Below are 72,089 nucleotides of genomic sequence, written 5' to 3'. Positions count from 1 at the left end.
GTTCAGTCATTCTTGCATGAATATACGTATGTTTTGATAAGCAAGATAAAGAAGATTCAGTTATATTGTTCATAGGCAGAATATATTTTCATTTGTCCATAAACTGCAAGCCAAACTAGAGCAAAGACATTGCTTGCCTGGAAGCTTACCAAATACATTTTTCCTGAAGTAGCAAAGTACATCAATAATATTCTTCCAAGTCTTTTATTTCTCACTTGGTAGTAATTACTTTACTTACTCCGTATCACCGTTTCATCTTTGTGAAGACACAGACCCAAAATAAGCTCCTACTTTAGCACAGCATTTAAGCACCTGTTAAGTACCAGCAAGTTCAGGTAGGCTGTTCATATGCGCAAATCACCCTTCTCATTTCTGAATTCAGACATAAACAGCAGTATCACTGGGAACAAGATTTCATTCAGCACATACCTCACCTGTTCATCTCAACTGAGAGCAATGGTTCGGTCTGACCCTGTCACCTCCCGACTGCTTCTGCAAATAGCTAAGCACACTCATTTGTGCAGAAGCATAGGGCAAATACCAAAACACCCTCACTGAGGAGAAAAAAGACACTCCTCCTCCACCAGAAGCTACTACAGCACTGATGCTATACAACTAACAGCAGGAACATTTTGCTGTAACATTAAAAAAATGCTATTAGAAGTGCTCAGGGCTGTGTGAAAGAATGCTTATGCATAAATGCTTAAAATGAATAAAGGAGCACAGGAACTGCCATAATGGACAAGACCAATTACATACTTTCCCTCCAACAACATACAGTGTTAGATGCCACAAATGAATATGTAAAATACCCTGGCCTGGGCAATTAAATGGCAGACTAACTAGAGTGACAATCTCACTGTAATCTCAACTGGTTTTAAGGGCTGGCTTCTATTTAAAAGCACGAGTTTCTCACCCTTTTACTTTTAAAACTCTGAGACGTGCCTGGTCGGATTCTTCTGTGCTCCTCAAATGAAGGAGGAGGCCTACATTAGTTCAAAAAAGCTCAGAGAGAAAACTAGTACATATACTAAAATAAAAAAGGTGATAAAAAAATATTCTTCCTCAAAGGTCATGCCAAGCAGCAGCAAGAACCACAGGACGTTGATAACAGGTATTTTCAACCTCAGGTCAAGGATACTTGCTATATGCTCTGTCAATACACTGTTAACCATGATTGATTTGGTCCAGTGACAGATAATCTATTATGCACTCATACTTCAACCCCATTAAATCAAAGATAGTTTGTCTAGAAGAACAAAATGACACAAAATAGGAGAAAGCACAAAGTAGTAGCTTTCTTTTCACCTAACTTACCCTTCTATGAGAGAAGGTAACCAACATAGAGCAAAAGGTTTAGCAAAATGCAAATTTGTATCTTTCTTGAGGATGCAGGGGAGGAAAAGGAGAATATTGTAAATAAAAAATATATTTACTGATCAAAGAGAAGCAATAGAAGTCCTAGAAAAATGTCAGAGAGAGTTGTAAATAGACTAAGTATAAAGAACAGAGGGGGGAAAGTAAACTGGTCCTCGGAGTCAAGCTGCGTGGATATATTTATATAAACCCTTGGGGTGAGGGAATAGAACCAGGCTCACTGTTTGTCATCACCTACAGTACAAGGGGGGGAAAATTAATTAGATTCTCTCAGAGTATCAATTAGCATAGCTTACATGCTTTTCTATTATTGCCTGGGATAGACTTGCAGTTTCCACCTTATTCTCCCTCCTACTCTTTCCTCATTTGCTGTGGATACCCGCCTATAGACAAGATGTCTGGAGACAACATCTTGCTACGTGTATTCCAACACTGATATCCTAAAGCTAAAGACTGCTGAGTGCCTAATGCCAGCACAATCCACCAGTCTATATGAAAATGGAGTGTATTCATCCTCTTTCATTATTCACTCTTAATACCCTGATGTTTGCAGTATCAGTAGCCTGTATTAGTAACAGGCAACACATTTCTGTGAAGCAAATGATCTCCACTACTCTGTCATCCAGACACCTTTTGTCGGTCACAGTGACTGAAGAGAAATGGACTGATCAAATACAAAGAAATAGCAGCGGACATAAGTAAACTAAGAAATAGAAGACAGGTGCCCCGTGTACGTGCAGAGCATGAAGCTGAACACAAAACACTCTGCTGAGTGGCATCCCTACCATCCATTTTTATACAGATTATGAAATAGCAGCTAGGTGCCCTGAGCTGGATAAAAGTGCAACAGGCAAAAACCCAAAGGGCTGTAGATACCTGCAGTGCGTGACACAGCACAGCCCCCAGAGCAGAGGCGTTGTATAGACTCTCCATCCAGTTCTGCCATTCCAGGACCAGAGGGGTGTGCTGCTGTTAGCCTACGTCTCTCTGAGCTGGACTGTCCTTTGCACACCAGCCAATACCTTTCACAGCTGCACAAATCCATTTCTGGCTGTGCTGAAGGACTTGATTGCTATGCAGGGGTGTAAAGGGTTATTAAATAAAATCTCCCCCTCAGGCCTATTCTTTTAAAGGTCTACATGGCATGGGCCAAAACTAATTTTCTCATCCAACCACATCTAGTGAGAATACCTCAGTCATATACAGAAGCTGTGCAATTTGAAAAGGACAAAATCCTTGGAGAACAGTGAAATATTCACCTAGAGATAGTGTTCATCCCCCTCGCCATTTAATATGGAACAGAAATAAGTGGGTCACCCAGCATCATGGAGTAAATAAATGCTGTTTTACATTCTATTGTGCAAGTACAGTATATATGAATTCAAAGGAAAGTCATTTTACCACAGCAAAGTAGCCTGCAGATACTTTTGTGTTTCCTCAGCTTTATTATTCCCTTCCTTTAGAATATACACACATTGATTTTTATTTTTTTTTTTAATAAAGTAAGTATACTGGAGCTGTGTATAATTTTTCTCTCCAAGCTTTGCAAAGTGTCGTCAAACCAAAGGAGGAAAAAAGCCCACCAGAGGAGTACTGATGGTGACCTATTTCACTTATGTGCAGCCAGCAGAATCAAATTTACTTCAGCTTTAAATGCACTCCCAATTTGTAAAATTTAACACAAGCTTTTTTCCTTCTATTAATAGAGACCATTAATAAGTAACATTTACAGAGTCCTTCCAGCCTTCACAGCATCTCCAATACGCAAAACCTGGTATTCCCTGTATAGGCTGAACCACAGAACACTTCTCAAGAAATACATATGGATCAGACCTTCAGCTTGCATGAACCTACATATCTTCAGGAAACCATTTCAACTTAACCTGGCTGAGGAAATGGCCCATAGCTTTAAAATGTATTTTCATACTCTGACACTCTGCACACCAACTTTATTCAAAGTATTTATCCCATTTTATGCATCACTAAATTAAACTTAATAATATCCATGTGAGACGGGAAAGAATTGTTCTCAATTTACAGAAAAAGTGTAAGGGAATTATGTGCTTGCCCCAGGTTACCCAAGAAGTCAGGAATGGGGCAGAAATAAAAGCTTGTGTTTCCTGACAATGACTCCTGTATCTGACCAAGAAGACATTCTGTTCTCTACTTAAAAATAAATCATATGTAGGTTTTGACCATACAGGGACACATGTTCAGCTGGTACAAATGAGCACAGCTATCTTGATGTCAGCACAGTTATGCTCCATTTCAGTAGCTGATCTGATCTAGAGTTTATTTACATGAAAAATGACTAAACATGTGAGAAAGCTTAAACAATGCAAGGTATATTTATATGGTCAGTCTAAAATCTAGCTCACTACCAATGAAGCTCCCCCAAAACAGAAAAAAGCTAAAATTCAAACAATTTAATGGCACAAGCTAGTTAAAATAGTTTTATTAAAATGCGCCCCTGTCTCCCCTCAAGCAGTTAAATTAGGCTTATGAAAAGAACATCAGGGGATGTACTTGTCTCTTATTACCATAAGAAGAGTGACCTCCTTGGCTGGATGATTTTTAAAGAAATCACATGGTGGTGATACCATTTACCCATGGTTAATAACTTTGGTGTGCCTGAGAGGCAAAGAGAGAGAAGAAAGGTCTCATCACACTGAGTAAAGAGCGATTTGAGAATGATACCTACTGTCGACTTCAGCAATGCAAAACAATTTAGCCATATGTATTCATGTGTATTCACTTCACTAGAAATTGTAAATAGAAGACGAGATCATGCTTGAGTCAATGGAGAGCACTCATAGGACACAAATTGCAGGCTACTTCCTATAACAGGCAGAGAAAAGAAAAGAGATTAGGAAAATGGAGTGCCTGAGTATCATATGAATGGAGAATGTCCAGCTTAGCTCCCTGCCTCCTAATCAGTCCTTCAGCCCAAAAATACAAAGGTTTGTTTATGTGTTTGCTGACTGTAGTGGAGCCATATTGTACTCCAAATGCATCATTTTAAGGAAGGGCTTACACCACAAGCAGATGTTTCTTTATTCCAAGGAAAAAAAAAAAAAAAGCATCACAACAAAAGACATAGACACTTGGAAGTAGGCCACTTCTTCTGAGAAGTAATATTTGATGTATGACTATGCCAACCCACAACCAATGCCCAGCCCATCTGCGCCCTCCAGCCTTACTACTCCAAAAGCAATGTCTGAGAAAAAAATACGATCGATGTATCTTTCACTGTATTCAAAGGGGCTAATGAACTCACATTTGAAATAACTCTAAGTCATCGAAACTTTAGTGCAACCGTATATTAAGATACCAGTATATTGTCTTCTGGCCAAGAAGACTTCAACACACAAGACATTAAACCATAAAACCTTTATTAACTGGGCAGCGGAGTTGCTGCGCACCTGCCTGCGTACACAGCGCGCTCTGCCCTCTGCACTGTCACAGCCCATTGCAGCGCTCGTTAAACTCCCAAGGGAATTACATAGCTCATGCCAAAGAATATGTAAGTGTGCACCCACCTAGGAGAGTAGCTATATTTATGCATTTGGGAACAATTAGGATAAATCTGGTGAAGACTTCAAAACCACAACTAACAAGTCAGAAAATGCCAACTGAACTATATGAACCGGGGACTCCCACACTTTAAGGACTAAATCTTCTCAGCAAGTATGGAAGGGTGTTAGCAAGTACCTGAAAGCAGTCCTCCCTCAGACACACAGAATCAATCTCTGTACCATCATTCAACTTCCCTCTACCACAACTCACCATAAGCAACCCAAGACTTGCGGGAGTTTGCAGAAAAAAAGCGAGCAGCCCTGGCCATAAACTGGATACTCATGAACTCTACCAGAAGAACCTACAGATTTTTTAGTTTTCTCCCCTCCTAACGCAGCAATTGCAAGCCTGCATTTGGCCAGCAGTTTGGCAGCTGCTTGAAAAGCCGCAGGAACCGTCAGTGAAAACCTGGCAGCGTCCCTCCGGGCCCGCCCGCAGGAGGCAGCCTCCGCCGGGGCCTCCCTCCCCTCACCCCTACCGGGCTGCGGAGCGCCCAGAGCAGGGCACGGGCCCCGATCGAGGGGTCCCAGCCCTCACACCAGAGGCCGGCCAGGGCCAAGCCAAACCCCGGGCCCGGCTCACCTGAGCCCCGGGGCAGGCTGGGGGCGGCGGTTCAGGCCCGGGGGGGCGGTGGTGGCCGGCGCCGAGACGCCACCTGGCGGCGTCGGGCCTCGCGTAAGCGACTCGTCCCTAATTAGGGGGAACCCCCCCTTCCCCGTAATTGACAAAAAGAAATCCTTCGGGCAGATTAAGATCCAGCTAAATGGAACGCGTTTCCTTACCTCTTCCAAGGGAAGGGAAAAGGCCAGCAGGGGCCTGCCCTTGCCTCAGCAGCAGCGGGCAGTAGCATGCAAATGGCAGGTTCATGCCAGCTGTCGAGGCTTGGCATCACTACAGCTCAGAAAAGTGCTATTTCTGACACTTCTCTGAAATTATTGGGTCTTCCCATCAGTTGAATGGTCCAACAAAATATTGGGCAAGAACAGAAGATTTTGGGGAATGAGTGTCATTTTGCGAACAATTACCCTGCTCCCTGGCCCACATCTACCCAATTGCTCTGGCTACTTATAGATCAACCACAAAAGCAAGAGGTATTACGATAAAGACATTATTTAAAGGGAAGAAAGTCCTGAGCTGCCCAGGGAGCTGTGTGCATGGTGTGTGGGGAGGGTCCGGCTGTGAAACGAGAGAGAGGTCTGAGGTGTAAGAAATACAACAGCAACACATTGGAGCAGCACAATAATTTTATCAACTACTTTAGTAGAGTTATGGCATGTACCTAATTTCTGGAGTCCAAAGAGATGTTCTCCAAGGTTGTACGTTTCACATACTCTAGCACTCTGCAGGCTTTGGCCTTGATATCAGCTGGGACATGTTCCTTTTACAATAATAAAAAATTACTAATTAGGTGTGAAGCATTATTTAAACGCTGCATCAGTCTTGTGCAGGATGGAGATATAGCATGGCACGGCCTCCCTATTCACCTCATAGTAATTAAAAAAAAATATTTGGGTTGGCTCCTGACAGTACTTTCTTTTTGGTTTGAAAAGTCTCCTTTCTCTGTATGAACATCATAGGCCACTCTGGTGTATGTTCCATGTGAGTTTTAGATGTTAGCATAAGGCAAAAATCTATAATGATCACTATTCTGTATCTTAAGGACTGTTAACAGAAAGTCTGGTGTCACATTATTTAGCTTAGGGCCTCTAAGCATTCTTGGCATTTTGTGTGTGCTGTTACAGAAGTGAAATATTAAGAGTAGCAAATACTATTTTCTGACACTTCTATTTTAAAATATTTACATGCGATATGCTTGTGTTCTGTTGTACTCCCCCTTGATATGATAGGTGTGTTTCAGAAATGCACTAGTGCATTTTCTGTCTTAATAACAAGCGTAGCTTTTAATACACTACAGAGAATCTTATAAGTACTATGATTGATACAAGAGCAGCTTGAATCACATCAGTCCTTTTTTTAAAGAAAAAAAAAAATTTTAAACCTTTCATATCTTGGGGACTTCCTCCTGAGCCCACTCCTACAAGTTGCTGAATGGCAGAACCTCTGAAGACTGAAATGGAAAGGAGTTAAAGGAACTAATCTCTGTCTATTCAGGCATCATTACCATAAAAGACGTAACAAAAATATCAGAAGGAATTGGTACAATTTACCAACTTCTTGTAGGTACCTAGGACTAAGAGCATGCTCTTTCTACAGAAAAAAACTAGTTATTTTCAGAAACAAGTTGTAATAGCACCTTTAAAGCAATAGCTTTAATTTAATAAAATTAATAAGATAGCTTTAATTTAATAAAAGCTACTGTATGAATCAAATAATGTTCAGAATCTCTGTTACATATAGATGTATTAAACCTGCCAATATGTTAAGACTTAACATTTCTTTAAAGAGGTATGGAATCAGACACTAAATCAGAGTAGCTGGAACTCTGAAGAAAGGTTCAATTCCTGCTTGAACTTGATAAATGATTAATTTTTGTGATTTAAGTAAGAGAAAAAAGAAGTAAAAGAAGCCATGGCCTTTTATATCATGGGACTCTTCTTTGCATTTAAGATTTTGCATTAATTTAGTGTATCCAAAGTAGTCAAGTACTGTAAATAAAAATCCACCAGAGGTTCTGCCAAACATCTTGCTTCTTGGCTACACTGCCTCCTCTATTTTAACTTTGTTCCTGCATTAATTGCTATATGTAGTGATTGAGATGTACACTGATATTTTTTGGAAAGTTCAGTAAGTCTCCCAAATTTTTTAAACTCATAATTTGAGCTTCAAGCTCAGACCCTGACTGTGTAAGGACATGCACGTGCTTTACACAGTATGAACTGTTTCTAGTGCAACTGTTTCTGGAACTAGATCTAAATCCAATGAACCAATAACCCTCCCTCCGATTTATTTCAGTGGGCTTTAAATTACACCTATTCTGTACAGTATTAACCAGATCTGTAAATTTTTTCTGACAGAGGCACTGATCCTGCATTTGAACCTGCATTTGATTTTAAGACACTTAAAATTTGAGGTCTAGGTAGCTACATGCTTAACAGCAAATGCGTGATCTTACTGTTCTCACTGGTTCATTGTATATAAACAAGTCCAATATTTTCTTAGATAAAAATACTTTCCTATGCAAAGGCATTAAGGTAACAGCTGGTTCAAAAGAGTGCTTGGGCATGACTCAGGCTGATGTTATCAGTGTGACTCAACTATTACTTGGCTGCTTGGTCCACGACACCATTGCTTTATATCACTTTATTATATCTTTCTAGTTTTACTTTGCAAATACTGTATGCTTTGCATCTGGAGTCAGAGTCAACTTTATAAGCTAAGCTTTCCAAAGCTCCATCTCAAAAGAAAAAAAAAGTTTAAATAGTAAAGAATATATATAGCAACAATAGCACAGAAATACATGGTACATCCATGCCAAATTTAGTTATCACTGGAATTAATAATCGTGTAATCAAGACATAATAGAGAATTCAATTTTGTGGCAAAGAAACCAATCACATTTATTCTGTCTTGTATAATGTTTTTTAAAAGCTAGAAATTACTATCTATAGATCCTGCAGTAACTCTAGGTGGTATATGGCAAACATACAGAAATGACACATATTAATATATTGAAATTATTCCCCAATATAAAAAGCATGCATTTATTGATAATTTTCCATTTATCCTTGAAAGCCTTGCTCATAGGGGAAAGTGCACTACTGCTTCTCTTGATTTAAATAGAATTACTTCTATAAATAAAAGTTAATTATGTGGAAAAAAAAATAAAGGATAGTTTTCATTGTGCATTCATTAAACAGCACATATTATGTATGGTTATTTGAAAAAAATCATTAAACAATTATTCAATTAATAAAACACAGGAAAATTAAAGTAAAGCTTTTAAGCAGCTTCCTAGTTTAACTCTATTGACAAGTCATATACTCGTGTTCTCTTTCTGGTGGGAGTCATTCTCTTAACCACTTTTGTTTAACTGATGTAAATAAAGTACCTGTAGAATACTCTTGAATGTGCATACAAGTGTGCCAGGGTCTTCTCTGCCCACACCTCAGGGTAGACAATAACAGACTCTAAAAACTTACTCATGCTTTTACTTATTTGGTTTGTATTGGTGGCTCCTATTTTCTGTAGAGAAATCTGTATCTTGCCATTATGTCAGCCTGGTATAAATGTTTATGTCCAATAAAGTACAAATCTCTCTATCATCACTGCCTTGAAATCAAGTGTTTTAAAAAGACTGCAAGACTACAATTTTTCCAAAATGAGAAGCCACACTTCCTCCTGGCACGTGTATGTAACGTTTCTAGTTTTATGCCTGGGAAATTTCAGGAAATCTCTTGTCTGTCAGGGGGCCCAGCCTTCTGAATAATCAAAACTATGTTTCATTACAGAAACTCCTCTTATTAAAACTACTCTCATTCATGATTTTTAAATAGACAGTTCAAAAGACAGCCTCACTCTCCTCTCAGTTACATTAGAATAACCCCATCAACTTCAGTTATCTTATAATAGTATGAGATCAGAGACTTACCATTGTCCACTTGCTGCTGTCTATGTAATAGAACACTGTGGGCATCAAGTTTAGCTTTTTTCTGCAGAAAATGATTTCTCTTTAGTACTTTTAATAATGAGATCTAACATAGTAAGAATCAAAGTGACTTTTAAGAACTTCTTATTTGTTCCCTTTTGATTTTTTTCCTAATATACCTTCACAACTTTAACCAAAATATAAAATAATGAGATCAAAACTATTTAAATTAAAACACAGCATGTCTAGACTATTGAGTTACGTCTTCTCAAATCATACTAAGCAACGCAGGCTGAAGAACCATAGCTTCCAGACAAGTCGTTTGTGTATTTGGAAAAACTTTATCACGCCTATGTTAAAAATTTCTTTAAACTACATGAAAATTTTATTCCTAATGCATAAAACCAATTATGCCATTCCCTTACCACATTTCAGTTGTGTTTTGAAAATCTATGTGTTATCCACAGTAATTAAATTTGCCATATTAGTAAGTCCTAGTTCTTCAGTCTTTAGTGTAAGGATATATCATGTTACATGTTGAAAACTGTTTTCTCATGCTAATAGATGATTTTGAGAAAACTCACAAAAGTAGCCTGCTAAATAAATAAATAAATAAATAAAGGAAGACTCGAACTGCAGCTGGAAAGTGGGCTGTGATCTGAAACCAGTTATAGGCAGGTGTATCCAGACATCCACAACTACAGAGAATGTCTATTTTGGTTTTTCAAGGTTTAGTCTTACCTTTGGATGTGATCTCCTTCAGTCTTTTCAGACAGTATGGAAAATGGTTAGAAAATTTTGTTCCTGATCCCTTATTAGTCTTTTCTTTTTTTTTTTAATTCTTCTTCCCTTTTTTTTTTTTAATTTATTTTTTGATCTGAATAATCCCTACACAGAATCTTGTGCTGTTTCTCTGTATTGCTTGAAGAAACTTGTAATGGAGGAGGCTGGCATAGCCATGACTCTGAATTTTAACTTTCTGGTTCAGCAGTCCTATTTGGGGAACAAATCATTTCAGCTATGGATTCTGGAAATAAATATCTGTATATTCCCCCCTGGATAACCAGTTTTGTGCAGAAAACTTTTAATTACTTAAGAGAAAACAAGAACATTAGCTTTGTAAATTCATAGTTATTTCCAAGATTGCATCTGTTGCTAGGACTCTATGGTAACATAAATACATAGATAGCTTCAGTGTAGAAATTATGCTATCTATGAGAATAATTAAAAAATGATCTGGAATAATTTAAAAAAGCAACCCACGAGTAGTCAGAACAACAGGAATTTGGCTATGATCTGTTCTCTAAAACACTACTGGATTTCCAGTATTTTCAAAAGAAAAGAAATTCCACCTTCATCCATTTAGTATAACCTTAGGATTTTCCTGCTTTTGGAAATAAGGCTTTGCAATGGAAGTGTGATGAGTGGGAATTCTAGGGGAAAAAAACCACGAAGTGTCAACAGCAGAAAGTTGAGAGAAGAACAAACTACCTGATGAGTCATAGTTTGAACTGAATTTGAAAGAGAGTCTTTAAACTCAGAGATAACCTGAAGAGAAGGGAATTTTCAGAATAATGTAGTAAATGGATCCTAAAACCCTCATTCCAGAAAAACAGCCTGAAAAAGGAATAAACTTGTTTTCAAGTACAAGTTTTAGAGTCATAGCATAGCTGACTTAATTGGAACATTTCTAATTTACCTCTGGTGAGGATCTTGCCTAGTATCTCTAATTTAGAAATACTTTTGGATATGATGATGCTGATTTTATAACATTTCTTCCCTTTCCAATGAAGTTTATAATTATATTTTTTTGTCACTGAAACTTTGGCTATTTAGCTTTCTCTAGCTAGCTCAAGGAAGATACTAATCTATTCAACAGGAGTAAGAGTGGTACTGCTCCTCATAAGGCTATCTCTGTGAATGTTAGCCCAATACGTAGTTCTAAATGAGGTTCAAAATATTTTAAACCATGTTTAATGAGTAAAGTTTTTTATTAGTAGGTAAATTACATAATTCGTCCTAATTTACTTGCACTTTTAAAATCTAGAGCTAGAATACATCACCCGTTTGTCAGAAGACGTGTCTTTTAGAATATACAATTTAAATGCTTCTACTAAACTTCAAAACATGTGAGACAGGATTTGCAAGAAGACTGAAAATTCACCATAAGGAGATACTCATACCACCTAGATTTAGGTACCTACTTCAAAAATCTAACTTCTGCAGCTAGTGTCCTTCAGCTGTATGTACAGTAAATAACCATAAATAACAACTAGCTTCCTAAAACATGCTCATTGCATAGGAGAGTTCAGGTGACATCAACTATACAGGGATTTAGCTTAATTTTTAAGTTCCTCAAAAGAATTTGCCTGTAATTTCCAACTGATCTATAATATAAACTAATTATAATTATTGGATTTTTTTTTTAATAAAATAACTTAAAATGATTGCCAAAGGCAATCTCACCTGTCCAAGGAATTTTTTCTTTCAGAGAAATTAGAAAAAAACACACATTTTATCAGAATAGATGCATTAAGTATAATAATTATTTTAAAGCTTATAGATGCAGATCCCTCAAGATCTCATGTGAGTTATGAAATCTAATTTTATTCTCATAACGCTGTAATAAAGTTTTATAAATGTTATAAAAAAGGGTTTTACTAAGAGTGAACAGAAATCTGAACTATCTGGCCAAGTAATAAAAAAGCATTCCTTCGTTGCTAAGTGTCAGACAAGAAGGTTTACCTGAAAATTGATCGATAAGTCTTCCTTTTCCACTTGAGTGCATTCATTTTTTTTCTTCATAGGATAATAGGGTTTTTTAATGTTTTTTCCATTAACACCTAACTTAACTGCTGGCAAAAAGAAGGCAAACATAAAAAAGAAGAGCGATAAATAGTCAAGAAAAAGCTTAGTAATCTCTGATGATGTGTTCTAACTTTGCAATAGGTTTTGTTGCTCTCATTTCTTATGCATTAGAATGGGCACCGTAACTCTGGGCTGCATTCAGCATTGCAAAAGAGTTGTAAAAGCAGTTTGACCGTCCTTATGCTGGGATAATCCTGAGTGGTAGATCCGATATCACCTGAGATACAAACTTGGAAAGGAGACTATGATTCTAAGAAAATAAACTCTCGTGCAGTATTCTAGGCGTGTGCACTCAAAATTACTTCTGGCTGCCTCCCCTGAACACCTCCGTCCTGAAAAGATTACAACACTGATCATTAGTCATATTTTCAATTGCTGATTGTTTTGGATAGAAAAATCTGATTTTTAAAATGTTTTTAATAAAGAATGTGCACGCTTTAAAGAATAATTTGCTACATTTGTTAGCTTTTGTTGCTGAATGTCACTTCTTTCGCTCTGAATATTGCTTTTACAACTGAAGATCAATAATTACTTTCTCACTACCATTGAAAAATAATGACATGTCCACGTATTTGATCAGCTACAAATTAGGCCTCTAGCTAAATGGCATTCCTTGGACGAGTGAGCCAAGATATAACAGGCAGATTATTTTGCTGTCAGACACGCCTGCACAGCAATGCAGACAGAAAGCAAAACATACTTTTTTGGTCATCTCCTCTTTTCTTTATGAATATAATAAACATTACTGAGGAGATTACTAGAGCACTCCAAGTAATGTCATGCTTACCTGTTTTGCTGGATAGGGGTAGACTGATTTCTTAACACTAATAGCTTAACTACACCACTTGTGGCCAGCTTCATATTGTCCCAATCACACCACGTGAATTTTAAAAATAACCTGTAATAGTCAAAAGATATCCTTATTCTACCTCTTTAATTAAGAATTTTGTTTTATTAATAGCTATAACTTCATTCATATGATGAGATTTAAAGAATGTATTGCTTCCATTTTCACTCTTCCCCCCAACCCCAGATCATTTTATGCTTCTGTTTATACATGGCTGATGTGTTTATTATGGTGGAATGATTTCATTCCTGTAAAGATTGCCATGCTATTCTTGGAAAGGACTTGTTTTAAAAATATGCTTTAGTTAATGAATGTCTTGCAAAAATACATTTTGTCTTGTTCCTTCTTTTGTTGCATAGGAAGCTGGAAAAACTCCAGTGATGGCTGGCATTACCGTCTTATAAATCAGCGCAATATATTTCTCTAAATTTCATACAGTGCTGAATGGTTTTAGCAGTACAAAATGGATAATGTGAATTAAGTTTAGTCTTTAATTTTCCATATGTATGGAAATTCTGAAGAACCTTGATTTTCAAACAGAGAACTCTTCTCATGTCTTATTCCCTCCATATTAATTATTCTGAAAGGAACAACATGATGACAAAAATGAAAAATCGAGGAGGAGAGAAATAGGAAATGGAAAAAAGCGGGATACTCTAAAGAAAAGAATTGCATTTGGTAGGACTTTGTTGAATAAAATACACATTTCAACTAAATCAATTAGATCCAACTCCATGTAATTATCTTGAATGCAAACTCAACTTGAATTTAACTTCCTACAGGAACTATGCAGTTTGCCTGTTTAAAAAGACAGATTTTATCACCAGCTAAAGGCAGTTCAATTAAAATTGGAGGCTTAACCACCCAGAAGCCTGCTGGCACTGTCTTGATGAGCTGTAATTCTAATTGGAAACTCTTTGCAGTCAGCACACAACAAAGAACTGTAGCTGTTTTTTCAGTGACGCCCATGTTCTTTGCAGATGTTACCTACGCAGCATGTCCAGAAGCAGGTTACACAAAGTGCTTGGTAGATGAGGGGGGGTAATGAAGAAGTCTGGATCCACCTGATCTACAAAGCTGGTTCATTCTTCTTTCATAAGAGGTCTTGAGTTTCATTTTTCTGTAACCACCAAAATATTTTTCCTTCAGATATTTTTACTCAATTATTCTGCTGACAGAGTTAAAATCTATTTTGTACATCCAAGCAAAGGCCAGAGGGGATTGATTATATGCTAGAAAGCTTTTACAAGGAGGTGACTAGCTTGAAGCATGTTAAAATGAAAGCTGTAGTAATAGTAACTCAAGCCATTATATTTGAATCTATTTGTATATTTTGGAGCTTATGATAACTGATTCAATGCAGTTGTAGCTGACAGAGTCTTTATAAGAAATATCAACACAGTTATTAGTATTTGATTATTGATAAACAATCTCTTTATTAATCTTTGGTTTCCTCACTAAATGTTCCTAAGTTCAATAGCAATGTAGACAAGAGTACTTTATTGCTTCTTTATGCTCTATTTCCTTCTCATCTTCCAGCCACTGAATTCAGTGTAAAAAGGCCTTATGCCTTTGTACTGTAAACTTCACAAGGAAGGACCTTTATTTTAAAAAATAAAACCTGAAAATAGATAATAACTAACAAACACCAGAGAGCTCCAATTTTAGATAAAACATTATGATAAGACAGTATCCTCAGTTCATTAACTGTGATACTTTAATAATTAGAAGGGAAACATATGACAGTTATTTCCCTCTATATTGTTTATTTACAGGTTTCAGCAGATTTTTATGATGCTATCTGTAATTGTGATAAATATGTTTACCATGTTATGGAAATATAAGGTCTAATATATAATAGAGCTCCTTACTTTTTTTTTTTTCAAATGTCAGATTCTTAATCAAAAACCACTTCCAAAAATCTTAAAAGGATTTCATAATATTGCATTTTTGCCCAGTTTCAGTATTTAATACACATCTCAGTACAGAGGCCACAACTGGTATAAAAATGGCCCATTTTTGTGTATGGTGTTGACAGTGTTTTGCTTTCATCTTTTTCATCTTTTTTGCATAATTTCCAAGATTCTAGTAAGTAGGGTCTCTCTCAACGGACATGGCATTTCTGCAAGCAGAACTTCCTCGTTCACTATTGGGAATTGCAGCTGAGAAAGTATTAACTCAGCTCAGAAGGAAACAACTGATCTAGCAGTGCCATCAGGAATTTCCACATTGAAAGGTGGGAAAGATGGGGGAAATGACGTAAGTTTAAGAGAAAGAATGGAACCTCATAGAAAGAAAGAGGAAGAATATGGAAATGGAAGGGGAAAGTTTTTCAAAAGGGCTACTTCAACTCTTAGTTGCAGATGAGATGTTAGTGCTTTGAAGTCATTTCACTGAATCACCTTGAACATTTTCAGTAGGTTTTGGGACATTGGGCAGAAGTCAAAAGGTTAAGTCTTCCACTATATTTCCTAAGTAATTTCACTGTTTTTAAGTCTACATTCATCTCTCAAAAGGTATTTTTACATCAAAGGAAGAAAGACAAGTAAAAATTCTAACTGGTAACTTTTTAGTGTTATACTGCTTTTTCTTGTAGGTATGACCATGGTAACTTTTTCAATCTCATCTTTGAAGAAGAAACTACTGATGTATTTTAGGCCCTTTAAAGTCATCTAATGCAGTATCTTTACTTTTTTCAGTATCTAATAATAATGAATAAGAACAAGATTAATACTTTAAGGGGATAATGTCAACTTTTCTTTTTTTCTGTCTTTTGAAAATATAATGTACCTTGGACATAATGTTTCCTTTACAAGAGAATACACTGGGAGGGTTTGGAATTTTAATTAAATGTGATGCTCAAACCAATTATGCTCTACTAGTACTACTTTGGATGAGAATACACAGCATTTTTGTTGCTCCAAGAAGGAGGGGAAGGAGAGAGAGAACATGACCTGAAGAACTGTCATTGCAGGACTGCTCTATTATGTGCAACATCTGTACTAGATTCTTCTGCAATAGTGTTGCAGCTGGTGAAAATGTGGATTGAGCCCTGTCTGGCTTAACTTGTGCTCTAGATACATGGGCCACAGTGCCTGAAAGGCTCTGCCTTAGCAATGTTCTAGCACACCTACTATCCCCTCTAACAATCTGTGCACAGAGATAACCATTTCCTTAGATGGCTGTGTCAGGAACAGCTGCATGGAATGACTACAGACATGCTCCTGACATCAAGTGAAACTCAAACATTACTTCAGAAAGATTTCTACAGTGTACTTTCTCCCCCAAGAGCATGGTATATGACGAATCATTCATACCTATTTGTATCGCTTGTATTCTTATAGAAAAGGTAGCAGCTACGGGGAAGCTACTTTCATAAAATGATGCAATAATGAACAGGATGCTGATCCCTCAATATGTAGCTTTCCAAGAGTCCTGAGATGCCAGGCTAATGTCCCAGTGGGGAGGGAGTTCTTAATATAATACTTTACCATGACAGGCAGAATCTCATTGTGATAAGGTGGGTTTCTAACTGAATTATCAAGCCTCATGTAGCCAGTAATCTGTCTTGGAGCAAGGCCGTAACAACATTAACAACTATGAAGTGCTTAACCATTATGGTACTGAAAAATTACATAAACAGCTAAGATTAGTTTTTTATTCTCCAAGACTTAAAAATTTCCTTAATTTTAAGCAGAAAAGAGTCCCAACTGAAGACAACTGGCATTTCAAGTTGACTAAAGATACAGCTGTTCTTAATGGTTCTGTTGCATCATGCTTTGGCCCTGAGCATGACAATTTGGTTTAGCTAGAAAAAACAGAATATTTCCTCAGAAATTGTAAGAGGGTTTGCATTTGTGTTGTATTCACATTGCATATCAGTTTTTCTTGCACTGTAACAATTTTTTTCATCTTGTGGTAGTGTACAGTTCATCAACACTGAAAAAAAGTTAAGAGTCATTTGTCCCTCAATGCGAAATATTCTCTGAGGAAATCCTGTGCAATCATGTGCAGTTCTGAGATACATTCTACTGAGGGCAGCAAAGTAATTCTCCTAAAATCTGTTGTGTAAACTCTGTATGAACCTCTGTTTTTACACAGCTACTTAACAGTACTGATTTTTGTATTTTCCTTTTTCCCTGGGTGTAAAAATGTACATTATAGCTGCTGTTCTTTCTACCATGCTTTTTTTTTGCTTGCTCAGGTGCTGGTAATAGGCTTAGGCTTCAATTTAGCAAAGTATGTGAGCTTAATCTCATTGCGTTGCACAATGGACACATAACTTTGCTAGATAAGGTCCTCAGCACTGAGCAAATCCTTTCTCCTTCTAAAGTTTGCACCTGCTTGTTAGTTACAGAGAAGGTCCTCCTCTTTAACAATTTTATGAAAATGAAGTCCTTGAGAATATAGCAGTTTTCATGTTGCTATCACATTCTATAGACTGCGTCATAGCTGTTAAATATGTGATAATCATGACACCAACTCTATTTCTGCTTCTGTCCAAACTTTCTCACAAATATCGTTTCCAACGTGATACTAAGCTTGGTAAAATTACTGAAGACCTTATGCACAGACTTGGAAAGCTATCGGTTGCTTAGCTAATCACATATTGAGCAATCTGTCACAAAGCAGCAGCCACATCTGCTGCTTACCTAGTTCTTCAAGCACAGACAGGCACTGCTAGTAAGAGCTAGAAGTAAACTGCGAGTTTTGGCATTAATAGAAAAATACAATAATAATTGTGACATAAGATTAATAAATATTTTGCATATTCTTAAATTAGACACTGTTTAAAATAAAAGTAAAAATCAGTCATTTGGAACAACATTATTTTCTTAACTTCTTTCAGAATACATGTAGAGGCTAACATCTTATTATTAGAAAACCATCCCAAAACACTCATGATTTATTAAGGAAATTAAACAGCTTCTACCCCTGTGTAAGTAATCATATATTCTTTATAAAACAATCCAAAGAAAGGCTAAAGGCTATAAAACAATCCAAAGAAAGGCATAAGGCTACCCATATAATCCCTTTAAAATTATGAATAATTTTAAATCTCATTTATACGTATAAATATGGAGTTATTCTATCAGTAGAAATACAAGCATATAAAGTCTATAGAGATAAGAGAAGCAACAAACTCCTGAGCTGTATATGCATATTTTGCAATATTGCTATGCATATCTTGGCTTCTTCTATAATTGATTTCAATGTATTTTGTTTTGAAGCGGCTACAGCAACATTAAAGTGTCAGAGATTTCAATTTATATACCACTCTGCCCAAACCTGTAGTCCAGTTACAGAAAGGGAGGCAGTCACAGCATGAGCTATTTTTTATTTTGCTTGAAAACACCTTGCAAATAAACGCTTTATGGTTATCAAATCCTCATGTTAATTATGGATAAGAAAACTCTTTAGACAAGAAAAGCATGAGAGATGCAGACAAATACAGTTCTCTTGAGGATGCTGAGTGTGCAATATGGTCACTGATCTGTCACTGCTGATTTACCTTTGGATCACCTTAATGTTTCTGTAGCAGCAGGAAATATATCTTCCATGGGATGCTGTCAAGCTCAGAGATGTTGGTATTCTCCAAGTTTAATAACAAAGTGGTTTCTCATTCATTTAAAAATACTGGAATCTGATTTGTGGCTTTCAATAGCTGATGCAAATTTTTAAAAGCCTTCCAGAAATTACTAGGTTTGTTAAAAAGTTGTGATACTTGACAATCATGCCCTCAAGTCAAGGTTTAATCAAAAAGTCCATAAAGGATTTAGCCACGGGGGATATTTCCACACCCAGAAATTGAAGCATTTATGAAAGAAAAATATGCAACTTACTTGAGAAGTATTCACTTAAGAATGAATACAAATTTGCCTTCAAATTTGTTTGTTTCATTATGGAAATATTATTCAGACTTGACTTAAAACACCTTTCTAGAGTTTTAGGCAGTTACATTTCCCTTAAGCATGGGATTACTGTATAACTGGTCACAACACACATTTCTACTCTTTTTGGTTTCAGAGTATTAATGGGAAATTTAATGAAACTAGAGAAAATCAATGAGGAGAATCAACAGATGTTACCTTGCAAGTTGGGATTTCTTCCTAACCATGCTGGGAGAAAGGGAAGAATTATTTCATACAGCTGGGATGATTTTTATGACTTCAGAAATGAGAGATACTTACTTGTTATTCTGTAGGAATTACTACTGCTCGTGTTGTGGGTAGCGAGAGAGAGTTTGGGGATTCCATTTACACTCAAAATGTTAGTCTAGTTCAACCACACTGGAAAATAGCATTATGGAATAATTTATCTAGAGAAAGAAAGTAGATGAGATTTGTGAGTGAGCATTCCAGCTAAATGAGACCCATCCAGCAGGCCTGCAATTTACTTGCAGATGAGATGGAAAAATGAGGGAAGAGTAATGAACTAGTAACAGTCAGGTTTTGATTATTAATCCTAACTCACTATGACTCCTTATTTACATGTTTTTAATGAACTAGTGCATTAAAACCAAGTTTCTCATGCATTTTAGGTTTCACATACACTTCCCAAAAACTAGATACCAGACTCTTTTACTTATTCTGAGAACTTCTTTGGTTCTTGTGTTGTATTTGTCTTGACAGTTTTATTGCTTAATTTCTACTGAAGAGAAAGCAGCCTATACCACATTAAAATAAAAATATTACAAGTGACATCAGTCCCTTGAAGTTACAGTCACATAATAGATGACAAAAGTTCCTAGGACATGGACACAATGAATTTAATCACAAATGAATTTAATTCTAAAACAGTGTCACTGAAGTTTCTTTTAGATTCACCTGAGTGTGTTGAACAAATGAATGGTTGTTATCATACATGTAACAATTTTAAAGCATCTATTGCTTTTATAGAATGGAAAACCTATTTCTAATAAAGTCAAATATAAATCTTTGATTATCAGAAGTACCGCTGTGTTTATTCTAGGGTAAAATTCAAACATGTTAAATTACTGTTTCTGAATTCTTTTAGAGATCAATTCTGTATTAATTTGAAGTAAGAGGGTATAGCAATGAACTGTATAAAGCTACTACTGATGTGCCACGGTGATGGAATAAATAATTTCTAATTAAAAAAAGAAAATAGGAGCCACATATGTTTTCTAGATTTTGTGTAAACTACCTATATGAAAACACCTGACTTACATTTCTCTGGAGGAGAAATGACAGTATCTGTGGCAGCTGGATCTTGCTGCTTTTGGATGCTGGAATAACAATTAAAATTTGTACATTTTAAAATAGAAATGTATAAAGAGTTGCATTTATTATATGCAGTTAGTTTGTATTCTGTCCAATAACATGCAGAGTTGTATAAATAAAAATGTAACAAGATGAAAGAAAATATCAAGAATACATATAAACATAAACTATCTGGCTTCATCCTACAGATTGCAGACTAAAAACAGCTATAGAATTTAAAGGAAATTAATCAGAATTTCAGACTGGTAGCATGTCTATTGATCATTTTAATATTAAACAATTTTGTATTTTTTGACAGCTGCATGCAAACAGAAACAAGCTGATACATAAGGAGAAATAAATCACAGTAGAAAAGATGATTATAAAAACAGATCAAATTGGCTTTTGGAATTTCTAAATTGTTGTCTTTGTCACATGCAAGGTGCTTGAAAAGCAATGGAAAGGAGATATGGCTCTTGGTCCCAAATATCATCAAAAAGTAGGCCCAGTTTAGGAGAGAAGGCAGTCAGTGCTGTTTGGCCCTACCCTAACAACTCAGTGGAGCATCTCTTTCCTAAGCGATCACTCATGCCATTCCCAAAGACTAATCATCTCTGCAGAACAGCTACAACAGAAGAGCCATAGGAGATCTGTGTAGCAAATAACATGATTTGCTGTTCAAACATTTTAAACTACATGAAATCACTTTCACATGTTTTGTTCTAGTTTTGCCCATTTTTTCCAAAATCTTGGAGACCTCTGACTGCTCCACTGGAATCCTAAAAAAACTAGGATTATTGCTATTGCTCCTTCATCACCTCTTGAAAGAGGATCATCATTTCATCCCTTGCAGAAGTGGAAGGGATAATCAGGTTTTAGAATTCAAGCATTATTGGGATATTAGGTAGATTTAAGTTAGCAAAAGGGGATTGTAATACTATAAGCTATAGAGGTTGAAAAACCAAGGAGATATAAAACTGTAAGCTCCAGTTGAAGTATGAAGCAGTAAACGCAGAAAAATGCTGACATCTGTAATGCATGAGGAATGTAAATTAATTCATTGTAACATAAATGATAATTGAGAACTATCACTGATAATTTAGGATGAGTGAAAATTTTATAATTGGGTCTGAGTACAATGTGGAGCTCTGTGAAGTTTCTGACCACAGTAAAGGTCAGTCTACTTTCTTAATTGTTTGTAATTATTACTGCTGCATTTCCTGCATTTTCTAGTATGAGCCCTTTCAATTGCATATGCAATAAGAGGCTACCTTGTAAGGCACCTAATAAAAATAACCTATGTGTGCTTCTTTTTATATTAATGACTATGTTCCAAGCTTTCCTGTATCAAAGCAATTCAAAAGAAAAACCATGCTATGATATTAAATTCAAGTTTAAAGCAATCTAGTTGATCGGTTCCCATTTTACTTTTAGTATCCAAAATACTGTAAAAGACAAGTGAAAAGGCATTCGCAAAATACACACTACAAATAAAATGTTTGGTTACCAGCGGAATACTATCTTTTCGTCATCTTATTAAATTAATAATGTTTGGGAGCTGAACACCTAGCAGTTTATTTTCCCCTAAAGTAAAACCTCATGGTAGAACTTGGATTAAAAATGGCCTAAAGAAAGGACTTAATCTGATTAGGAGATGACAGCTCCATCCCATATCAATTTACAGAAGTCAGAAGTGGTTAGCTACATCAGTTTTCCTTGGTTATTATGTTCAGTCTTGAATAAATGAGGGGGAAAGTCTGTCTGTGCTCCTCACATGCAGTCATTTAATTCACTATTCTTTTCTGGTAAATCTCATTCACAGGGCTCCTTTGAAATATGATTGGTGATGCCAATTACCACAGGCATATCGGTTGAATGGAATATATTTCATTTTATTAGAGAATAAGACATCAATGAAATCTGTTGTAATTTCTGTATCCCTTACTATTTAATTCCTATACTGTTTATTTTTTATTTCAGATGATGAGTATGCATCCTTTGCTCCCACTCAATTTCTCATTATTTCTCCATTAAGTCAAATTACAACATAATTCAGGAATATCCAAATTGATGAATGATGGTATTGCCTTTCAAAAGCTAAAGAATCATGAGGTGAGCAGCTTCCTTCATCTATAATATTTGTCTTATCAGATGTTCAATCCAGTTGAGGACAACATAAATTTAGGAGTTTAGAAACCAGCAGCCAAACTGATAAATTGCTTGCAATAAGGATATTTTATCAGGCAAATGTCAATAATCTCAGAAATAAGCATTAAAGGAAAACAGAAAGATCAAATTAAAACTGGGGAGTTCATTGGTTTAAAACAAATTATCATTTAAAACTGAGTTTGTTAAAAAAGAGAGTTTTATACAAAAGTGGATTGGGGTCTTACTGATATTTTAAATTTAGATGAAGTCCTGGCTTCCAAAGGGTTTGGGTTTTACCCACAGCGTACAGTTAAATCTATTCTTTCTCAATAACAGGCATTGGCCATCTGGCAAGACTTGGCAACTTGTTCAATTGTTGTAGAAGGATACATCTGATTAATTACCTTCTCTGTTCATAAAAGGTTTTCCTGAAGAAATAGAACCATGCCCCTCTCTATTTCATCCCATGGCTTGTGCAGTTCACTGCCTGGTGTACAAAGAGCTTTAGCAGGCTGTTGCACATTTAGCTGGAAGGTCCAGTTATCTAGTAGATAAAATAAAGAAAATATGAAGCTAACCATTATATGTTCTGGTGTAGCAACTTAAAATATAGTCTTTACCTCAAGTCTATAAGTACCATGAATTTTAAAAAAATACTGGTGTATAATGATAGAACAGAACACACTCCAGTAAAAGAAATGTTACAGTACCTCTGGCTACAGACTCTCAGTCGAGGCTCACACTTAGTCTTACAGAAATCTTTTACAGTTGTTAATGAGAGTCTGGATAAAAAAAAAAAAAATAATTAATTTTGGATGTGATTCATGCCACATAGTATTAGCAGAAATCATTGAGTCATTGAAGATATTCTAGTAGACTTACCACTGTAGACAGAGGCATCTAACATATTTTTAAGAGTAAATGTTTTTCAAATAACATGTTAACATGAATTCTTTTATACTAGTTTAGACTTTTTGGCTTAGTTTGTTCAGACTTGAAAGGTGATCTAGCTCATTATTTGACAAATTCTGGGAATAGTCCATCACAATCTTGCAACATCACATATTACCCCCCAAAGTTAATGAAACTGATAACCAAGAAAGGGATAAGCAGAGAATGCTTGAACCATGTAAGCATGTGAACACACATGCATGTATGTATTGACATAAAGAATAAAAAGTTGCTCTTTAATATTTTTTTCAGTAATTCCTAACAGGCATTAGATGTGATCTGTTAAATAAAGCCAAACTAATGGAATGTGCCAAACATGCAGAAATATTCTTCTGGACCTGACAAGAGTCAGCTCCCCCATGGGGTCCTGCTGCCCAGCCCCTGGGCAGCTCACTGGGGCCAGCTGAGGGACACTTGGGCACAAGAGCTCCTCCTAAGCCCCTCGGCATCAGAACAGAAGAAGAAAAGCTTTAATGCAGGTTGGGAGTTACTTTTGGCGGACCTGCAGGCACCAAGCAGAGCGGGGCTGGCAGGCAAGCGTACAGCAGTCCGGGGAGGAGGAGGAGACAGCTGCAGGTCAGGGCGAGACCATAAGTTATGTCGGAGGAAAAGACAGCAGTGATTTCAAGGGTAGCTATATGTGACTCTTGACGATGGGGGTGACCCTGATGACCCAGGTCTCAGATCTATGCATTAAATACAGTAAAATAACTCAGCAAACATCAAAGGTGATATTTCATTCTGATGCATACACAAAAAATTGACCTTTGCTGCTGCAGTTTTCTTATATTTTAAAACTCTCACACCACAAAGAAAGGCTAGGATTTTCCCTCAAAAATCCTCAAAAGAAATAAATATAAGAAATTCACAGATATGGCAATGTAAAAGACAGAGGTGGTCAAAATATCAGAAAAGATGACAAACTTGCAAAGTCCCTTGATTTACACAGGAGGCCCAGAGCTACAAATATTTGTTCTTGTTCCACTTCATCAGACACAGCACAATCTGCTGGCTGGGGCAGTTTTATCTTGCATACTTGGCCAGCAAAGTCATATTTACTTTCTAACACAACCTGTGGGAACTCACCAACACTTGAGAACTGTAACTAGATGTGATCTACCAGGTGGAAAAAGAATTGTGACTTGTTTCTTCTATTTTCTTCTAGCAGGCAACTTCAATTTATCACAGCCTTATTTTCTGGATCATGTGGATGAATCCTGCTCACAATATAAAATAATCACAAAATTTTAAAATTTTATAACTATTAATTAAGGTGTTGCTACTTAAGGGTCTCCTTTAACCTTTCATATAATATGTTTAACAAAACATATAAACCACAGTGTTTTATGACAATGAAAATGAATATGAGTACACTATTATAGTTTGACTCCCTGAAGTAGGATGAAAAGGTACAAGCCCTGGTATACATTTAAGATAAATATAAAAAGTCATTAAGCTCCTTTGTAGAATGAGATGTCATAAGCAATAGAAGACTCTCACTTAATAAGCATATCTTTGCAAATAGGAACAATTTCATCTATAAGGAGAGATTTTATTGGACGTATCATAATAAAAGGATGAGGGAGGGCAGAAAACTGTAAGACCATCATAAAACTGACATAGAAAGCAACAAGACGGTATTAGACACAGTAATACGGATAGAATGACCCGGAAAAAAATATACTGGCAAGAGATTTTTGGAATAATATTCAGAGTATACCTTATAGTCTATACCTTATAGTCCATATAGTTCACTTTACCCTGGATTCAAAACAACAGGACTGAATGATTTTTCATAACAAACAAAAATGTTTCCATTAAATCTATTACAAATTAAGCCTATGTATGTCATTTAATATGTAGTTATGGTGCACTATTCTTCATTCCTTTGCTGCATTGCATAGGTAATATCTTGAGCAAAGGTTTTTTAAAGTCATTTCTTTGCAGTACTTGGAACAGACTACTTGAACTTCTTGCAGTTGCCAAGACATGCCTGTGGTCAGCTACAAGAACAACAGTGGTGAGAACTCGGTAGTCCATGTAAACTGGAGAGCTATAGGCAGTTACTGTATTTGTTTGAAGAGCACTACAAGTATTTTCCCTGATACTTTCCATGATATTACTGAAGATATTAATTTTTTTTTTCATGATACTACTTTCCGTGATATACTGAAGATGTTAATTTTTTTTTCACTGTTGTTTTGGTAATTACACAATTTTTCATTTTGGGTCACTGATAGGTTGTACACATGAAAGATGTACCAGATGAACCCAAGGAAAGTAGACAACGAGAAAATAATTTTGACCATTACTGCATTAATTATATGATAAACACATATGCAATATAATAGATATAATAAATATAATATATAGGCAATACATAGAATAGCTCTTTATAAACAACAGAATTAGAAACACTGATTCTCTAGTCAAGTCTTCATCAGATTGACTGTGCTATAGAAATTTGTGGAAATAATCTCATAAAGAAATCAGTCCTTGAATGTCCATGCTTACGCAGTGGGCTTTGAGTCTTGTAAGCTGCTCAGTCATACAAGGCACATCTTCTGACAGTCAGATCTCTTTTTTTTAGTACCTTTACCTCTGCAATTATTTTTCCCGAGGCATAAGTTCCTTGGTCAGGTTTATAAGCATTCAGATAAGCACAATTCTTTTTGCAGCTGGTTGATCATACAGACATCTCTGTTCAGGTGATGGCAGTTTAAGTAATAATGAAAAATTTCTTTTGAATTGCAACTCTGAGTAATATGCCTATGTGGCAAAAAATTCAGAGAATAAAATGATCACAAATTTCTCACAGGATTTTAGGTTTGGTAAATAAATAAAACAATCAATTTTAAATACTTCAGTAGTATCTTAAAAAAAACCAAGGTACATATGCTTAGCTGACTGCATCTTCCTGAGTGATATTTAATTCAGCTGATACAGGAGTTGATTATGGCCAACAGATGGTCCAAATATTGCTTACATATAATTAAGATATTTTATTTTTAATTTCTATTTCATGGTTAGATCTTTATGCATCTTATACTGGAGAAAACAGCTATTCCTGCCATAAAGCTCAACTAAAAATTGCTGGTTTTCCTGTGTCTTCCATATTCAGAATAGAATTGTGCACAGTTTGTGCTGTACAACATATGCTTAGATAATCTCTCCAGTCTGATCTTGAAGCATTACTTGTTATCTTTAGTTGGGCTTTATTTCATGATGTCAACACCATCAACAAACTACATAACACATCAACAAGCTACGTAGTATTAAGGTTATTAGCACCAGTTGTTGTTTTGTTTTTTTATAATCCATGTAATTTCAATACAGTTTTGATGAAAATGTTTCCAAAGGCAAGAAAAAAGGATCCTCTCCAGTTCTACTACATACATCATATCTTAAGATCTGATCACATATCCTCTGCATGACCAGGTGCTAAAATATTGACTGCTTATCCATATGGATGAAAATTACTTTTTAAATTCTGAATGCCTCTAAAGTAAACAGTACCTCACTCTTTGCTCTTTTCATCTTTTGACAGTTACCCTAAGGAGTTATTAGTAGTGAAACCATCAGGCCTGTTTTACTGTCCTATATGTAATTATTCATGCACATGTCCATATCACTATTTTTTAATCTCTGTAAAGGTCATAGTTCTTGACTTCTAACCAGTCAAAATGTATTTATGCCTAAATTGCATGTATATTTGAGTATCTTGTTAAGGCCTTCACAGATAACGTAATATAGCATCTGTTTAATTTATCTGATCAGTATCTCTTTGGGTCTTTAAAAATCAAAGTCTTTGATAAAAGTTCTTGAATAACATGAAAAATATTTTATATATTCACACAAAGTGTATTGAAATACCTCTGTATACTGTATGTTTGCAATTGGTTTCATTAATTCCTGAGCTTTTTAGTCCATCCTTCACAGGCTTTCACTACCAACAGGGCTCCTTGTGTGAGCCAGTGTAGCTGGTTTAAAGGCTGTTACTCATTTCCCTAAAATGGAAATAATATCTTCAGGTTATTGAGCCTGAAATACTAAAAGAGTGATTTGCAAGGAAAAACTAAAAATAAACATTCAGGAATATAAAACTCTAGTAAATGCAGAGATATCATTCTCTTCAGACCAAGTAAAAAGAACAAATAATCTATTCATCTGATTTGTATCTGAATTAGTCCAAGGGTTCATATGTACAAAAAAATTGTTTATATGTTAAAGCAAAAACAGCCTCTGTCATTTTATTTTCATATTGTGTTTAACATCTGTCTTGTTCTCCAACAAGCTTTTCCCACTATTCAAAGAAATATTTCTGGATAGGGATTGCTTGAAAATAACCCACTTCATGTTGCCTGTGTTTTCTATCTAATATTAGCCTAGGAGGGTACCTATTGCATGACAACCGTTTTGGTGCACAGTATTAAACTGCTGGGTTTTGCCACACTGGTTTATCTACTACACTTTAATGTTAAGTGCCTGTCAGTTCCCTTGAGTTACCTAATGTGTTTATAAAGACCACAGTGAATTTTATTCTTCTGTTTTTACCAAGCCCAAACATTATACCTCATTTGTGAAAACACATAATTTAGCTTTCTTTCTAACAGTTCATTTCCTCAACACAGACGTGCTATTCTCCCAACGCCTCTTAAGGGATCCCTTTTGCCAAAAATCTGTATGGGCAGAGCCAGACCCAGTACAGCTTCTCTAGGACGAAAAATGTACATGCCCAAACACCGAACTGTATGAACAAATTTGGAATTGCAAAAATACTTACACCTCATAATACCTTACAACAAAAATTCCTAGATACACAAGTAACAGTGCATTACAGAATGCTTAATGATATCAATATTGTAGCTTTCTCCTGAGTTTTGTGGCATCTAGATCAGTCAAAAATGTTTTCTTTTCCACATAAATATCTTTCTTTTTTTCCAAATGCAACATAAAATACATACAGTATTTCTATAGCTCATATTTCTTATACTGATTGCATAAATAGATTCATATGGATTTATACTAATCAGTATAATCAGAACTATCATGGAAAATACCTTTTAAAAAGATGAAGAGTGAAAAATAATTGAAAGTAAATGTCCTAAGGAAGTTCTAGAAACAATGCAGATTTACACAAATATTTGAAAGTGAAAAAAAAAAAAAATCATAGAATGGTTTGGGTTGGAAGGGACCTTAAAGATAAAGAATAAATAAAACACCTTAAATAAATAAAAGGACCTTAAAGGTAAATAATAAATGAAAATATCTGCATTTATTTTAAATACTTTAATTACATTTACTTTTCTAGTATTACACACTTCCGTAAGGCAGTAAAGATGGAATTATGCCATCTTATTAACATGTACCCATCACTTAAAGCTCTTATAACTGAAAACTATCAGAAAATCAGCCTCCTTACCTATAGAAATAAGGCTTATGCAGGAGCAGTAGGTCTGGTTTTCTGTCTGTTGGTCCTTCCCATCACATCTTTCAGATCTGATGGCTAATTTCAATCCAACCTGACAGACAAATAAAGGACTCAGGTATATAACCTTCCTAAAAATTACATAAAAATGGACATAGGGTAGATAAGACAGACCTAGATTTTTCCCTGAGGACAGGCAATCATTACTCATTGCTTTTCCATTCCCAGAGGCAGCCACTTACACACGGGCCAGATATTTAACACAAGAGCAGTTCTGTCCCCATCTTTTCTTTCTATACTGTAGAGAGGAGGAAAGGTGCACAGCAAATACATACAATTCGGCCAAAAAGAAGTTCTCCATAGGAAACTCAGACTCCTGTTAGCTTTGTGAGGATGTACATAAAGAAGCAGCTATGATGTTTAAAGTGCCCAGAGTCATTAAGGATAATGGTGATTTTGTTTCCACTCCTTTCATTCTTGCTTTTCTTGTATTTTCAGAGAAGCAAAGACAAAGTTCATGACATGCTAGAATAAATAATTTATTCTTATCTTAGTACTTTAAACTACTTACACTCTAGTTCATCCATTTGTTCATATATTAGATGCTGATAAATCACAACTTAAATAAAATGTTTTTATAATAGTTACATCACAGAAGAAGAAAACAACAACAACAATAATAATAACAACAACAATAATAATACCCCAGGGGTAGGTGGTAACATTTCAGAATGGTCCATGATGCAAAAACAGTAAGAAGTGCAAGGTGCCCCTCTCTCTGTGGAGGTTTAAAAAAAGTTTTTGTACTAAAACTGAGCTGTATATGGGAATACAAATATCGTAAAGTCTGAACCATTACTGCTGGAAGATAAAGGAGGTGCACCACTGAAATCTTAAAGGATTAGAGAAGAAAATTTGGGCAAAAAAGCTTAGTAAGATTTTTACTGAAACTCATTTGAATTAATCTAAAATTACAGAAATGTAAATTTTTGTATCTAGTATCGTGAAAGTCTCATTTTCTCTCCAGGCTTTTATAATTGCTTGGTTAATTACAGGAAGGAAAAAAATTACTATAATTCTTTATAGAAAAAAAAAAACTTTGAGAAAAAAGGGTGGGTTTTTTTTAAAGATCAAGACTAGAATATAAGACTGCCTTTTGATATATGCCTTCAGTAATGTTTTCTGAAACGACTGAGGGGCCTTGAGAATGGATTTTGTTTAGGTCATGAATCTTAGTTTTTTAGATGAAGATGGTCTTTGACGAATCAGAAATTACTTCGTGAAAGACTAGGAAATTCTGGAAATTATTAAACCTGCCTAGGAAACCGCTGATGAATGGACAACACTGAGGATCTTTAACAAAGGAAAAAAGTTACCTTTTCTTTTGTACTCTCCATAAAACTGTTCAGCCATTTTGTTCTTCACCTGTCTGAAGGGCTTAAGATGTGGGTTTCTCTGATATACATGAACCTGAACCATTGTTCAGTGTCTTATAAAAAGAATCTATTTAATTACCTCCCCAAAATCACTTTATTGTCCATCCATTTGGGTTATCTGGATTATACTATACTTAGTACAAAGGCAAGAAGAGGAAGAAAATGAAAACTGAAAAACATCAGCATTACACATGCTTCCCTACCACCAAGTCACAGACTGCTAATGACCCCCTGTCCACAGTCAGACACGTACTGTACTTTGTTTATTTCATGTAAAGGATAACATTTTAGAAATGCCTTTCCAACTCCAGCATATACACTCTCAGTAAGGGAGCAATGATGTAATTTGGGAACAGGCCTGTTCTGGCACAAAATCATGGATTTCACTAGGTGAAGACAGTGTGGAATAACAGCATGCCTATGAATTATATAGTGTATTTCCTGCAGTGTGTTTCTGTTCCATATAGCCTCTTTGTGTCTGTTATACAGTACAAGAAAACTATTATTGATAGTCAAATCCTTTAATTTCTGTGTTCTTTAGGTTTTGAAGATCCCATGCATTTCAATGGGATTTTGAATTTCACTTCTGATGTACATAGCAACCTTAATTCAAGCACACTGTGGGGATTTTGTGCATTAACAGTAACAACAAAGACTACTATCTTACCATTCCATTAAATACATAAAAGACGGAAACATAATGTGCAGTAATTCCCAACTGATTTTTTTTTTGTACAGAGCATTTGATATTATACTGCTAGGTAAACACTGTTTTAAAACCTTGGCTTTAACAACAGGGAGATTAAAAGACTCAGATTTGTTCATTGACTACTTTTCAGTGACAGCAGTGGCTGTTTATAGTATGAAAATGGCAGCTTTTAAATCTATACTTCTTTTTGGCATTTTAATTCAGAGTTATATTTTATATATATGGTATACAGAACGGTATGTGCAAGTACAAAAGCATCAAATATAACATTTCAGAGTTTCCTATGTTAATGAAACTTTAGAAAATTAACATCACAGAAGCAGATTAAAAGGTGTAATTTCTCTGTAGTTTGGCTAGAGCTAACTTTTTGATACTTGATTCTGAATCACAATGTTTTTACTGTAACTATATAGTGATACTGTTATACCAACAATGAAAGAAGATTTAAAACAAATGAGAGATTGGGAATTAATTGTGCCAAGTCTACTTCTTCTCTCATTATGCTTATCACAAAGAAAAATAAAAAATATTTAACTACACAAACTAGTAGATCCAAACAGGTAACCACCACAATCATCCAAATTCGCATTACATACAGTCAAAATAAAAATGTTGGATCTTCTCTTTAGCACACAAATTCTAGGATTTGGTCAATTCTGGGATTTGTATTCTTAAACCATAGCTTAGATAGCTCTGGTAGGATGTTTTAAGAGTAAATGCTAGATAAGTCAGCATGACCTCATCTTAAACTTATATTCTTTGTGCTATAACAAAGTATGCAAAGAACAGGAGTCTTTCAAGTAACCAAGTTACACACTATTAATGCCAATACAATGAATTTAACCTGAAGTTTTAAAGAACATCAATGCAGGAATTTGTGCTTAATTGAGCAATTCATTTTTAAATTACCTAGAATTCAAGATTTAATAATACGCACTACTAAGGAGTCTCAAAAATTCTTCTAGGAATGAGAAAATTTGTATTTGAACATTAGCAAAAAAATTTTCACTGCTACCAAAAGGGTGGAACAATACACTATACATGTGTTTTATCATCTGTAGGATCTGTCTCCTATTAACACACAGAATAACATTTAAAACCACTCAAAGCACGCACGATGTTAAATTCACAGTTTGAAAACTGCACCGCCATTTTTGTTTGAAGTAGTAACAAATGGGGTTTACATTCATTTTATACAGCACATGGATGCCAGACAAACTTTTCAACATTCTAAAATTAAAAAGAGATTTCCCCCCCCAGTTTTTAAAGTGTTCCTTTTCCTCATTTTTTTTGTTTTTCCCTTTTTAGATATCTTTTTTAAAATTTATTTTTGATACAGTGAATCACAATTCTTTCCAACATCACAGCTTTGCAAAAGAGACATACCTGGTTTACCTTCTTTCTATTAATTCTCCAAGCATCATACTAGCATTTATGCCACTCGTTACATTTAGCTGAAGTGTATACATTCTTAGTACATCATTTCAGTTTTGCTAGCAAAAGCATAAAAAAGAAGTTTTTGAAGAAAGGATGATATATTAGGAATCCCTACTGTTACTATTTATATCTACAGAGAGATAACTACCATGTGAGCATCCCTTTATTTAATTACCTTTTATTCATCTTTATTATTATAATGATAATATAGAGATAAGTGGTGTTGATTACCCGAGGGTGAGAGTACAGCTGCAACAAGGTAAAGGCTGCCTACAGATGGACAAAGGAGAATATCGGTTATGAACTGGAAGAAGAAGAAATGAAGAAAATAAAAAAGAATATTAATGAGGTAGGCATGGATCTAATCACTAAAAAGCAGAAATTATTGGTAGGTTAAAAAATAACTTTTAGTGGAGAATTTCACAGTTACGGGAGGAATTCAGGTGTGCAGCAGTCACTGCACTGCAACAGAAATCGTGGACAATATCAAGATATTTGTTTTGGTGCATATAAAAGGGATTGAAGATGGAAGGCACTGAAAACTAAGGAAGTCACCCATAAACCAAGAAAGTGACATACTTTTCACTGGGTACTTCACTTCATAGGTCCTTGATTTAATTCAGTTTATATCTTTTAGAGTGATTTTTTTCTCCTGAGTCCCTACAATCAGGCTTCAGTATGTGCACGGAAGTAACTTCCCCTTCAGCTTTCTTCAGTCCTAAGATAAGATCTAATCTCCAGGTCAAACCTAGCAGGTCCTAGTTATGTGTATCTGAGCAGGCTTTTTACAAATGGACAGCAGAGTGGAGCACAAGATAAATCAGCCATGCTACTTTTATTCAAAAGCAGGATAGGTGGCTTGCATCCTCCATTTTTACATAGCTTAGCTGTTAAGAGAGTCATTGAAGAAGTCAGGTGACCTGATTCTGGTTGTCCCACTCTCAGGAGCCTCTTATAACGCAAACTAGAGCACAGTTACTCAGAAATCTCATCGCCCTCTGTGGAAACAGGTCATTACACATTTAAAACTAATGAGGACAAAGAGGCAAAACCCAAAAAGGTCTATTCTCATGCAGAGTAGTTATGTATTTAGCAAAGATGGAAAAACAGCATTTCTGGTCCCTCTTCTCCCATACTGTTTGTCCATGTTGCCTTAAGAATAATTAATTAATTAACTAGTATTTTTTGAAGCAGGGAGCAAGTTGCTGATTTTTGAGCCACCTATTCCTGGTATCTAATTCCTGTCATTGATTTCATTACTTCAATTTTAAAACTTTCAACAAACCCAATGATATTTTGGGATGGTCGTAATTCTGATCTGATCTGAATTTATGAGACTGACATCCATCTAATAATTAATGATACAAAAATATAATTATGAATTTAACATGAAATTCCTTTACATTTTTTATGTTTGTTATATCTTTGAGCTAATCTCAAATCTTTATTTATTTTTTCGTACTCTCTCAATTGACTAGTATAGAAAATGGATTCACAGTCCCAATAGTCTTTTTTTTCTTGCAATTATTTTAAAGGTATTAAGAACAATCAATCTTTACATACTCACAGATGTGTCAAGTAAGCAATGAAAATGATTAATAGTAATATAATAAAAATACCTCAGAAGCTTACTCTGAAATGTATATCATCTTGCATGCAATACTGATCAATTAATAATTTTTAAGTAGCCTGATATTTATTTAGTATAACCTTTACACTAAGTCTGATTTTCAATAGCATTTAATTAACCTGCGCAATGACTGGAGTTGTGTACATAGATTAAAAATTTGTAAAAGTAATGGTCAGTTAGGCAGCAACTAGTATAATTTGTACATACAGTGACATTAATTATGCTCTCAAATTAGGCACATCATTGCTCTGGATGGTGTAGAATTCTGACCTTACAGGTGTATTCCCTTCAACTTTTCACAAACATTTTAAAATAATATCTATATGTAGTGCAATTCATTCTTAGTCCAAAAGAGCTATTTTTTGAGATAAAGATTAAACTAAAAAAAGCCTGTTAAAACACAAAAATAAAGACCATGTTTATTCAATGGTAATATTTTTTCTAATAGCGTTAATTTTGCTGTAAGAAAGTGAAAATAAAGGTAAAGGATTTCTAAAGATAGTTTTAAGCAGTTATTTGGAAAGGGTCTTCTTTTAGCTCCATAACAAAATACCGTAGGTGTATGAAAAACAATCTATATGCAATTTCACAAAAAAAGAGTTTACTGAGACTTTTTAAGATTGTCTTTTTACCTGCAGTGTCCATTACAGTCATTCCTTCAGCAGCATGGCAGATTTTAGCTTTTTCTTCACACTCCTCTCCTGAATGTTTCTATTGCTCATTCACAGCCCATGACACTACCGTGGGCTGTCGTTGAAGAGAAGTTAAAGTCTGTGGTTTTGTCACCTCATGGACATTCAGAACTAGATGTTCTAATGCTTTTCCTACTCAGCTCAATATCTGCCTATATTTAACGAACAGGGAGAAGCACACTTGCTTGACGTGGTTGTTACAGTGATTAGCCCTGCTTTAGCTGACATACTGATACTCTCTCGAGCATTCAAATATTCTGTTGAAAACTAAGGGACAATTCATACTTCTCAGAAGTTGATTAATGTTCAGATGGACAACCTTGAGTTTGTTTACAGTGAGTTCCCACTTAAGAGACTATTTTTAAATTCATGAAATCAGTGATTATGAAGAGGAATCAGGGGATGGACTTTACGGCTAAGAGGCACACAGCCACCAAAAAACAGCTTAAAAGTTACTGAGTCACCTTTGCAATAACTGGGTCTGTTCCTGGACAATTCCATGAAATTACTAGTGTTTACAGAGTAAATCTGTGGCCTCTGCTCCTGACCAAGCCAAGTCACCGCACCCTCAATGGTAGGTAAGCCCTCCACAGGCACATTTCCACGCAGTCAGTTCTCTGAACTGTCTGAAATGTTTCATAGCTTGGGCTTCTTTACATCCTGAGAGAGATGAGCTGGTAAGCTCTTTAATACTGATCATGTATTTCTCCTTAGTGAGCTTGTCAAGAATAATGCAAGTATTTAAGTTGAGAAGAAAATTTTAAAGAGCATGTGTAAGAATGTGGAAAAATAGACAAGGATTGTGTAGGTAGCAGCAGTGACTGGGCCTTTCAGTTGACTTTGGGGATTGTTACCTCCCAAAGGGAACACCTTGGTCAATATGAACTGCCTGTTTTGGTAGACAACTCCGTCTCTATGTGCAATTATATTTACTGCATTCTGCTTCACAGCTGCAGAGGTCTTTTCTGAGAGTCTGTGAGAAGGTTTCAGTCCACAAAGAGGACAGAACTTGTAGAAGGTGCAACGTATTTTCATCTTCCAAAGTCAATCTTGAATAAAAAAAGAGAAAGAAATATCATCAGGCTCCATATTTTGTAATTTGGATACTATACAAACATTAAATTTATAAAATCAAATCCAAAATTTAATTTAAAATTAATTCAGTCAAACATACAATTTATTGAAATGGTGGCTGTATTCATATCTGTTGTGCACATAGATGCTGTTCATGACCTAGGAACCAAGATTTTAGCCATTCTTTAAATTTGATAGGAAGTTTCAGTTCTGCAAAATTTGGCATTTCTTGCTAATGAAATACCTATTTTAACATTTGATGAATGTTCCTGTACATATGTGTGGCTACAGCTGAATTAGCTTTCCTAACGTATTGTTCTTTATTTCAAGTTACTATTATTTAGTTTATTGGACAGATAGCACTAGAAGAACGTAATGTTTGCAGTAAAGAGGATGTTACACCTTCTGACATAAATCCTTTTTAATATTAAGAGGAAAAGAAAAATTAAGAGGAAAACAGCAACAAATTTGGTGTAGCCCAAAGTGACACCCAAAGTGACTGCCAATGAAGTTCCCATTGGTTCAGCTAAATTTTTTTAAAGACAAAAACTCATTCTGTGTTCTGCATTCATGAATCCTCTATCATTAGGTTTTGGTCATCACTGCAGTACAATCTCAGGTGCAAAAAGGAATGCTAACACATCCAATTCTCTTTGACTGTCTTTAGCAAAACACACATACTCTTTTCTCTGTCTTCTTGTCCTTTGAAGGGTTACTTAATGTAGGTAAAAGTGTGTTCTCTGGATGCAATATGAGTATTTGCTGTCTTTGCTCTGGAGAATCTGAATTGTATAATGGTAGGAGCAGTTATTTTCTTTTTTACTGCACAAGGAAGTTTCTAAAATGCAGTTCTGGAATATCTCTATATCATCTCTATCTACTGCTTTCCCAGTTCACCTCCAGATTAATGAGCATGCCTTCTATTTCCTACAGTAAAAAAAATGTTAAAATGTCAATACATTATAAAGTTAAGGAATTAGAAGGAGTTTCAATTTTTTTATGGAATGAACAAATTTGAAAAGATAGTCTGGCCTAAAAAGTTTCTTGTTTGAGTCTCCCCAGAAGTTCACGGGTTTTCAGTGTCTGGAATTTTCACAATTACCAAGTAGTGGCTATCTTTACAGACTAGAAGAGAAAGAAGTAATTGTCATGGACTCTGTGCTCTATATCATTGTGTTAGATACATGTGATCCATGCCCATACCATATCATATTACTATACTGAAAAAAATGTAACCCCTGACTATTTTTCTTGGTATTCTCAGTTATTATTTTTCAAGGCACAATATTTATACTGCCATAGAAGAGTCTGCTTCTACCATGGAAAGCATTCTTTAAGTGTTATACAATAACAGAAATTAAATAAAATACTACTATATAAAATGATATAGTTCACATTTCAAAATAACATCAGACCCTCAAGGGATAAAAAAGCCATTTGAACACCACCTTCATCTTGCCTGACAGCCTGTTCTGTGAAACATGAATAGGTAACCATATGGAATTTAGGACTTCGCAAAATGCAACCTACTGCTTTAGGACTAAACCAAACAAAAAAAATAAATTACTAGGTCAATTCAGAGGTATATCTAAGTGAGCCTAAAGGGAATTTAAGTTGGAGTGGCTTATATTCTTCTACCACATCTGAAACATGTTGTGGTAGGTTGACCCCAGACAGCAGTTAAGCCCCTACCCAGTTGCTCACTTACACCCACCCAGCAGGATTGGATGGGGAGAATTGCAAGGGCAAAAATGAGAAAAACCTTGTGGGTTGAGATAAAGGCGCTATACTAAGTAAAGAAAAAAAATCCAACAAACACAAAATCAAGTGATGCAAAAGCAATCATTCACCACCTCCTACCAGGAGACCGATGCCCACCCGGTCTCTGAGCAATGAATACTTTGGAGTGTCATCAACAGCTTGAGAAGGTGGCATTGTTTCCCATATTAACATGAAAAAACTACTTTAAACGAGGTTAGTTCTTATTCTTTACATCCTGATAGCATACATATTACATCTGCTTCTGCCTGATGTGAACAAGAAAGCATTTTTACATTTTTATTAATGTTATTTGTACATTCCAATATTCCTATTAACATTCATTTCTACTAATATTAACTGTAAGAGCAACCCAACTGTACTCAATTTCTCAAAAAGAGGCCACCAGAATGGTTTGGAGTATAATGGTTGGACTCAATGATCTCAAAGATCTTTTCCAACCAAAACAATTCTATGATTCTATAACATGATGGAAGTTTGCCTTGCTAAATACAAACTGCATCCACAGTGTAATTGCAGTAGCAGTTCTGCAGCAATACAGTTCATACAACACATACAGTTGCAGGCAGGTTAAAACTAAATATTTTGGTAATAACAGCCATAGAGCACTGTCTCTGAAAAACAAAAGATTTGATATGAAGACTAAAAGATGTTGGATCCTACAGAAGAAAAACCTAAGAGCATGTGGTTCTATTTTTGAGGATAAGAATCAAAAGGGTTTCAGGAAAGTAAAAACATTTTCTTATTAAAATTAATAAATGAGTATTAAAAAGGTGAACTCAGCTGAATTTTCTTTGGATTTTAATTTTCATGTGAAATGGTTGCACAAGTTGAGATACGATGAAAAGTTAGGTTATCAGAAATGTATAGAAGAATTTGAAAATATAGTCCTGGACATATAAATCTTCAGTATTGTGGACGTGTTTTGATTTACAGGAGATGCAAAGGGAATGCTGCTGTTGGAGTCAGACACCTTTCTCTATTCAAGAAACCTACTTTGAATTTTTGTTGTTACTGCAGAAAGATGGAGCTTCTCTCTTCATGGGTCCACTGACTGATTTAATGTATCTTCTGTCATACTGCTGCTGTGGATTTCATCTCTTAAGGGAGAGAAGTAGAGAAAAGAGTAGCAAACTGCACAGCAATCTATAAAACTATTGGCATTTCGAGCATGTTCAGTATGTCTCTGTGATTAAAGGCAAATGGTGCATACATGCTGATGCTTTCGCTCAGGTTTTGAAGGGCACAGTGTCTGTGTTTATGATATTAATACCAATCTGTAACAGTATAGTATTTTTATTTGATGATATTGTGGTCCTAAGATCACTCCTCATGTTGGGAAAGCGATAAAGCAAAGAGGACTTCATGTATCTGTCCAACAGTCCACTATTGAATGATGATGATTCGTTCACTGGATGGGAAGAAAGTTCCTCGAGATCAGCCTTGAAAGCAATCTGTCATTAGACCAGCCCATTAGCTTTCCTCAAATTCATTTGCGAGATTCTTCTCAGGAAATAGTGGCTAATAAAGCAAGGAAATGACGGAAGAATATTGAGGCCCTGATAAGGCAATTAGACCCAATTCTTTCTCAAACACAATAAAGGACAACTGGACAACCATCTATGAAGTTGCATATATTTTCTAAGAAATAATAAAGAGAGTTTGCATTCATAACACTGAGCCTTTAAACCACAAGCTAATGTAACACTTTCAGTTGTCACTCTCTTTCCATAGCTGGTGTGACTGCTGTCATCTAGTGACTCTTCCACTAATGTAAGTTCAGTCCTAACATCAGGTCAGAATCACACACTCCCAAAACCAGGGCCTGGGAAGGCATGGTTTATAATGTGCTGGTCTCTGTCTGAACTCAGACTGCTGGGTTGCACTTGCCTGAATCCTGCAGAGAGCTCTGGTTGAGGCCTGAATAAACAGCTGAATTTCAGGTTGATAAAATGCTCTGTGAACTTAAAATATTGAGTGTTATATACAAACATTAGTCTTCAAAATCTCTACTTTTTACGGCCCAGGTTTTTAACTTCCTTATGAGAACTAAATTAGAAAAGTAAGTATAATGCATAATTGTGGACAAGGAGATAGAATGGGAACATTGATTTAAAAAGAAAACTAGAAAAAGCAGAGGAAGGGGAACTGGATGGGAAAATATTCCAAAGGAAGTATAAAGATATCATTGTTTTGTGATTTTTAGCAGTTCATCTTCTTCAATTGATTCTTAATTCTCGTCTTTTGGGGATACATCCTATCATCAAATGCATCAACACTTTCTTGCCAGGAATATTTGTATTTTAAAAAGCAAGAATCTGCTTTATGGTTTAGCTTTGTATTGGAACTGCTTAAAAAAAAAAGAAAAAGAAAAGGTATATCTATATCTTATGCAAAGTGGTGAAATATGTATTCTACAGTGAATGGCAGGGTTTTCATTCTCTATAGTACACTCAGGATTTCATATAAAGATTAATTTTTTTTTCCTCCAGTAGTAGTATGTTAATGCATGAATACTCCTTCCTAAGAACTAGAATCCAGTATATTTTCTGATGTGGTAGGAAGTTGACTGTGGAGAAGCTGTAGTCCCATGTATGATTTACTACCCTCTCTATGTTAGAGGAAGGAGAAACTCACTTTTTATTAATTTTAAATACTAGAGAAAAACTGGCTAAAAGATTGATCTCCCAGTTGATCTGCTTTATGGACAAACCAGCAAAAATTATGGTAATTTACATGGTCACCTACCAACAAATATTCAAGGAAGTCACGGTCTCATAGCTTGCCATGTGTTCCTATGGGCACTCCAAGGGCTTGGCACTCAGTGCAAGGTCTTTCATTTTGCTAAGAGCTACCTCCTCACATTCACATGCAAAGGCCAAGTACATGTGCAGTTGCTGCACAGGAAATTTATGGAGTCTTTTTCAGCAAGTAGCAAAATTAGCCCCTTCACCTTTCGCAGACCTGTGTGCTGCATCTCTTCTAAACAGGTAAAACCCTTTGCATTAACAGTGTTCCTTGGGGAGCATCCCTTTCCTGGTACTCTTTCACATCATATCATCATCTGGGCTCAAAGGCCATGCAGTAATTAAACTCAGAGTACCTTAGCAGGGAAAGGCTTTAGGATGTTTTTATATTTAAATCCTGGGTATGTAAAAGAGGGCTTTTTACAGTGTAATCTGCTTCTAAAATTAACATTTATCCATAAGTGACATATGCACTGTTTCTGAAAAACGGTTTTTATGCTGGATTTCAATAACTGTCAATAGATGAATTACAATTGTTTTAGTAATACCGTATTTAACTCTAAGAAAATATCGCCATCTGTTGCTCCATGTAGTAATTGCAGCTACTTTCTACAGTTGCTGTTCAACCAATTTACATTGCCTTCTGCCTATGTCTGCTGTTAACAAGAATTCAACTGTTTTCAGAAAAAGATGGGCTATTCCTGTTTCACACTAGAGTAGCTTAATGAATTTCAATGAAATTACATGGTAAAATGGGGAAACAAGCATAATACTTTTATTTTTCAATAATGGGGTTGGTTAAGGATTTATGGGAATTATGTTATTGAGCAAAGGGTGATTTCTTTAATTGTTAGAGATTAACTGTTGGGGTGGCTAACCACCAGACTGCTGAGAAAAAGCAGTGCATTTAGTGCTGTCACTGTTACTTAAAAATCCTTGTCTCTTACCTTGATGCTAATGAAACAAATGGCCTGATGTGACTGTTGTGGGAACAGAAGAACCTGGAAAGAATGATAACGTTATTCTAACATGTCATCTTTCTAAATTTCTAGTAAGCAATATCTGAGAAAGGCTTTTATATTTTTATATATTAAAATTTTCCTGTTTCTTTTTTTCACTTGGATAGTTAGAGTCACGATTTAATCTTTTAATGGCCAAGAAAATAAGCAAAACAAAAAATTCCATGCAAAACAAAAATCCTTCAAATCCAGATAAGATGTATGGTGCCTACAGTCTTCTGCTTTATTCACAGTTTAGTCCAATTAGTTTGCACACTTCTGATTTCTCAGGTCAAGTTGTACTCTATGCTTGCTTTACCAATAAAAGCCACACACAAGTAGTATATGAAGGTATAGAAGGCTAGAGAAATTTGGTTGCATTTAGGAGGACCATGGGTCTTTCAAACTCAACCATCTGCATTTGAAACTTTGCTCTGGAATTCTTACAGACACACATCTGATGAGACATGAGATGAAGCAAACTAGATTTCACAAGAGGAAAGCAAAACCCTGTGATCAGTGCAAGTTTAACCTGTTCTCTCAAAAACACTTTTTACTCTTATTCCAGTTCTGATTTTCTGATTAAACATCTCCCACTTTAACTTTTCTATCCTCATCCTTCCTGTTCTTTCTCAGTCTTCTGCTAGTTCCTGACTCCAAATCATATCCTATTTCATTCCCTCTAGTTTTGATCTATATCTTCTTGAAAACTTGACAAACAGTATCTCTTAGCATGTGAAACTACAAATAGTTCAACACTGATGCCAGCTTGGTCTTGTCATTTTTTGTTCATAATATTTCCAAAAGGCACAAGCAAAATGCCTTGTTTACAAATATGGGCAGCACAGTCTTGTCAGAGTATCCACAAGGCTTTGATTCACAAAGACTAAATTTATAGATGCTAATCTAAAACCAACAAAAATGGGCTTCCTACTAAAATTTGTCCATTGGGCACTGAATTACTGCATTAACCATAGAGGCAGTCTAGGAAGATCAGCCTCATTAGATTAAAGCTACTTTTTGTGGATAGTCACTGTAGAAATACATACAGACTACATACAATCATGGTATCTGCTTTTAAAGTATTTTATATATCTTTCGCTGTTATGCTAAAATTTATGGATCACAGCTGCTAATATGACAGTTCCAGGTTACTTACAAATAATGATCTAAATAATTTTCCATGTCGTCACTTTTTTCTTCTGTTTCTTCCTCCAGCTCCTTATTTATTTTTTTCTTCTTCAAAAGTAGAACACCCCTCCACAGAAAGTCTGGCTCCAGCCGTACTTGCCACGTACTTCTACAACTGGCTATGAACACAAAAATACATAACAGTTGTCACTGGGTGCTATTTTGTTACCATTGTAAAGGGTTAGCTACAAAACATTGATAGAGCACTGACAAAAAAGAACTTGTATTACTGTATAAAAATCAGTATGAATCTTACTTTTTGAAGGAAATATGACAATTTTGAACATTTATCCCAACTACACATTCTCCAGAATGCTTTCTGAACTTTTATGATGTAGTTATGATTGTACCTTTTTGACTGTCTGTATCCTCAACCCCAGACCTAAAGACTAATTCTGAGACACAGATGCTAGCAAAATTACAGAATTATTCTAGGTGTACATCGTGAGATCTGAATCTATTTTATCCATCTCTGTTAAGTATTTTCATTGTAATTTGCTGCTGTGCCTGTACTCTGTTGATATCCTTACCTTTTCTCTTACTGACTGTATGAGAGTTACACATATATTTAAAAGAACAATTTTATACGGCCTGTTATGCATAGCTTTCTGCCATGATCTTGAACACTGTTTTGTTAAGTTGCATGAAAACATCCGTGAAATAAATGCTCATTTTACAGCCAGGGTAAATAAGAAACAGACATGTAAAGTAAGATAGCACATTTGTCCTGTAGCTGAGTGAAAATCAGTCTTCTGGCTTTCTGCTTTAATCAGCTTATGTGTGGGTTTTCTCAGAATATATGAGAGTGTTGATATTTCATAAGCATTAAAAATTACTTTTAGTAATTACTTTTCTTGCTTAGATTACACGTTATGAAACAAAGATTTTTCTTATTCATAAGCTGAATTTTAACATTTTCTTCAGAAGACTTATTTTTGTGTGGTGAAGAAGGCCATGTCCTTTGGGGTAAAATGTAAGGATTTATTTTCCTTCAGCTCATCAGTAAAATTGTAACATATATTTGCAGTTTTGTCACCCTTAAATGTAACAATTTATTGTCTTAGAAGTGACACACAAAGAATATTATTATCTGCTTATTTTAAACACAGATACTGTGTATGACTTAACCCTTCAGTTCCCAATATCTTGCAAGGTTTTAGCCTGATATCTAGTCATCACTTTCCCATAAAATGGGAACTCAGCCAGATCCAGAGGATGATGTAGACATCTAAGTGAGATTCAGGGACATATGTTCAAAACTTGATCTTGAAAACCTCCATGCAAATTAAGCCTATAAAAGCCAAAAGACAACAAATATGTCCTATTTTTTACATTATCACTCAAGATCATTGCTGTGGGAATACAAACAGAGCATCGTACCTGCCAGAAGATTTCTGGTAAGACACACTGTGGCAATATTTCTGCCCATTCTCAAACACTTGCTTCTACCTGCTTAATGCTGTTCTGGTCGCCACATAAATTGTTTGAGGAAAATGACCCAAGCTAAAATATGTAAATATAAAACAAAACAAAAACCATGCACACATTAAAACAAAAACAAAAACAAAAAACAACAAACAACAAAACACCCCATGACAGGATAATTTCACTGCTCTAGTTTAGACAATAGTCCTACAAACAGTTGACCATTAAAAAATGGTCACATTGGCTGATGACAGAGCAACAGGGGGACTTTTTTGACTATCCTTATGCCTTGACTCTGCACATATTCTGTGAAATTCTTTTCCCTTGACATGTAGGTGGATCCACTGACTGAAACAAATGTTAGAGCAACACAAGAGATAAGGAGGGCTATTTTAAGTAACCCTATAAAAAGAAAATTCAACAACTTAACAAAGAAAATGACAACAAAGTCAAACAACTCCAGAATCTGTTGAAGTCAGAGGTGCAGAAGCTAGAACAATTCATTAATGCTCCAGGCAAGAAGAACTGAATTATTTTAAGAGCACTGTATTTGCATTTTAGATATAGCAGAATGAACTAATTATGAAATGTATGCATCAAAGATTTCAATTTCAGGCTTGACTTTACTTTGGAGATTAATTTTTTACTTTATCATTTTTGCAGGCAGTTCAGTGGACAGTCTTATTTGAATGTTACTCATTGTTCAGTGATGTATGAAGTGTATTTAATCAATGTGAAGAAAGTAATATTAAACTATTATCAGAAGCATCAAATGTTCTAAAAAATCTCAAAAGGAAGGTCAAAAGGTAACATCTCTGCTAATAATATGAGAAACAATGTATTTAACTTATTCTTTACATCTGAGTTTTTCATGGCATATACGTTACCATTTTTTACATAAAATTACAATGTAAAATGTGGGGTTTTATCCTGTTGATTAAAAATATCATATATATAGTGGATCAAATGAGTTTTCAATTTTTTCCTAAGATATTTAAATAACTATTTTAGAGTTGATGTGTGTTTTAAACGTGCATTTTAATAACCTTTGACAGGACAGTCTTTGTGGTCATCACTAAATCATTTGTCAGTGTGTTAGTTATTATAGAATAAGGTAATTTCCAACAAGGACAGTTATTTCAATAACTCACATTACTGCAAATATTGCAAACCCGTCTTTATTAAGATACAAAGCAGATCTTAATAAAACCATCAAGTGACCTTCTATTTTATCCTTTTTAATCTTTTCAGGGCCACCAACACAATGACAAATATGTTGTCTTAGTTTTGACCAAGACAGCTAGACATGAGAAACTATTTTTCCAAAAGTTGTGAGTGAGAAAAACATTCATTTCCAAGCCAGCAGTTCCAACCCCATTGTCCAGCATTGCTCCGTGTAAAGTGCAAATGGGATTTCAGTCCATGTCCAACCACCTTCTAAGAGCATTTTCATGGTGAGTGCCATAGGTTAAAATCTTGTGGATATAAAGCCAGAACTCTCTCAAAGTCAGTAGAGATTTAACCTCAGTGGGTTAGGTTAGTGTGGAAGACACACCATGCCAGCTGGAAAAATCACTGCACAAAGGAACAAGAGCTGTGCCAACAGGCAACACTTTTTTGACTAATTTGAACTGGAAAGATTTATTTTCCATATTCACTGCCTCACACACATGGGTTGTATAAACAGTAATGGAGCAATAAATATTAAAAAAAAATAATAAAATCCTCCCAAATCCTATATGGCTTGTGCTTTCTAAGTCAAGGAAGGCATCAACTCTAACTCAGAAGTCCCGAAGTTACTTCTGAAATGAACAGAAGGGACTTGAAGGAAGAGACTATGCTCATACAAACCGTTGAAAAGGTAAGATATGCTCAAAGGGTGATTTTCAATGTGTGTTTGAACTAAGAAATTAACTCATTACATAATAAAAAAGTAGTGACTTTTTCACTGTGGCTTTCGGAGTAAGTTTCTGATTCAATTATGTTTTTTCCTAGTTGAAGATGTACTCAAGTTAAACTCTGTTCAAAAAAATTAATTTTATACCACTATTAAAATGAATTACGGTCTTATTGTCTTTTTAACACATTTGTGATACCTCATTCAACAATAGCTGATGGCTTTGCTTTTTCTTTAACTCCATGATATCAAACTTGCAGTTTCACAAACATAAAGCAATAAGACTTCTTGACTGGGGACTTCTACAGTGAATAGGCTATTAAGAACGAACAGTACGTCAAGTGGCTAGTAAAAATGCTTTCAGAGAAAGAGGAAAACATTACCTGAATTTCATACATTTGTTTCAACAAACCTTCTCAATTTCAGCTTTGACTTATTAGCATGTTGCAGAGAAAACTGTGTATATTTAAAGTTAACCTCACACAAGTACATTGTAAATGTTTATACAGAGCAATGACATCTGATATACAAGAACATACAGGCTGACAGACAAAGGAAAATATTTCTAGCTTCTCAACCTTGGAAGCAATGAACATGCAAAACCATCTGAAGTTTCAAAATAAGTATTCCACAGGATCTGTTACATCTTACATATGACCTTCATTCTGCAAACACAGCAAATGCCTTTTAAACATCACTACCACGAAGAGTTCCCTTGGCTTGCAGAAATCAAGCATAACTAAGTCTTTTCAGGATTAGGGTTTACTGTCTTGCAGAATACTTTGCCTTCTAATTTTATGATCAGAGGTGACTGTACAACATCCCTTGTGGGAAGTACTATTAGAAATGCATCCGGCTATTTTAAACAGTTTTTGATGTGACTGGCATTTTCCTCCTTCTTCAATGAGCGTTGAGCATACATAAATTATTACTGTCTCCTTTCCTTCCTCTCATGTGGTTTTTTTTCTCTATTTGAATAGATGTATTGGCATGTGAAGGCTACTAAAACTACACAGCCTGACAGATAACAGTCACCTACTCAAGCAGACAAATTTTGATTCAATTCCTGATTAATTATTTTATTGAGCAAAGTTAATCTATCAAGTCTAGATTTAATACAGTTGTAAAAGTTCATAATTTAGAGCCCAGTTATGTCACCATAAAACACTCCAGGGTGTACTTACTGATTGCTAATTGCAACAAGTATGTAAATGTGACTAAGACTGGAGCTGTATTTTTCAAGCAATAAAACTGCTGTTTGCTGTAATTTAAGATTACTGAGTATATTTTAAAAAAACATATAAAGTTGTTAAATGTAAGTAAATACTACAGGTATGAAAGGATATTATTGGGCTACATTCATCCTGTGCTAATAAAGTACCTCTTACTGGTGACTTTATCTGATTTACAGGTGAACATTGATGAAATAAACAAAAAGTTTCTCTAAAAAGCTAAACACTGAGTATCATGCTGTTATGGAAATAGCAGTCTCTGAAAACTCAGTGTTTCAGCATTAAGGCTGAAACAGAGCAAATCCCAAATCTTCATTATATTTCTTATGATTTATCAAAACCACAGACTATTTTAATTTATTCTTTTTCACATATCTGCACAGCAAATCAAACCTACTCCACTTTGTTAGATTTAGCATAAACTAAACAAACTACCATAAACACTATCTCTTCTTGTGCTGCAATTACTGCATTAAATTCTCCATTTGGAAGGACAGACCACATGTATGTTACCTTGTTCCACAAGGGATTCTCTGCTTTGGAATGTGTCCACTGGCCACATTTTGATGCCTCTTCATGCTTCTCCCCTCACGGCCATCTGAAAATATATTTAAATCTTAGAAAATTACAATGGAAGATGATTATTAAGTAGCTGAAGTTAAATTTCTTCCATTATTTCATCAGATGCATTGTGAAACTACAGGTGGGCAAGTTGAATGTCTGGATTCTGAGGCTTGAAGTCTGCATTACATGCTGAAGGAGATGTTGATACAGCTTGCACAGATAGTTCGAAAACATAACCTGAACTGTAACAACACTCTGATTCAGCTGATCACGTGCACTTGAACTTACTTGCAAGAACACGCGTCACATTTTGATCTAGTTCTATCATTCAAGCTTTGATTTTTGAGCTTCACTTTAAACAGCTTCTTGACATTATGTACCACTGAGATGTGAAAATACATGACATCTTAAAATAAATGTTAATGGATTAAATAGCAAATGTTAAAGTAAGTGTTAAATAGTAAATATTAAATTGTATAGTAAAGAAAATGATTGGCTAGAAATACCACTAATAACAATTTAACAATAACATAATGTACTTCAACTACAGTACCTATTTAAAAGAGACCCCCCCTTTCTTAGATACACAAATATAGAACTGATTTAGAAATTTCATGGAAGTATACTTATTTTCATACATGTGCTTAAATATATATATATCACTTAAATGACTTAATAGAATGTTCTGCCAGAGTTGTCTTATAATGCCACCTATACTGACCACTTACAGATAGATTCAGCATATTAAACTTTTGCTTCACATTCCTTATAGATCTCAGGCTCGTAAAAGCTCACTGAATGTTAGATGTACCTCAGTTACTCATCCTGGATCACCTTGAAATCCCTGGAATCAAAATTGAAGTTGAGGCATATTTTTCTTTGAGATACATGTTTTTTACTAATAGTGAGGTTTCCCTATCGTCCATAAGTTTCTGTGAAATTCTACAAGATTTAAGAGTCTCACTTTTCGTCACTGAAATATAATTTAGGTACATAAGACTTTCAGTTAAATCCTCAGAAATTGTAAGATCTCCAAATCAGAATATAGTTTATCTGTGACACCAGACATTCAAATTTTTTAAAGAAAGCTGTAGAGAAATAAACAGAGTGATAGTCAAATTATCATGTTAATTTAACATCATCTCATGTTTAAAGTAAAAGGCAGTCTAAAGTAAAGAATCTTAAGGAAATGTCAATTAAAATGCTTTCTGCTAGCAAATATCAAAGAAAAACTCGAGAAGATCCTGTAGACTTCTATGACATTTACATGGTATGAAGGGGTCAAGGATGTTCACAAAGCCTTGTAAAAGAACATTCCAACAGTGCAGATCAAACAGAACAGCTGAAAGATGCTGCACTCTACTAACAAGCGTTGCTTCTGTGCAATTTAGGTACAAAAAAGAAGCGAAATTTTGTGATATATTTTATTTCTTTAGATTGCCTTAGCAAAACAGATAAGAGATTTCATTTTTCTTTGTTTTCTGTTTATTTTTATCTTGACATTTGACTACAGGTCAGAGTAACTAGAACTAGGACAACTTTGCTTCTAGAGAAGTAAAAGAAATCTGTTCTGGAAGCAGAAAGAAATAATCGAGAAAATGGGAGTTTGGTTATCCTATTAATTTTTTGTTGAATTTGATCAAATATATTTGCAAAATTCAGAAGAGATTTGGCAAGAAATGAAAGTCAGTAATTGAAATGAACATAAAATCTAACTCTCGGATAAAATTCACTTGAAATAAATGCCTTTGGAAGTGACTGTACTTCAATTCTCCTTAGTTTGAATGTTGGTAACATTAGACTCAAATAAGTGTAAACTGTTTAAAAATAAAGTTTTGCAGCAACTAAAAAAAATTTGTCTACAGAAGGGCAACTGAAATTCAGACCTTCAGATTTTTTTCTGTGTGCAGTGGAGATATTCAAGCTTATTTTAGATATCTGGTGGTTGTTGATAGCAATGTATATAATGCATATTAATATACTGCAGGCTTCAGTGTGATGGACAAGAAACTGATCTATGTGAGGTTATGAATACTGCATGCTGATCTCATTATGTGGATTTATTGCTTCAATTGATTGATTTATGGCTTGACTTTTAAAGAAAATCCATTGCAATCAATGAGAATTAGACATATAAACATCTTTTTTAAAAAAATCAGTCCATGGAGCATTCTGCTGAGCCTAGCCCACTAGTTTTGGTGTGGAGGACCCAGGTGAGGACCCAGATCACCAGCTGCAGTATTAAACCATTTTCTCTTTCTCTCTAGAGAGGAGTCTGCTCCTGAAGGTGTGATTTGGAAAGCCATATGAAACACCCATTCACTGATTCATTGAAAGTTTCTTAGAAACTATTCTTGCCTAGGTTATTGTCATGAGTTTTTAAGACCCTGGTATGACAAGACTGTTAACATATAGTTACTCATCCTGTTTTCTCTTACACACCCTTACTACAGTAGCTACAAGGCTGCTACTTCTGGTTTATGAACAGTTGAGAACTTTGGTCACAGAATGCAAAGGAAGGAGGTGTGTATATGGGATAGAGTTGGATGAGCAATTCTAACTCTCAGGCAACAGAAATGAAAGGCATTGTCTAACTTCTGTTAGGGGATTTTAATTTTTATACCCTAGTTTCCAATATACAGAAAGGCAGAGAGCTAGACTTTAGCCAAGTTGGGTTGCTAGAGACTGCCCAAACTTTGATGTTGTACGTGTTTACAATAGGACGCATCAGTCACAAACATGGTTAGAAGACAGTCCTATGGTTATTATCTCAAACACACTATGGAAAATAAGCGGCACTTTCTTCAAATCCCAGAAAGGGGGATAGATGGGTCTCTGACCTAGTTGTTTCATTCCAGAAAACTAGCAAGAATTGCAATAGGATTTAACAGCTGCATCCTCAGCCCAGACAAAATGAAGACTAATCTACGTATCATTACCTGACAGTCTCTGAGAAATCCAAAGATCCACATGACAGCACAGTGAAACTTAAATGAACCTTGCAAGTTATTTGAATTATTTGAAACTATTATGTCAATTTTTAGTTTATATTCATTTTGATAGCTAATTGTTTTTACACACTTGTCTTTGGGTGGAAGAAGGAGAAAAGTACCCAGCATAACACTCAGAGGCTTGGATTACACATTCCTGATGAATCATAGCTCAGACTCAGTAAAACAGAGTTGTCCCAAATTTTTTCTCTCTAATGTCTGGATAACATGAGGACAAAATCTTTCCGCTTAATACATATATTTTATATTATAAACATATAGTAAAACTACATCCAAACAATGTTCAAAGTCTGATTTAAATGACAAAAAGCCATTAATTTATCTTCCTAACTTATTTAACCTACCCATTATAACTCATAGCAAAGATCTATAATCTTATTCTTGGTTTAAATTGTTAATATACCAGTTTATAAACTATCCTACAAAACTGGTGAGATGTGACAGTATCTAATTTGAGCAAGATTAGATAGATCAGTTACAGTTCATAATCAGGAAAAAACATGAGTTTAGAATTATCCAAAGAGATAAAAGTGGGTTAGATAAAAATCATAGTTATAATGAATTTTCCTCATTGTTATAACTTTTACAATTAAATAAAACCCCAAAACAATATACCCACCAAAAAAATCCATAAAGCTTAGTTTGGTTTTGAACCGTTTAAAGCACTACAGCTTTTTATAACAGCTCTCAGTCCTCTCTTGCACTAAATAATAGAGTCTGTTGACTATTATCTCAATGCACAGAAATTCACACAAGTCCAGCAGTCCCACTTATTTGCATGTCTAATTCCTTAAAAGGGGATCAGCTAATTACTCGTGCTTGGTTCAGTAATACAGAGCCAAGACTGAAATTTGTAGTAAGAATTTATAGCAAGTGTTTAAAAGCCTAAAACACGTTGCCAATTGAAGTCACTGTTTGTCTTCATATTTCTATCAGTTCTGGAATTACTGCAAAATATCTTTTGAGCTAAGAAGAAAACTGAAGTTATGCTTTGTGGATGCTTTATTCATAGGAATGAATGCTATTTCACAACAATTTTCTTTCGGGCTTGAAGGTTCCTTAGGTAGGTAGAGAAGGTAATGTAGGCAACACTGAATTTGCAATTGTTTTTTGGTCTGGTATTGGAGTAAAAGATGTTGTAAAAAAAAGAAAATATATTTGTTTCACTGTCAGGAAGCTGTTGTAGTTTAACGTGTCAGTTTTAATTCCATGAACTAAGTTGTGTGCTGACCCCCATTTCTCCTGACCCAGAGCACTGCCTGTAATGTATCAGCCACTCATTGATTTACATACTTCGTCAGCTGAAAATTAGTCCTTATCTTTTTGTTTCTTCTGTTCCTAACAAGACTAAAAAGAGGGTCTCAAACCAGACACTCAATAGCAATGAGTGTACTCCATGGTTCTGTGAAGTTTCTGCCAAGTTTTCTGCGCTATTATTAATGAACATATTAATAATAACGAACATATTAAAGAACATATGCCAAAAGGTCTTTGCAGAAAACCCTATGAGGCTGGCAAAATTCAACACCTGGTGAATTTTTATAGCCAATTTATAAAGCTTGTGTGTTACACATCAAAAGCTGACATTTTAAACTATAATGAATTAATGACTGCAGTTATAGTAACTATATATATGCAAAAAAAATTATATAATTACAGAATCTCTTATGTTTGTGGTGTCACCTGCCACTGGGGGTTTAAGAAGTCTAATTTCTTGCAGCCAGCACTAGATGGAGACAGTGATTCACACAATGCTTCCTAACAGACACTTCTAGCTGCTGAACCACAGCTACTGCCAGCTAACATTATTTCATTGTATTCAGTTTATTACAGATTGCAGGGTTACAGTTATTTAGGGTTATTTTTTAGTAGTTGTCTCGAAGAAAGTGAAATAAAATTACGCTTTGAATAGCTAGCAGGTCTCCCTGAATCTCTTTCACACACTTGTGTGCATATGTAAATCACAAAACTCAAGGCAAACTATAAACAAAGTACCAGAGTTTTATTTCCAGGTTTAATATGTGTGAAATTTATTTAGTAACAGTAACTCTGATCATATTTTTATTTGATACATAAGAAAAATCCTTACCCATGTTTTGAAATTTACTTTTTGAACTAGAAAATACGTTCTCATATTCGATTAAATCAAGCCTTTATGAAATCGAGGATTCTTTTGAAATTCCTGAAAATAAACAAAAAAATAAATCCATACATGTTAGTTTGTTTTTCCCACTGAAGTCAATATATTGAACCCACCATAGTGTATTTAGTTGTCCTTACCACAAAACAGTCTCCCAATTAGCAGCTAGAGAGAGTTCTCACACGCCACTCAGGAACAATGATTGATATCACACAACCCGTCCCTTTCTTTAACTTCATATGAACTAGTTTTGAACAGTTAAGGGACACTAAAAGAGAAAAACCAACAGGGAAAGATAATGGCATGCAACTAAACAACTGCCAAGAAATCATTTTGCAGATACTTTGGGTTGAAATTTAAGAAGTGGCTAGTGATTTAAGAATGTATATGGCATCAGTGTGAGACAGCATGTAATTAGCAGAAAGTAACTACACAGTACAGTCTGCAAATCTGACATGTTTGAATTATAAAAAGTTAAAAACCAGGCATATAGTAAGTCCTTTTATGTAGGCTGCTGTTTGAGATAAAAGCAGCTGGAGTTCTTGTGCTGGTGTACTTTCTCCCTATTGTCTGAAAGATGGGACCTCCTGGCAGTGACGTTGTTTTGACTTAAAAATCATTTAAACACACTGAACTGGAGTGTGGGCTAATTTCCCAATGGCAATCAAACTTCAAATTTTGAATTTGGCTGAGCCTAGATGTAGCTGACTGCGGTCTACGCAGCTACATTGGGACAATGCATCCAAAAGGATTCTCTTGAAAACATCTGCTCCAGTTAGCAGAGCCATAGTAGGCATTTGGCAAATTTCACTAGCAGACTGCTGACGTGATCACAAACTGCCTGGAATTAATACAGCCTGGGCTGATTTCTTTGGGGTTGTTTGCACTATTGCATCTTTCAAAGAGAAAAAAAAGTATTGATTATTACTGTTCTGGTAGAAGCTCCTCATGACACTTGTTCAACAGCAAGAAAGATGAATTGTCTTCACCTGAGACTCCTTCAGGGTGTCCAGTTCTCTCTAAGAAGTGAACATAGTAAAATATGCTTGTTGTTATGACACACAGCACATCCAAACTGAGAAAATGCAAGGTTGTTCTTCATGCAAGCAGTGGTAACAGTTCCCAGAGAACATGATGCTGTGATCTGTAACTTTTTGCCTAGCGTGAGGGGAAAAAGAGAGTTGGGCAGGCTGCTTGAGGGTCAGAAAGTCAGTGGCTGAGGTAAGTTAATATACATTGACCTCCCTGGTAATCATTCACCAAAATTATCTGTAATATAATTTACTACTGGAGGTAAAGAATTTCCATCATTAATATGGTCTTCCATCTGATTTCCTCTAATTCCTTCTAAGTACTCATAGCTATAGCTTAATGAGGATTATGAATTTTTCTGGATATTTTGGAAATGAGAAGGCTCCTACCAGTTTTAATTAAATTTTTTTGTTGTTTTTAAAACATATTATCAGTACTGACATCTAACCTGAAAATAAATGCCTAAGTGTACCTGATCACATGAAATGGACCAAAGAGGACTTCTGAAGGTCCTAGTCAGGGCATGGAGGATTTGTGTTTATAGCTTGTGATACATACAGAAAAAAATCCAGGCTGTCCTTCCAGAATATTTTACCACCAGCTTATTTCAGTCTTCAGTGCCTGGCAAATGAACAACAACAAAAAACCTAACTTTTTGTCTTAGTTCCATTTTTTTTTCAGTGACTCATTCATATATTTCATATTTCATATAAGTAGACTACTTATTACTAAAAAACTTGAATCTGGTTCTACTTTTCTAGGGGGAAGTGTTACAGACTGAGTAGCTTGGGGGAAACAAGTAGATACCTATTCAGCCACCCACCTGTAGTGAGTGGTTTACTATATTCAAGCAACTACAGTGTTTATTTATAATTTGCAGTGATTTTGCATTGCCAGAGTCCCTGTTAGAGTAGGTAGTTTGTGTTTGTCTTTTTTTTTAGCCTGTTTCTGAATTATGGCTATTCCTGATGCACTCACAGTACCTTCCTTTACTTCATTTTCAAAGAGGATGAGGTAATTACATGCAATCTGTCTTCCTGATGATAATAAATTTCCACAAGCCATGCTGGGTACATATATTCACAACAACCAGAGGAAAGGGGGGTTAAAAGACCATCAGAAAATCCATGATAGGATATGAAGAGTATCAGGGTAACCACATGCTTTGGACTTGATTTTGGTGACAGAAGAATGAATTTCAGAGCAGTATTTTTCCCCTTAGTAATTTGAGCTTAAGCACTCTGAATAAGACATAGATATGCCTGTTTGGTAGGATGAACCCTTTTAAAGCCAGCTATGAAATAAGTACTTTAAAAAAGATACACAACACTTCTCTCCCATATTTTCTGAGAAGGCTCCCCTTACATGGGGAGAGTAACATGAATTTCTTCTTATGTGGAAAGACAGACATGAAATGAAGGATTAAATATAAAAGCTTTTAAAGTATAAAAAGAGGATGCTTCCATCTTCTATCAAGAAACAATTATATTCTTTCTAACACTACAGTGAAGCAAACTACAGTGCAGTAGTTTGAATATGATACTGTATATAATAATTACGTCGGTGAACCCAAAGTAGCCCAATCAGCATGTCTTTAATAAACAAGTATGAAAAAATTAACAGATTAGGACTTTGTTATCGACAAGGACAAATGTTTTTCTTCAGATGTTTAGCTTGCACACAGCAGTGCACATTTTTTTCTTTTTCCGTCTTTAGTTTCTTTGTGTTTAATACAGACTAAAGTTTTCAAACCTTGATATTTAAAGTTGCACTCTGAAAATCTGATTACACTTCACTACAGAATTCAAAGACTCTTTAGCGAGGAGCCTAGAAGCCAGCAGGAACTGTAGGTGCTCTGGAAAATACAGTAACTTTTTTTATGTTTAATAATATAGACTTTTCATGAAATCTAATGGAAACTAATACTTCCCCTTCCACTTGTAAGCCATGGTATTTTTCCTGTGTCTGGTATTATGCTACTTATAAATATCTCTCCAAATATACTTTACTAAGTAAGGTATTCTGGACATTACATGCAGGGGCTGAGGGAGAAGGAGAGAAAAAAAAACATCCTTTTCCTTTTACCTATAAAGAAAACCTTTAGGAAAGGCCATTGCTTTTTGAGATCTTCCTTTTACTTCTTGCCACAGCTATGAGTCAACCTCCACTAGAGAAGTCCAATATAGCTGAGGGAGAGACACTGAATTAGGTTGCAGATCTGCAAGTGATATGTGGCATCCACAGCCCTGCCCTGAAGGATACAGTTCTGTAAGTACTTACCAGGGATATCAGGGTTGACATTCCTGATTTCCTGGGGTTGGCAGAAAAGCCTTGTGTGTGGTTGTGTTCTGTTTACCACTCAAAGTTGGGGTGGGGAGGTGACCCAAAGAGGTGATGACGTACCCACTTCTGTAAGGTTGAAAGGAGGTATCAAACAGTGAGAGCTGACGGAATTTGGAAAACAAACCCAGTATGCAGAATCTCAAATAGTTATCTGGGGTGCAGATACTCTCAAGTACATATGCATGGCACATATGCTACCCATGCATCACTTACGTGCTAATCACATCCTTCTCATACGGTCACGTTCCTGCTCCCACTCAGTCTCCTACACACACTTATTTCTGCATTCTGCATATAGTCTGAACTGGTTTTTCTTGCAGATTATTTTGAGATTACGTATGTAGCCATTTGTTCATATCAATCAATATTTAAGAGTTAAATGTAGCAGGAAATAGTAAGGGACAGAAGAATGATCAGAGAATACATAGGCATGAGGTCAAAAGAAGAATGGTTGTTATACAATGGAGTGTAAGAGGAGTATCTGTGTGACAGATAGACCAGTGGGGACAAAAGCAGTCTAAATGCTCAACTGAAATATATGAAAAATAAGGATACAACAACAGTGCCAACGCTGACAGCTATATACATGAGCAATGTAAAGGACAGTAATCTCAAAAAATCCCCAGCTCTCCAGTACGGGGTTAAATTCCCATCCATAAAACCCTACAAACCCCCCAAACAATAACAAAAGGCACTAAGTCAGCATCCTCACACACGCTATCACTCTTCAAGTCGCCTTCATGAGCCATATGCTCTGTTCCCACACAGTATCATTTACAGTATATAAATAAAATTACTCACATGCAAAACTACAACTACCTTACTTTTTCAGAAAATAAAATAATATATACCCTTACTGAAATTCTCGCTGAACTGAAACCGTGAGCAAAACTCCCATTGGTTTCGGTGCAGCCAGGATTTGAGTCATGGACTTCAACAACAAAAGACAGAAAACATAAAATATATTACTTTATCTATAAGCAGAACTATTGCTCTGCATTTGATATAGTTGCAAAAAGTCAGATGTAGTTCTGTGAAATTATGGTAAGGTATTTTTTTAAATTTGCATTACATAAATTTTTTAATATACTGGCACAGTAAGTGGTAGGGAAGGCAAGGCATGTGAATTAAAGTGGGGGTGTGTCCCTGACAATTCACACATGCAACTACTGCCAGATCCCTCTAAAAAAAATTAAAGAGAAAAAATTTTTTTCTTTTAGCCTACAACGTTTATTATACTAATATTGAGCTCTCCAATGCACACACCGTAAACAGCATTTAAAATTTGTCCTTCCAGTTCAGACTCAAGATGCATTGAGGAAACACTGAATTCCAGCCCCTGAAGATCTAATGCACTAATCTAATGCACTGTGGCTGTCACATTACAGATGATTATAAATTAGAGAACTCCTTGTGTTGCTATAATTTTCTAGAGATTGCTTCTTAAAGCCAGAAGGTGGAAAAAAAAAAAAGTGTAAACTACCATTTCTTCTGTCTATGCTGGATTTAGCTGTTAGAAATACAAATTTGGAGCCATAACCAGGGTATCCAATTTATTTGCTCTCCCATAAGAAATTTCTACCATAAGGAAGCAGAAGCAAGTTTAGTTCTCTAATGTAAAATTTCAAGAGGGGCTAGAATCTGTGCTGCCTGCTCTTGGGAGCTTTTGCAATCTTTCTACAATACCTATGCTCCAGTTACACATATATGAAATGAGGAAAATTATCTCCTTCCTTTGAAAAGATGACAAATTCATTAAGGATTGTGAGATGCTATTATACAACAGCAATGTCATGTAAATATGTAGTTTGGAAAAATAAAAAATACATTGCAGATAAAACTACAAAGTTTGTACTTCTGAATTGCTACTACTTTATTTTTGTTGGGTAAATCACTTACAGGATTAGAGTGTGTCTGAAAATTAATAGCAATGTTCTTTTGTTTCATTTTATGCAGTTCTGGAGACCAAAGGAGCCTCAGGAATTAATTGTAGCCTTCTAATAAACACAATGATGTAATGACGTATTTAACATTACTGTTTTTTGTTTGATTCCAAATAGATTGCAGATTTTTTTCTGATGTGATACTAAAACAATTACCATTTTGAAAAAGGATAATTAATCTACAATTTTTTCACATTAGATCATATATCTCTAAAGAGTGCCCACAGATTTGATGGTCTTCAGCTGCTGTGTATTTATTTTTCATTTTTTCTAGTGATGTACTGCCCCATCAGTGCTGACATTTAAATGAGTGAGTATTCAACACAAATGTGATCATTTGTATAGCATCCAATGCGGCACCATACTGAGATGATTGCTTCTGGGAGCCATCCATGGGTTCTCGAATAGGGGGGAAAAGCCAGGCAAAATTTTATCAATTTACATTTTTCTGTGATTAATTTTTATGCAAATAAGGGCCCGACCGTGCTCCCATCTCACCTGAATCATGCGGATCATCAAAGACAAATTGAGCATCACTTATTTAAAAAATAGGCTTTAAACTACTCTACAGCTGTGTTGGAAAATGCTAAGAGCAGGGCATGAACTTTTCTAATGTAACAGGAATAGATAAGAAAATGCTTCTTTTTGCATTTTTGTCCACACTGTGATAAACATGAATCTTAACAAAATCCTAAAAATTGTCCTTGTTTTATATTCCTTATGCCCTTGTAAACATCTGACTATGGGAATGCTACATAAGGGAATTTTTCCAATTTCAGAATACAAACAAATATACTTGCAAAAAAATACATTGCTTAGTGATGAAAAAAATTGTATTGGTTAGCATACTTAAAGTGTATAGTTTATTTACATTTTTAGATAGAATTCAAGAAATCATCCAGTAGTATACCATAGTGGAAAAGGCCTTACATAAACAATCTTATAATGTTAGAGTAAAAGCTGTTAAGACATACAAGTAGGTAAGTTCTGTTTAAGATTAATACATTCTGCATTATTATACATATATATCTCTCTATATGAATGTGTCTGCCTATCATAAAATTGGAAATTTAGACTTTGCTAAACAACAGGCTTTTACAAGTAATTAGTATTAGCAGGTTACACTGATGAATATTTTTATAATTATTGATGCTAATAATGAAGAATACAGGCATGAAAAACTAATCTTGTTATTACTTAAATTTATATTTCTCTTCCTTTAGGAAAGCAACAAAACTGTTTCTTTATGGCATCAGGGAATAAGGCAATATTATCAGTCACAATTGTAATTTATATAGCTGTAAGATAAATAGCGCTCAGAAATATGAACATATAATTTGGACTTGAAATTTGTATCCAGGTGTAGGAACATGTTCTCATGAAAAGCATTCTCTTATAAAGAAGCCAAATTTTGAAAATGCAGTTTCTCTTCAGCACCATGTTCTGAAAATTGTAATACGTAATGTCAGTTCAGAGACTCATTTTACAAGTCTTTCCACAAATTGATATCCCTAAAGTTAATCTCAGAGGAGTAAATGTGATGTGTAATGGAGAAAAGACTGTCTTCTCTCAGAGTTTGAAAAAAAGAGGCCCATGTACCAGACAATCTTATGGCGTTAGAGCAAAGATGTCCCCTTACGTATTACACACATGAAAGCTGTAATTTTATAGGTTTGATTAACCCACAATTTAATGAGTTACCTTTCATTAAACTGTACAGCTGAATGTACATTATTTCATATCCAAATAGATTATATGTTTGCACACATGCGGACATGATCAATTTTGTGCTCAGACCTTGGCCTTAAATCCTGCAAGTCCCATATCACTTATTAAACCATCGACATAATGGGTGAGATCATAACTGTAGCAAAGCCAACAAGAGTCCTGATACTGTTCTCAACGAATCTAGACCTCCGTCCAGCCTCCATCCTGCAGCCAAGAAGGCCACAACTGATGCTCTTAAATACCTCAGGCAATATGTTAACCCATCGTTTTTAATGTTTATATAATCATTTCTCTGTCTTCCCCAGTTAGGAGTTTTGAGAAAGACTGTACTGTGAAAAGTTTGGATCATATCTAACAGGTTTACTACATAAATGATAAAATTCAGAAAAAAAAAAAGTGAAACCTAAAGCATTAAGAGTGAAGACAGTTAATGGTTTTTGGTTTTTGTTTTTTTTGTTTGTTTGTTTGTTTTTTTTAATACTTTCTTCCCTGAAAAAAAGATTAAAGGCGACCAGGTTATAAAGACAGCAAAACCTGTTTAAAATATTACAAGATCAGTTGACCTATTTAGAATCCTAGTAATGAAACCAAGGTTAAAAGAATTACCATTCAGTGTCTTTCAACAAGAGTTAGCATCTTCTGTAGAAAACATCCTCTGTGATCGCATTAATACAGAAATGCAATGAGAGATCTATCAAGTCCACCTTCTCTGTATGACAGGTTTCTACATATTACTCTGTGTCACAGATATCCATATAATTTCTTATAAGCTGTAGTCATGATGTCCTACTGGAATAGTTCTGCTATTATAATAAGTAATATATGAAAAAGTACTATGTAGCAGCTTACAATAAGGATTCTGAATCAACTGAAAATGTTGAAAGTGATATCCTGGTGTTTAATTCCAAATACTTACTACAGTAATCTTATGGGATATGAGAGGTATAAAGAGATTATTTTACCAGCCACTGGCACACATTCTAGGATGGAAAATATCAGTTGTTTAATAGCACGTGATCATACTGAACACATTTCATAGCAAGAATTGGAAGGATTAGAAAACACAATGTATGCATATCTCTCCTTTCAAAGACTGGTACTTCACTTGTCATGGGAATGTAAAACAGTGCTAAAATAATAAAAAACCCCACATTTATATAACATAAATGCCTGTATTGCCCATTATAATAAAATGTGGAGAACAGAAAGAAGCAAAAATCTTGTCAGCCCAATAATTTCAGCCTAAAAAGGAAGTCCATATGTACCTTTTAATTTAAACGAAGTGAGTAATATAATTAAAAAGGATTATATATAAACACATACGCAGATTTCCTATAACATATATATGGATTACAAGGTCCCTTTTTTGGCAATCTAGGAAGCAGATGAGGAACTGTTAACAGGTATGTTAAGGTATACTGTCAGAATCCAAAGGGCTGTCAGATGAGCTGATTCAACAGGTTCAGCTGCAGTTTAAAGTCAAAGACAATTGCCACTAATATAGAAGTAGCAGCGTGTCCCTCACAGTAGTACACTGGCACCCTTAGCTCAGAGCGATGCTCTCAACTGCAGAACAGGCATGAGGGGACAGCTGGACTCCAAGCACAGGGATCAAGCTTTGAAAAATACAAAAATTTTCTAATAGTGCAGGAAAACAGAGGTATTATGAAAAGCAATTAAAAAGAGTAAAAGAAAAGAAGATCAAAGCAATACTGTTATGACATGTCCCTCCTTCCAGAAGTCAGGTGGCAAGTTGCTCCATTTTTGCTGCTGAGGTACCAACCTTTGACATTAGGCCCATGCACTGAAACCACAATGCTCAGAGGGAAACACTGCATGGAAGACAAGAGACTTTCATTTCTGGGTATGAGTGACCCAGATGCAGAGGTTTGAACTTAAATGTACTTAAAATATCTTTTACTGTGGTGGATGTGCAGAAAAATATCTTTTACTGAGATTTTATGCTCACAAAAATACGGGTATCATGGAAAAGAAAGATTTTGGAACTAAGGTACAATATTTGTTGGAGAGAATAAACAGGAATAACTTGGAAATGGAACTTTATGAATCTGGACAAAAAAATCTATTTGCATGTAATTCTTACTGAGATAAATATTTGGCTTAACTATTTCTCTTTTGCTCCTTTCACACATCTTCTTGAACCTCTGTTGTTACCTGGAATCTTAAATGTTTATTTTGGTGGAGATACTAATATTTAACAGATATCGTATATACAGACATTACCATGAGCTCAGCCAAGATAATGAGGCAAAAATAACAAGGATGGCTGTTATTAGAAGAACAGACTTGTCAGAGTACTTTTGTACTGTTCAAGTAACTTTTTTTGTTTGGTACTCACATTGCAAAATTATGGAAAAAATCATCATGCTTTCATTCATACTTTTCAGATTAAAGGAAGGAAATGTTATTTTCAAACATTCTATATGACTATAAATTAAATGCTTAGTTGTTTTCAGATGGTCTAATTCCCGCTCCTTCACTCTCCCCTTTTTTTACCTTTGAAAAAACATAATAGGGTCAATCTTAATCAAAATATAATTTTGAATTCTTTTTCTAAATTGTAAAATACCCCTATATTCCAAATATAATCCTAATCAACCCACATCTAGCTACTCATCAGAAGGTTCCCATGCTTCAGTGCCCTGTCAAGACCAACGTGCACTCCAAAAGGGGGCCAGAACTTCCTGCAATGCAGAACTGCTGGTTACCAGATACATGCTGGTACTGCAAAATTTGACCCAGCAGCTAAAGCCCTAAGGATCCAAAGTATCACCCACTCACCGGAGTCAAAAAAAGACTCCAAACATCTATTAGTCAAACAAAGCTTGAAGATTGAGGTAGGAAATCTCAGATGGTTTTGATGTCACAAATGAGAAGTCTTAATGGTCAGAACACTGATCATTAGTATTCAGAGGGCAAGGATTCAGACTCTGCTTGGCAGCCTTACATAGTTCTGTGAGGGAGATTTCTCAAATATCCTGTGAATGCTGATTTAGACAGGAATATATTTTCTAAGAATACCAGGACCTGCAGGTAATAATTGATATGTACATAAAATTTAATCCATATAGACAATTACTCAGGACTCATCTGCTTTGTCACAGACCATCTAAGAACTGTATTTTATGGGTTATTTAAAGAATAAATACTAGCATTACTTTTCACATCTAGAAACTTCAGCTAATCCTTCTCTGTTAGGTTGAAGTCTATGGAAAATACGAAAGAGCTCAAAGATGGCTTAGTTCTTTCGGTAATAACATACACAGAGATTCCTGCAGCAGAATATATAAATTAACATACTGCTATTAGAGTTTTATTGTGGTCAGGAAAAACACTGAGTAACTTGGGAGCATAAACATAGTTATGTTGTGCCAAGACACCTGCACAAGGTTAGAAGATGTAACACAGTCTATGAGACACCCAATACCATTCTGGAGCTGCAGCCAGAAGCCCACAGGATACCTTAGGCCTATCTGGAACAACACTGGATTCCTACCTGTGAGCATCATTATTATTCCTGCAGTGCCAAGCTGAAACAGAGAGACACAAAAAATCTATTCCTCTTTATAACATGGTTCCTTACTTAGCTTACACTTTGCATCTTTTGTGTAAGGATACCAGTGTAAACACTACTAGAGAGTAAAGTGACAGGAACATGAATATTGAATGTAAAATTTATGCTGGTAGCCCCTGATAATATAAGAGGGTAATTTACATGTTTCCTCTATCATGTTATTCCTGAACTTTTTGGGACATCTGTTATTGAAGGATATTCAAATGGATGCAACAAGCATGTTGCAAAGATTAGTGTACAACCTACCATAAACTAAATAATTATGATTTTTAGATATATCTAGAACCCAAATATAGTTCAAGTTCTTTAGTTAAACGCACTCGATCTGAACTGACCTTTGTACTCCTGGTAACAGTGCTTCCATGGTCCCCTTCATGATGGTGTTTTGTTGAGTTCTCTGGATTCTCCAAATGCACACTGTCAGTTCAAGCTCAGAGTGGTATTACTTCACATATGCCAGTATTTTTCAATTTTCTTACATACTATTGACAGGAATATTTTAACGGACAATAAAAGTATTCTTACCCCACCAAAACAGAATAGGTCCAAGAATTAAAAAGGAGAGGGGGAAGATGATGGGGAAAACAGTGTTTACTGATGAAAACATTTATTGATAACTGAGTAACTGAGAAGAAAAATATCATTCTTCATTTCTTTACTATTGACCATAAATTGTGGAATGACAGAATGTCTGAGGTTGGGAGGGACCTCTGGAGGTCGCCTTGTCCAACCCCCCAGCTCAAGCAGGGCCACTTAGAGCAGCTGCCCAGGACCATGTCCAGATGGCTTTTGAATATCTCCAGGGATGGAGACTCCACAACCTCCCTGGGCAACCTGCACCAGTGCTCAGTCACTCTCACAGTAAGAGAGCCTCTCTTTATGTTTAGGAGGAACCTCTGTGTTTCAGTTTGTGCTCATTGCCTCTTGCCCTGTCGCTGGGCACCACTGGAAAGAGCCTGGCTCTGTCTCCTTTACAGCCTCTCTTCAAATATTTGTACACATTGATGAGATATACTCCTTCACTTTCTCTTCTCTGGGCTGCAGAGCACCAGCTCTCTCAGCCTCTCCTCATAGAAGGGATACTCCAACCCCATAATCATCTTAGCAACTGAAGTGATGAAGTATATACTCTTGGACTCCATGTTATAATCAAAATAGTCTTGGAAAAATAAATGTAAAATATAGTTTGATATATTAGAAAGAAAAATTTAGCATAATTTAAATGCAGGCTTCTCTATGCAGACATCTGTACTCACTGCTAGGCTCCAAGTTAAGAAATACAGATTGTTTCTTGCTAGCCTTTAACAAGTCATTTAATATATCTATGCCTCAGTTTTCCCCTCTGTAAAAAGAAAGCACTACCTTGATTTGTAAAGTCCTTTGCAATCGTAGAGTGAAAAGTTCTATTGAAAGCTAAGTATTACTGTCAAAATATCAGGAAGATAAAATTAATATTCATAATATGACAGAAATATTTTCTTTGAAATGAGGGAGACAGATGCTAATACATAGCAAAGAGCTCTGTGGCTATATTTAAAAATGGAGTGATATTGAGAAAGAATGTCAGGCAAAGTAGATATTTATCATTTTCTACATATTTACTTCTAACTATATAATCACATAGAATCATTTTGCCCAGAAAGTACATACTATAAAATATTGGTATGATAATCTCTAAAGGAAGTCACATTAAAAAAAAAAAAAAAAAAAAGAGAGAATCATTTAACTAGTCCAGAGTAAACCACACACAACTCTGAGTTTTAATATTTCCTCTTTTTCCATTTAGTGAGCCAAAGAGATGTCCCTACTACTGACACAGCATCCTTGAAGAGCTAGGCTGCCATGATGAATGGTACAGAGTATTGCACAAATTACATATGGATTGTTTTTATTTAGTGGCTTTGGGTTTGGTTTGTTTTTTGTAAATACTGTCTCCCTGTACTCATCTTCCGTTTTGCTTGGTCTTAGATCCATTTTTGTCAGTCTCTGATTTCTTAGCTCTGCTCTCTCTACCCTTCTTTTACTCAGTTCTTGCTAACAATTTAAATCTCTCCGTAGTTCAGGATGAACTTCTGAACCCATCATGGCTGAGCTTCTCAGCAGCAAATACTAGGAGAAGTTATTCTAAGAAGCAAGATCCAGAGAAACAAATGTACTTATTACAGCCTTTAGACTAAATATGTCTTTAAAACTGCACTCCAGCAATGCAAATCTGCTTGTGTCTGTCAGTCACTGGCATTGTTTTTTATGAAATGGACCCTGGTTATCATGGAAGTAGGAGGTTCCTGGTTATTATGAAATCAGTCATACACAAACCATGGCATTCAGACTCTGCATTTCAGTGGCCATATGCTGTTTCTGTAATCGTTCAGAATAACACATGGATCAATTTTGGCATCAGAGCTGCATCTCCCCTGGAAATCTATATTACCAAGAATAGGAAATAACCTCATATCTCCAATTAGTTATTGCACAACAGAATACAGAACATGATTGCAATTTGTCCAATCCAAAGCCTGTATCATGTACCACATCTTCTATTTGCACCAATTCAAGAGATGTCTAGAATCACAGTTAATTTAATACATCTACAAAGTTCTAATAACTCCACATATGTCAAAACCAAATTCTGGTTCAATTGTAAACCACTACTTAGTACAAATAACATTTAAAGCTTTGGTTTCTATAAAGCAGTTGCCCAGTGGGGCTACCTGTACTATGAATAACATTTACATTACAGATACTGACTTATTGAGTGAAGGAGGTCTTCATTATAAGCTATGAAAAAAAACCTAAGGAGGCTATGTTCTCAATTTAAAACTAAAAAGCCTAAAAATGGAAAAATATTTAAAATATTAAAATAGGCTATATTATTCATTTAAATGTCACTTGTGATCAAAGGTAGGAATATATTTATTTAAAATAAGAATCTTTGAAAAAAATTTAAGGTGTAGCCATTGAATAGGGAGAAAAGTCTGGGTGTTTCCTTGCACTTCCTCAAAATTTCTCTCAGTGTTGATAGTATTGCCTTAATGTTCTGTTTTCCAAAATGCCAAGATCCTCACCCATCTTGTGCTAATAATCAATGCTCTGATGCTGCATATCACTGGATTGCTCTCTACCTGGTACTATATAATCTGGAAAAAAAAAAAAAAAGTGCAGTTGCCTAAAATGGTGCAGGATGGGCAGTTCTGCATAACAGAACATTTGCCCATGTGTCTGTTCAGATCAGCAGATAGTAGAACAGAATTCATTTCCTCTGCCTATTCAATGCTTTTCATCCTCCTTAGAGACTTTTAAGCAGAGATGACAAAAGTGGCCATAAATCTATCAGTCCTTGCAGACTATAACAACCCACACAGAATTATCCGAGTGTTGCATGAGATATGACGAACAACAACAACAACTTGAAATAAGGAATGTCAAAATTCATTGTAAATAATAAAAGAAAAAATGCTCTGGCAATGAAATCTAATAAGTCTGTGTAGGAAACTCCCAGGGAAAGTGTGTGAGCTTCACGGGATAAGGTCACAGAAACTAAACTAGAATACAGGCATTGAACAGGGAGATGAGCATGTTGAACAAACAATATTGTTCCTTCTCTGAAACAAGTGGTCACCACTATTTCTGGTATGTTGCTGAGAGCTCTGTTTCTTCTATTTGTCCAGTGCAAGCTATATTAAGACCACCAAATCAATTTCATATATTTAGCAGATCTGAATTAGAAGAATAAACGTTCACTCGTTGCCAAAGTAATCTGGATTAATTTTTTTTTTTTAATTTATTTTAAGAAAGAAAAGAAAGAAAAATATGCTACTGCAGTAATCCTCAGCATTCCACACATTGGGAACCATTTCTCCAGAACATCTAGTGTGAATCTCCTGTTTGTTTAGTAGTACAGGAGAGGCAAGGGATCACAACCAGTTATTTGAAATCTTATTTGTCTAACCACAAAGCCATATTCGTCTAACCAGCCTGCTGCTAGTGCCACAATTCAGAACACAGTAAGAAGTCAGTACAGATTAAAACTCTCCGAAGTTTTCCACTGACTTGAGTCTTGGCTCCCACGTGCCTAAACCACCTTTTGAAAACACTCATTAAATTCTAAGAAATTTAGCAAATGTCACCTACTATCTTAAAAGGACATCAAACATCTTCATTTTATTATTCTTGTATAATTAATTACTTAATCTGGTATCTACATAGTGCCAATCTAGAGATCTAATATGTTTGTCTTTGCTGCAGCACATCAAAAATCTAGCTTAATTCACCTCAAAATTCTAAGTGAAAAGTCTAGTTCAACTCAGCCCTCGGATAAAAAAATGAATAATAAAGTTAGAAATATCTTTGTAACATATTTTAATCTGGAGAACAGATTTTTAAAATAATGCAGAGGCTTTGGCATTACTTATGCAGACCCAATGGCACTGTGTCCATTTAAATAAGAATGGAAAATAAGAGAAAGTACCTAAATTATGGCTCATGTAGGATTAATCTGAAAAAGTGAAACAGTGTAATATGGAAGAAATGGGATTTTTTTTTATGTCATAAACTTCACTACTGTTAATGATGAGGATAAGGTCTTTAAAATCCTGATATTTAGGCACTGCCATAGCACCACTTCGATCCATCAAGTCCCACTGCTGATGGTGGTTGCTGTAGAAGATATTCAGCTACAGACAATTAGAGAACGATTTGCCCCTCCAGAAATTTTGTTCCCATCTTTATTAGTTAGGAGTGATTCATGTCTTGAATGATGACTTATATGTGTGTGTGTAACACCTAGCTACTGCTCACCTTTTTTATAAATTTTAAGCATTATCACAATGCACAGCATTTTTCCTTGGTAATTTTTTACATTAAAAAAAGAAAATACAACGCTGCAAGAGATTCAAATCTACAGCAATAGGTCAAATTCTTCTAAAAATCCAGTGTATGTCTCCTGCTCTCACAGCAAACTACCACAAGTAACAGCTTTGTGAGGAATTAATTATGACCCTGTATGAAGACCATAATCATTCCCAGGAATACATACATATATTTACTTGCTAACTTTATAAAATTTTCTTCTTAATATATGAAACAGACATTTAAATATTCAAAACTGTCTTTTTCTTCTAATAGTTTTTTTTTTTCTTGAAGTTTGCTTCAAGAAGGCCTCTCCAGAGTAGCATTCAGTGAGGACAGCATGTGGTGGTTGCTCAAAGAACGCAAATCTTGACTACTAAGCAAAGCATACTCTTACATGGGGCAACAAAATCACTTGAGCAGGAGTCTCCCACAAACATGGACTCTATCAGATGTAAAAGCAGAAATAGTGGTTATTCAGATCTACAATTGGAGTTAACTTTCCCAAAAGCCTATGTCCTTGGTGTAAGTTCAAAAAAAGGATATCAATGCTTTATAATCAGTAGGTAAAAAGCTATTCTTGAGAAAGAAGAATGACAAACACTAGCAAACTCTTTTGCGGTTTAAAAACTCTTGTCTGTGCACATTACTCTTTCACAGAAAAAAAAAAAAAATAAAAATCTCTGTTTTGCTCTGTACACAAGGCTGCAACTAATTACAAGAAGAGACAGATGCTGAGTAGCCTTAAGGCTTTCCCTGCCACCACAGTGAGTCTGTGCGCTAGTCAACAAGCAGGTAGTGAGTGAACTCAAATGTTATCTGACAAGGCAGCAGATCCCATCACCTAGGGTTAGAATACAGACAAGCAACTCCGTGTTCAAAAGTAAAGACAGAAAAATTTCAAGCAGATTGTTTCTGACAGAAATCATATCACAGCCGCACTTTCTGACAAAGTCTACGCAAATGAAACTATACACTTTCTGTTTCCCATCTTCCCCTTTAAGAAACAGCCAGTATTTCAAAGGTACATTGAAGGTGACAGCTCAATGCACAATGGTTAGCAAGTTCTTCTATGCTTGCTTTCTCTTTGGAGGTATTAGGAAACCTCTACTGCTTATCTATGGGGTTGTAGAAGATTGTCCTACTTCTTTCTAATCATTCTTCATTTCCTAAACACTTCCAACTTGCTCGTAGAAGTGAAGTGTCAGCTTCACAACATATAGTTATGGCATGAAGAAACTTCACAGGACTATGTGGAAACTTTAGAGAAGTTGCATCACCCTAAAAAGGAAACTTAGCAAAAAGATAAAACCTGGTTATAACTGCCAACATCGTTTCCACTGCAAGACAAACATAATTTCCTAGGAAATGCACCAGCTGAATCCTAGCAGATAATTTGGTTATTAGATTTGAAACAGAATTTTTGACCTTCCTCTACAAAAACCATGATCTCCAAGTTAAAGGAAATTATATGCATTTTTGAGTGTTGCAAATCTCTGCAAAGTACAAGATATGAACAGTTTTCTTGCTTTCCACCCAGAAAGGATTGAATTGATCTAGATTGATTTGGCTGTTTTACTGTGAATAATGTCAAAACAAGACAGGAGAAATGCAGTGTTCAATGGAGCACGTCAGATTTTATATACATAAGTTCTAGCAGTGCTGTGGATTTTGACCTGCAAGCTGGGCATTTGCTCCCAATGGCCCGTGAAAACCCCTAGGGAAGTTCTGGGGCTTTACTGACTAGCATTACAAATACCACTTTTGCTGAAGACCAGTATTTTCCAACCTTAAAAACTAAACAGAGAATGTGAAGCATGCTTGCTTACCCTGTGGTATCATTAAGACACTGGAGGTGAATGAGGCATTAATTTCTAAATATTTCTTTTAGCAGAATGGGATATACACACTGATAATTACCACAGATGAAAGAGGGAGGACTGTAAACAGGAGAAGCAAGTAAACAATCATCAAGCATTACAGACAGAGCATGTTCACCCTGTGTTAAAGTTATTTTGGACTCCAGATTTCCTTTATGTTTCTATTCCTCCCTCTAACATTTTTAGGAAAGACATTAATGATTGTTTAATACTGTGGATTTGCAGTATTGATCTCTACCTTTACCATTACTAAAATGACTGTTGCAACACATTTCACTTGATATTGTGCTAGAGAATGAATCTGGAAAATAATATTTAAGTGTCTTCTTGTTGGAGTCAGTTGATTTTATAGCATTCTTTTCTGGGTATCACACTGATTTCTGTGTAAAATATTGGCTTTAGTCATAATTAAATTTATGTGGCTTGGGATGTAGTACCTCTCACACTGGAACAATGCTATAACTTACATAATTCTCTAAATTACCTAATTTTTACAATACTCTCTGATAAATATTTCTATGGATTAGAGCTAGCACTAGGGATTATAGCTAGAACTATATTGCCAGCAGTAGTTCCCAGTTATATAGTTCTACAATAAATTTGTTCTTTTAGCCTTCATACCACACAGAGTAACTAATTTTTGTTGTTGGAATGTTATTCTGTTCTAAGCTAAAGTATTTTATGGGAAATCAAATTCTTTGTTAGCAGTAATAATTTGTCCTTAAAAGTCTAGTTAGCAAGACTGTGCTTACTATATGGAGATGTACCTTACTGTAGCTGTTTTAGACAACTCCTTCAAAGTTAACATCTCTGCTCACTGATACAGTAACAGTAGTGTCACACAATTTATGAACAATTTAAAAGCAGTTAGACTTGGGGGCCAGTCATGCACATCATGTGTAGAGTTGAGTGTCCTGCCTGAGGTTATGAAAGACCTACAGTCCATTTCTGTTTCTTTAAAAGAAGTCTGAAGAACCAAGAGGAGAAAAAGCATTGTTTGCAACAGCCATATATTTTGCCAAGTTATTTCCCCATTTCTTCTTACAAACTCTTCAGATCTCTGCTAGGGAAATCAACAAGCAATCTGAAAAGTTGGGGAATGATATATCCTTAACAAAAGGGACAAAGAGAAATTATGAGAAAGTGACCAAGAAAAATCAGACCTAAAAAAAATAACCAAACCCTTGATGATTCCAGAAATCTAGTACCTCAAACTTGGTATGCAGTTTAATTCATCCAGGCAGACCCTGAACTTGAGAGCACTTAGGCTTTGGACCTTTCAGATTAAATGAACGGTTGGATGATTTAGAAATAATAATAATAATAATCTCTTTCTATAATCAAATGAGCTGCCCGGTCTCTGGGCAATCATTATATCATGAGCACCTGAATACAGAATCATAGAACAGTCTGGGACCAAAGGGACTTTAAAGATCATCTAGTCCCAAGCCCCTGCCATGGCAGAGACAACTTCCACTAGACCAGGTTGCTCAAAGCCCCGTCCAACCTGCCCCTGAACACTTCCAGGGAGGGGGCAGCCACAGCTTCTCCGGGCACAGGAGTGCCTCACCACCCTCACAGTAAAAAATTTCTTCCTTACATCTAGTCTAAATCTACCCTCTTTCAGTTTAAAACTGTTACCCCTCATCCTATCCCTACACTCCCGGATCAAGAGTCCCTCCCCATCTCTCTTGTAGCCCCCTTGAAGTCCTGGAAGGCCGCTCTAAGGGCTCCTGGAGCCTTCTCTTCTCCAGCTGAACAACCCCAACTCTCTCAGCCTGTCCTCATCAGGGA

This window comes from Strix uralensis, chromosome 15, assembly GCF_047716275.1.
Source record: "Strix uralensis isolate ZFMK-TIS-50842 chromosome 15, bStrUra1, whole genome shotgun sequence".
In the NCBI taxonomy this organism is placed as follows: domain Eukaryota; kingdom Metazoa; phylum Chordata; class Aves; order Strigiformes; family Strigidae; genus Strix; species Strix uralensis.
Note: the sequence above shows the minus strand (reverse complement) of the source record.